The sequence below is a fragment of the Scyliorhinus canicula genome, chromosome 4 (assembly GCF_902713615.1).
Source record: "Scyliorhinus canicula chromosome 4, sScyCan1.1, whole genome shotgun sequence".
Classification (NCBI taxonomy): domain Eukaryota; kingdom Metazoa; phylum Chordata; class Chondrichthyes; order Carcharhiniformes; family Scyliorhinidae; genus Scyliorhinus; species Scyliorhinus canicula.
The window spans coordinates 36886212-36940143 of NC_052149.1; the positions used below are offsets into that span (position 1 = coordinate 36886212).

At 48.9% G+C, this 53932-nt stretch overlaps 2 protein-coding genes across 4 annotated transcripts; both read right to left on the reverse strand.

The window, feature by feature from the left end:
* Positions 1-7234: 7234 nt before the first annotated feature.
* pars2 (prolyl-tRNA synthetase 2, mitochondrial) lies at positions 7235-17117 on the reverse strand. Of its 2 annotated transcripts, none has more exons than XM_038794044.1 (2): positions 16867-17117; positions 7235-9297 (listed from the first exon to the last, which is right to left on the reverse strand). In XM_038794044.1, the coding sequence occupies exon 2, from the start codon at positions 9271-9273 to the stop codon at positions 7861-7863; it is 1413 nt and encodes a 470-aa protein (XP_038649972.1). In that variant the 5' UTR covers positions 9274-9297; positions 16867-17117; the 3' UTR covers positions 7235-7860. The 2 variants fall into 2 exon arrangements, with proteins under 2 accessions (XP_038649972.1, XP_038649973.1); XM_038794045.1 differs by lacking the exon at positions 16867-17117 and adding an exon at positions 10697-11706.
* A 7284-nt stretch (positions 17118-24401) lies between these two features.
* Positions 24402-46044, reverse strand: ttc22 (tetratricopeptide repeat domain 22). 2 transcript variants are annotated; one of them, XM_038794047.1, is made up of 7 exons: positions 45375-46044; positions 43712-43767; positions 43012-43049; positions 36003-36121; positions 33950-34111; positions 30905-31057; positions 24402-26682 (listed from the first exon to the last, which is right to left on the reverse strand). In XM_038794047.1, the coding sequence occupies exons 1-7, from the start codon at positions 45948-45950 to the stop codon at positions 26185-26187; spliced, it is 1602 nt and encodes a 533-aa protein (XP_038649975.1). In that variant the 5' UTR covers positions 45951-46044; the 3' UTR covers positions 24402-26184. The 2 variants fall into 2 exon arrangements, with proteins under 2 accessions (XP_038649975.1, XP_038649974.1); XM_038794046.1 differs by having other exon boundaries at positions 42934-43049.
* Between the last annotated feature and the right edge of the window lie 7888 nt (positions 46045-53932).

Genomic DNA, 53932 nt, shown 5'->3' on the forward strand with positions numbered 1-53932 from the left:
AAAGCTAGTGTTTGAAACAAACATGTTGGACTTTAACCTGGTGTTGTAAGACTTCTTACTGTGCTCACCCCAGTGCAATGCCGGTATCTCCATATATTGGGAAAAAACGAGGTTTTTTAAAAATTTAGACTGCCCAATTATTGTTTTCTAATTAAGAGGCAATTTAGTATGGCCAATCCACCTAACCTGCACATCTTTGGGTTGTAGGGATGAAACCCACCCAGACACGGGGGAGAATGTGCAAACTCCATACAGACAGTGACCTGGGGCCGGGATTAAACCCGGGTCCTCAGCGCTGTAAGCAGCGGTGCTAACCACTGCACCACCCTGGGAAAAGACGAGTTAATATAAACAATTGAAATCCTCCATCAGAACTGGAAACTGAAAGGTCAGCGAACAGTTTAGGACAGTGTTCTTCAAACTTTTTTTCCCGGGACCCACTTTTACGGACCGGCGGACCTTCGGGACCCATGCCGGCTGATGTTCGCGAGACATGCCGGCTGACATTCACGACCCAGTCCGGCCAACCTTCGCGACACACGTATTGCTTACGCTTAATGCGGCAGGTAGGCCTGCTTGGTCCTCACAATCTGTCTTGCTTCGTCATTCAATGTTACATTTCCGCTAAGGACTTCAGCTGACGATTTAAGGTCTTGCTGAATGCTTTGAAAAAAATCAAGAGGTTTGTCCTCAAATTCTTCATGCTCAGTCTTCAAATGCCTTTGAAGATTTGAGGGTTTTAAACTTCATTTGTCAGTACTTCCTTGCATATAACTCACATGGGCTTTACATCCTGATTTGCATTGGCGCAATTAAAGCCATACCTCAAGAAAACATCTTTATACTGCTTTGTTCCCGATTTCAGTTTCTTCTTCCAGAAGCCCTGGAGCTCGGGATACAGCTCACACCAGCACTGCCTTGTCCTACCGTGGACTCTCCTGAAAAGCTCTTTCCAGCTGGTTTTATGTGAGATCCTGGTCTGTTTGTACCTCTGGCCCTCTCTACTTTATTACAAAATGACCCATCTTCAGTTCTTCACACAGTCCTGTTGCTTTCTTGTTGGCAGCTACAAAATGGAAGAATCTCACCTCTATGATTTTGCACCCAAAGCATTGATGTGCTGGATGCGTGACCTTCTCTCCGCCGCTGCCTCTGGCCGTAGGTTGCATACTGCCGATGGGTGGCGGGGCCGAGCCGAGCAGCAAGCAAAGGACGAGCAGTAGAGCAGAGTTCCAAGCTGGGGCCACCACTGTTGCATCGCATCCAAGTGGATGCTGCCAGACCAAGTCCATGCGTCCTTCTCCCCCACCCACTGTTCTGCACGCGATTACCAGCACACAGCCCAGCCTCACGCCGCGCGTCCCCTCAGATGCTGTAACCAATCGTGGACTGCTCGCGGCTGGCATTCTTAAAATGTACCAGCCTCCCTGAACAGGTGTCGGAATGTGGCGACTAGGGGCTTTTCACAGTAACTTCATTTGAAGCCTACTTGTGATAATAAGCGATTTTCATTTTAATTTCATTTTCAAGCTGGTCACGGCAGTTGGGAACTTCTCCCCGCGATCAGGAATGGCACAACCGATCGCTCCATGATACTCCCAACACCCACCCGCAACCCATCTGCAGGTCACGACCCCGAGTATGAAAAACCCTGGTTTAGGAGAGCTTGGTAAAAATATAAGAAAAATTAACTGCAGAGAAATGTTCAATTGGCAAAATGATGTACAGTTGCTTGAAATCAGACGACCTATATTCATGGCCTCGCCATCAAGCTTGCACCTTATGTAGCCTCTCTACCCCTGTGGTCCCAATCACTGTCATATAAACCACCAACATCCTGCCCAAATCTGAGTCCATCCTTTCTGCCACACAATTAGATAAATCCAATCCGGTTTCTGGCCTAGCACAGCACTGAAATAGCCCTAACTGAAGTCACAAATGGCATTCTCTGTGACTGTGACCATGTTGTTCTTGTTTTTTGACACGGACATACCACCATCCTGCTCCAAAGATTCTGCTCCTTTGCCCAACTTAATGGGATTGCCATTGCTGAATTCTATTCTCACCTGGGCAATCATAACAGGAGCCCCTCCGTTTCCTCCTTTGCTTGCTGGCCCATGGCAATATCAAAAGATATAGGGTCAGTTGGGTTATCAACTGTGATTAAATGTATTCAAAGAACAAAGAACAGTACAGCACAGGAACAGGCCCTTCGGCCCTCCAAACCTGCGCCGATCACGTGTCCTATCTAGTCCAACCGCCTGTATCCTTCTATACCCATCTGTTCATGTATCTATCAAGATAAAGGTCGCTAACGTATCTGCCTCATCCACATCACTTGGCAGTGCATTCCAGGCCTCTACCACCCTCTGTATAAGAAACTTCCCCCGCACATCTTCACTGAACCTATCCCCCCTCACCTTGAACTTATGCCCCCTTGTAATTTTCAGTTCCTCCCTTGGAAAAAGCTTCCAACTGTTCACCCTATCTATACCGCTAATAATTTCTATCAGGTCACCCCTCAGCCTCCATCTCACTAGGGGAACAATCTCTGTTTATTCAATCTCTCCTCATACCAGGCAACATCCTGGTAAACCTTTTCCTGTCCTCTTTCCAAAGCCTCCATGTCCTTCTGGTAGTGTGGTGACCAGAATTGGGCACAGTATTCCAAATGTGGCCTAACATTCTATATAACTGAACATAATTTGCAAGCTTTTATACTCGATACCCTGTCTGATGGAAGGCAAGCATGCCATATGCTTTCTTTACCACCATTTCCACCTGTGCTGCCACTTTTTAAGGATCTGTGGACCTGCACGCCCAGATCTCTCTATGTTTCTATGCTCCTGATGGTTCTGCCATTTATTTTATACTGAATTGGATCTACCAAAATGTATCACCACGCATTTGTCCGGGTTAAATTCCATCTGCCATTTCTCCGCCCAATTTTTCAGCCTATCTATATCCTGCTGTACTCTCTGACAATCTTCATCACTATCCGCAACTCCTGCAATCGTAGTATCATCCACAAACTTGCTAATCAGACCCACTACATTTTCTTCCAAGCCATTTGTATATATTACAAACAGCAGAGGTCCCAGTACCGATCCCTGCAGAACAATAGACCTCCATTTGGAAAAACACCCTTCCACTGCTACCCTCTGTCTTCTATGGCCAAGCCAGTTTTGAATCCATCTAGCTAGTTCATCCCTAACCCCATGTGATTTAATCTTTTGCACCAGCTAGAGGTGTCATCAAATGGCCTGCCCATGTTCCAGCTATTGATCAGTGAACACATCCATCCTAGTGACATGCTGCCTTCCTCTGTCAATTTGAAAGCAAAAAAGACTCACTCCCTAATTGGATGATGTTTGACTGTCAGCCAACACAAAATGGCTAAAGAGAAATGTTCAAAGAAAATGACATTAAACTTTTTTAATGTCTCTGATTTTTCTCCAAAATTGTGCAACAGGAGATTGACTATCAATTGTTGGAGACTCCAGGCCAATCCTGCAGGGTTGGCCTCACCAAAGGTCAACCTGTTGCTGCATGTTGACAGTGGAGGGACTGAATGTTTAAGGTGGTATGTGGGATACCAATCAAGCTGGCTGCTTAATCCTGGATGAAGTTGAGCTTCTTGAGTGTTGTTGGAGCTGCACTCATCCAGGCAAGTGGAGAGTATTCCAACGCACCTGTGCCTTGTAAATGGAGTCAGAATTCCCAGCCTATGACCTTCTCTTGTAGCCACAGTATTTGATAAGACAAGTTCAATTTCTGGTCAATGGTAAATCCCAGGATGTTAATAGTGGGGGATTCAACGATAGTAATGCCATTTAATGTCAAGAGGAGATAGCTAGAGAGAAGTGTCGGAGTATTTTAGGCTGTACCGAGGGACCAGACAGGGCTGCCCGCTCTCCCCGCTGCTGTTTGCGCTGACCATAGAGCCTCTGCCGATTGCGCTGAGAGCCGCAGAGGAATGGAAGGAGATGGTGAGGGGCGGGGTAGAACATAGGGTCTCTCTTTACGTAGACGACCTGCTCCTGTATGTGGCGGACCCAGTGGCCGGGATGGGAAGTAAACTGGGAATGTTGAGGAAGTTCGGCCAGTTTTCAGGATACAAATTAAATACGGCCAAGAGTGAAATGTTTGTGGTACAGGCAAGGGGCCAGGAGAACAGATTGAGAGGGCTACCGTTTAGGCTGGTTGAGGAAAATTTCCGGGTTGTGGGCAGAGGCCCTGAGTAGGGTAAATTCGACCGTGACATGTGCCAGGCTCGGGCTGATCCAATTTAAGGTCGTTCACCGGGCCCACATGACGGTGGCTCGGATGAGCATATTCTTTGGGATAGAGGACAAATGCGCTAGGTGCACGGGAGGACCAGCGAACCACGTTCACATGTTTTGGGCATGCCCTAAGCTTAGGGGGTACTGGGAGGGATTTGCGGGCGTCATGTCCCGGGTGCTAAAAACAAGGGTGGCGATGGGTCCAGGGGTGGCAACGTTTGGGGTTTCGGAAGACCCGTGAGTCCAGGGGGAGAAAGAGGCTGATGTTTTGGCCTTTGCTTCCCTGATAGCCCGGCGACGGATACTATTGGCGTGGAGGGATTCAAAGCCCCTGAAGACTGAGTTGTGGCTTGCGGACATGTCGAGTTTACTGGGTATGGAAAAAATTAAGTTCGCCTTGAGGGGATCTGTACAGGGATTCGCCCGGAAGTGGCAACCATTTATTGACTTCTTTGCGGGAGAGTGAGCGTCAGCAGGGGGGGGGGGGGGGGGGGGGGGGGGGGGGGGGGGGGGGGGGGGGGGGGGGGTAGAGTAGAGTAGGAGGGATAAAATGGCGGGTAGTACCGGTGGGAGAGGAGCGGGCTTGTGCAGTATGTTACAATTGAAGTATTGAATGTACGTGGATGGTTGCACATTTTTGCCTTTTTTGCTTTCTTTCTGTTGATGTCTGTAACTGTTTACAAAGCCAAAAACTACCTCAATAAAATTGTTTATTAAAAAAAAGAGGAGATAGCTCGATTCTTTTGCTGGAGATGGTTATTGCCAGGCACTTGTGCAGCACACGTTACTTGTTGCTTTTCAACCCAAGTCCGAATATTGTCTTACTGCAGTTGGGCATGGAGTGCTTCAGTTTCTTAGGAGTCACAAATGGTGCTGAACATTGTGCAATCAATCATCAGAGAACATCCCCACTTCTGACCGTATGAAAGAAGGGAGGTCATTGGGAAGCAGCTGAAGATTTTTGAGAATAGGACACTACCCTGCGGGACATCCGCAGCGATATTCTGGGGCTGAGGTGATTGACTGTCAGCAACCTTCTTTTGTGTTCAGTATTACCCGATTCCGCGATTCCCATTGACTCGTTTTGCTAAGATTCCGTGATGCCACACTCAGTCAAATGCTGTCTTGATGTCAAGAGCAGTCACTCTCATCTTGCCTCTGGAGTCAGCTCTTTTGTCCATGTTTGAAAGAAGGCTGTAATGAGGTCGAGCGACATGATCCTGGCAGAACTCAAAATGAGCATCTGTAAACAGGTTATTGCTGTGTAAATGCTGCTTGATAGCACAGTCAACGATATCTTCCATCTCTTTACTAACAATTGAGAGTAGGCTGATGGGACAGTAATTGGTAGGATTGTATTAGGAACATTGAGAAAACACTGGTCACCATTGTTAACTCTCCTCCACAAATTCTGTGCTATGGTCATTGATTTGAGTTTCCATCCTAGCCAATATCTCAGATGAGCCAAACTGTTTCCAACCTTGCCACCCTAATGAACAAATAAAGAAAAATGTCTGATAGACCAATTAGTCTGTGGGAAGGTGGTGATGAAGTCGTAATGTCACTGGTCTAGTAATCCAGAGGCCCAGGGAGCATGGATTAAATCCCACCGCTGCGAGTGGTGGAATTTAAATTCAATTAATAAAATTCTGGAATATTAAGTGATGATGATAATGAAAAGATCATTGATTGTCATAAAGACCCATCTGGTTCGCTAGTCCTTACCTGATCTGGCCTACATGTGACTCCAGACCCACAGCAACGTAGTTGACTCTTTCTTCGTGTTGGGCTTCTTCGTCGATGTTTCAACATGCCTCCGTCAGGCAAAATTCTTGAAATAATTTATCTGGGTTTGGAACCCAAAATCCACCGAAAAAACAGGTAAAAGAAATCAAAAGCAAAGACCCTGCCAGGAGCTATATTTCGTGCATCTTGCTCTTACTTGACGTTACCGGATGTCCAATGTAGTTGACTCTTAACTGCCTAGCTGAAGTAGCCCAGCAAACCACCCCAGTAATTAGGGATGGGCATTAATGTGTTCACAGTCCACGAACGAATAAATAGGCCTGTCATGTTTGACCTATATTGGCTCCCACTCTTAACACCTCCACTTAAATTGACTTTTCCCCACTTTTATTTCTATTTCTTGCTTTATTTTTCCACTCCTCTCACTGAGCATCAACACAATTCCCAATCCTCCCTACCCTCTCTACCAGGCAGATCCTACATTTGACAGTTTCTTCAGTTCTCCGCCCAAAGACAGGTCCGACCCACATCACCACCATGGATAGGGCCTACATGTGACCCCCCCCCACCCCAAACCCCCCCCCCCAACCCCCCCCCCCCCACCCACCACCCCAACCCCCCCCCACCCCCCCCCCACACCCACACCCCCCCACCCACACCCCCCCACACCCCCACCCCCCCCCACCCACACCCCCCCACACCCCCACCCCCCCCACACCCACACCTCCCCCCCCCACACACACACACCCACCTCCCCCCCCACACACACACACCCACACCTCCCCCCCCACACACACACCCACACCTCCCCCCCCCCCCACACACCCACACCTCCCCCCCCCCACACACACACACCTCCCCCCCCCCCCCCACACACACACACCTCCCCCCCCCCCCCTACACACACACACACACACACACACACACACACACCCCTCTCGCCTGGCACCTAATGACATTTTGCTCGTCCAATCACTGGCTAGTTTTGTCCTGCTATAGCAATTGACAGGTTACTGCCCATCAGTAGCCAATTCATGGATAAACCGACCTTCGATTGGTTGAGTAAACTCTGAATATATTTTGAAATTCTTTCCAAGATGTTTTGAAGTTGAACAGTTGGCTACACTTGGAGGATGTGGCAGGCCACTTACAAATGCCTCATGGGCCACCACACCAGATGTAGAGAAACCTGACAAAACACTTTCTTCAAAAATCATCACCAGTTTACTCAGAGATGACATTCTCTAAATTCAGACATCACATGATTTTTGTGTTGCTCTCCCACCACATAGGGCACAGTGTAAATTCATTAATTAACACATTATTATGTGTGAAATAAATGGTCAACCATCAGAACAAGAATAATACTTAGAACCAACACTGTGGAATTACCTCCAAGGTCAATACATGATATTTCTCATGCAATATTTTTACATATTAACAACATGCAGTAGCATGTTCAGTCTAAGGTATTCTCGATATATTTTGTAGTTTCATTGTGTTGACAGATGAATGGCTTTGGTCTGTTACTGGCCACATTGTCTGCAATTCTGTATCCTCAATTTCAACTGCTATACTGTACTCTGCAAGACATTATTACATCTCTTTCTATTAGTGAATCATGTAAAAACATCTCGACTGTTACGCTCTGTGATACACCATGGCTTAACAAGCTTAACAATTCCCCGACAATTGGGAAATTGTGTAACTGCACCATTTATACACATGATTTTTAAAATATATGCTCCCTAAAGATCCTGGTTTTCAGGGTCCAACAAGCCATATTAAGGCACTTTGACCAGCACAGGTGATCCTTTACTAATGGCATGTACTAAGCAACCTTCACATTTCTCAGAAAGTCCAAGACACCTTCTTGTGTGAGAAATATGGTCTTTCCATTATTTTGGCAGCTGACTTCAAAAACTGGTGGATTTTCCAAAACCCTCTTTCCTGCAATGACAACGTACGGGTAACCTAGATGGTTGGCATCTTTCAATCTCTTGCCTATAGTCAGATGACTACGGTCATCCAACACCACCTCTCCATGAAGCTGAGGTAGAGCATCGATTAAAGTATCATACAGCGTCGCTGAGAGATCCGGGACCAGTTCCTCCTTACTGCCTTTCTTAGGTGAAATGATGCAAACCTGGTAAGGGGCCAGGAGGCCTGGCCAGCGAATGTTATCTTCAGTCGACAAAATCTCTATGGATGCGGCTAATATTCGTGTGACACCAAGGCCAAAACAACCCATTTCGGCTACAGTGGGCTTGTTCTCGGTGTTGGAGTATGATGCACCTAAAATACGCGAATACTTGGTGCCAAGGTAAAAGGTATGTCCCACCTCAATACCTTTACTTTCTCTCAGCTTTCCATGACACTGTGGACAGTTTGTTTCAGCGCCCATCATTGCTTCGACATTGGAAGCAAAATGGCAGTCAGAACACATCAAAAGGCGATCCTCCCCAATCTCTGCTGGCAGCTGGAATTCATGAGACATTTTACCGCCAATACTGCCTGTATCGGCCTGCACCTTTACAAACTGCAATCCCAACTGCTCAAAGATGCGAGTATAAGCATCAGAAACAAGGTTATAGGTCTCCATAGCAGCTCTTTCCGAGACATCGAACGTGTACATGTCCTTCATGTAGAACTCCCGCCCACGGAGCAAACCAAAACGTGGCTTCGGCTCATCTCGGAACTTTCTGGTCACTTGGTACAACATCAATGGTAGCTGTTTGTACGAGAGATTACCCTGCATGGCAACCAGCTCCGTCACCGCTTCCTCGTGTGTTGGACTTAAACAGTACTCCACATTATGCCTGTCCTTCAGTCGGAATAGTTCCTTCCCCAGGAGATCCCAACGTTCACTGATCTTCCACAGACTCGCTGAGGTGAGGCTGGGCATATCCACCTTCTGACCCCCGATGGATTGCATTTCCTCATCAATCACACGAACCAGTTTTTCCATGGCTCGGACTGTATATGGTAGATAGTGAAAGCAGCCAGTATTGGCTGGTTGAATGAGGCCCACTTGAAGCATCAGTCTCTGGCTCTTGCAGCTAAGCTCACTGGACCGGCCGGCCCCAGTCATTCTGTCATCACGGAGATTCATAGGCTGAAAGAAGCGAGAGATCAATAGACGCTTGGATCTACCATGGTGGTAATGGGAGCTGTGTAAATGTAAGAAGTCACAGAACAGCCTGTTGAACAATCGTCCTGGATATGAATGGATTGCCATCTCCATTATGAGTCCGAGAAATAAATAGTTCTGAAAAGCAAAACAAACATTTTAAATTGACATCCATTCTGGAAAGGCAGCACATTTTCAAAATCCACATAACAATTAATAATGAAGGAAAGCAGTGTCCTTAATATTTAGGTTAATGAAGTAGATGAATCATAGGTCATATCATTTCACTTTCAATGGTTATTAAGATGAGGGATACAAAACTTTTCCACATGCTACTCAGGGTCAACATTCAACATCTAACTTCAATTAAAAATTCCTCGGATTGCTGCCAAGAGCACAATTTCTTTATGCAAAAATAAACTTTATTCATAAAATATTTGAAAGAACATTACAAACGTTCCAAAATGGCCATCGCACAAAGTGTAGTAATATTCAGGTTTTCTACATCCACCATGTCGCACTGAGGTGTTTTAGTCGAGTCCAAGAAATGTGTCAAGACATTTCAAAATGGTCATTACAAATGGTACAAAAGTATTTAAATTGTCTACCTAGATCAATTGTGATACGTGTAATATTCACTATGTATATTTAATGTGAGTCATACAGCCCAAAGGGGTTCTATACAATTCCCAGCCCCTCAGTTCACTATGGCATCTGCGGCGGCTTCCTCAAGCTTTAGTGCACCCTTCAGCATGTCATCTCGGGATGAACCAGGACAAAAAACACCTAATATCTCTCCAGATCTTCTTTGCAAAGGCACATTCCAAAAGGAGGTAGAAAACGGTCTCTTCCCCACCACGGTCACCTCGAGGGTGATGTGCAGATGGTGTGAGACTCCAGGCGTGCAGGAAGAATCTAACAAGAAGGGCCTTTCTCACCAGGCATGCTTGTTTGAAAATTCTCGTGATGAGGTTTCCATCACCAGTGACCTCAAAGGTCTGCTCAGAGAACTATCCAACAGGATCCACCATCTCCTCTTCCCTTGGGCCTCCAGGACGTTATGGGCAGACCACTGTCTGATGGACGTGTGGTCATAGGTGTTTATTTGCATAAATTGTCCATGATGGACAGGTGGTATGGCACAGACCAGCTACTTGGGAGTCTGGCCAGTCCCATTCTTCACAATACCAGGAACAGGTAGGACCTCAGCACATAGTAATACTTGGGTGTTTGCATATCGAGGATCTATACACAGCTTGATGCATCCGCATGCAGATATGGCCAGCAGATTAGAGCGATATTGGGCATGTTTTCTATCCCTTTATTTAGAGGATTTTACATTGTGTCTCTTTGAATGTGGTCCATTTTTGACCCCTAGATGAAGCAGGAAATGACTTGGGTGCTTGCAGGAGTGAGGAATAGGCCAGATTTGTACCACATGCAGTAACACCACGAGTGCCTCACTCCTGATGATCTTCTCCACAATGGAGAGGCAGCGTCGCCCCCACATACCCAATTTTGATTTACTTATACTTACTCGCCCCTTGCAGTTTCTAACGAATGGCCTAGTCCCTCCAAACCATATCCCCTAACGGTGAAAAGGACAAGCGATTGATCAGCCTAGTACCCAAAGAACAAGGCTCAAAGGAATCATATGAAAAACTCCTGCCCTGCCTTTCTGTAGGTCCAGCATATTTTGGTTACTATAAGTTGGAGCATATCATCACTCGCACTTAATTACATCTAGTTGCATTCAGTAGAATTGGTTGTCAAATTCTAAGCTGGATTTTGTGTTGGGTTACTATTGTTTCGAAGAGGATAATCATTACTGGTAGCAGGTCCAAATGGTGTCTGGCCGCTCATTGAATCCTGCTGAATTCTGTGTTGGGACCATTGCCTAACACCATGTTTATATCAATGATTTGCATAATGGTGGCAACAACATCAATTTATATTATATCAGGGGAGCATTGTAAAGTTAAATATGACACTGAATCACATAAGGAGCTATTAGGTCAAACAATTAAAAGCTTGGTCAGAGGGCAGGCTTTAGATAGTGTCTTAAAGGAAGAACACAAGATCGAGGTGTAGGGAGGCAATCCTAGAGCTGATGACCTCACAAACTGAAGACTTGGTCACCAATGGTGGTACTATTACAGTAGGATGCTCGAGGGGCCAGAATTCCAGAAGAACAGTACCTTGGGAGAGTTATGGGGCTGGAGGAGATCACAGAGTTAGAGAGGGGTGAGACAGTGATGGGATTTGAAAGCAAGGATGAGAATTTTAAAGTGAAGATGTTGCCCAACAGGGTAGATTTCACGAGTTACTGGGTCGAGGTTTTTTTTTTGCAGAGACGAGTGATGAAGGTAGATTTAAAGGAGAGGGACAATACCGGAAAAGAGAAAACAATATTGGCTAACGTAGGGGCCAGGAGGGGAAGTTGGATATCAGCAGTTTTGTGGAAATCAGGTTGAGGGAGAAGGGGGTGCATTTGAAAACAATGAGCTCGGGGAGGGCATGAAGTGAGACTGGAATGTGAGTTCTAGGAGATAGGGGCGGGCGGACTGATGTCACTCTACCTCCCTCAGCTTAGCAAAAGATAGTGACTGGCCCTTCCAGGTTGCTGTCCCTCCCCTCACTTACTCCATTCCCTCATTCCCTTCCCCTCACTCCCTTCCTTCCCCCTCAATCCTTTCTTCTCCTTCTCACTGCCCTCCTTCCCTCTCCCTTCCAACCAACCTCCCTCCTTCCCTATTGCCCCCTCCCTATGTCCCCCCTACCCCCTCCCTCTACGTCCTCCACTGCCCCCCTCCCTCTACGTCCTCCACTGGCCCCCTCCCTCTACGTCCTCCACTGGCCCCCTCCCTCTACGTCCTCCACTGCCCCCCCTCCCTCTAAGTCCTCCACTGCCCCCTCCCTCTACGTCCTCCCCTGCCCCCTCCCTCTACGTCCTCCACTGCCCTCTCCCTCTACGTCCTCCACTGCCCCCCTCCCTCTACGTCCTCCACTGCCCCATCCCTCTACGTCCTGCACTGCTCCCCTCCCTCTAAGTCCCCCCGCCCCCTCCCTCTAAGTACCCCCTCCCTCTAAGTCCCCCCCGCCCCCTCCCTCTAAGTCCCCCCGCCCCCTCCCTCTAAGTCGTCGCCACTGCCTCGCCCCTCTAAGTCACCCCTGCCCCCTCCCTCTAAGTCCCTCCTGCCCCCTTCCACTAAGTCCCCCCTGCCCACCCTCCCACTAAGTCCCCCCTGCCCCCCCCACACTAAGTCCCCTGCCCCCCCCACTAAGTCCCCTGCCCCCCCCCCACTAAGTCCCCTGCCCCCCCCCACTAAGTCCCCTGCCCCCCCACTAAGTCCCCCGCCCCCCCTTCCCACTAAGTCCCCCGCCCCCCTCCCACTAAGTCCCCCGCCCCCCCCCCCACTAAGTCCCCCGCCCCCCCCTTCCCACCAAGTCCCCCGCCCCCCCCTTCCCACCAAGTCCCCCGCCCCCCCCTTCCCACCAAGTCCCCCGCCCCCCCCCTTCCCACCAAGTCCCCCGCCCCCCCCTTCCCACCAAGTCCCCCGCCCCCCCTTCCCACCAAGTCCCCCGCCCCACCCTTCCCACCAAGTCCCCCGCCCCACCCTTCCCACCAAGTCCCCCGCCCCACCCTTCCCACCAAGTCCCCCGCCCCACCCTTCCCACCAAGTCCCCCGCCCCACCCTTCCCACCAAGTCCCCCGCCCCACCCATCCCACCAAGTCCCCCGCCCCACCCTTCCCACCAAGTCCCCCGCCCCACCCTTCCCACCAAGTCCCCCGCCCCACCCTTCCCACCAAGTCCCCAGCCCCACCCTTCCCACCAAGTCCCCCGCCCCACCCTTCCCACCAAGTCCCCCGCCCCACCCTTCCCACCAAGTCCCCCGCCCCACCCTTCCCACCAAGGCCCCCGCCCCACCCTTCCCACCAAGGCCCCCGCCCCACCCTTCCCACCAAGGCCCCCGCCCCCCCCTTCCCACCAAGTCCCCCGCCTCCCCTTCCCACTACCAAGTCCCCCGCCTCCCCTCCCACTACCAAGTCCCCCGCCCCCCTCCTCCCACCAAGTCCCCCGCCCCCCTCCTCCCACCAAGTCCCCCGCCCCCCTCCTCCCACCAAGTCCCCCGCCCCCCTCCTCCCACCAAGTCCCCCGCCCCCCCCCTCCCACCAAGTCCCCCGCCCCCCTCCTCCCACCAAGTCCCCCCCCCCCCCCCCCCCCACCAAGTCCCCCGCCCCCCTCCTCCCACCAAGTCCCCCGCCCCCCTCCTCCCACCAAGTCCCCCGCCCCCCTCCTCCCACCAAGTCCCCCGCCCCCCTCCTCCCACCAAGTCCCCCGCCCCCCTCCTCCCACCAGGTCCCCCGCCCCCCTCCTCCCACCAGGTCCCCCGCCCCCCTCCTCCCACCAGGTCCCCCGCCCCCTCCTCCCACCAGGTCCCCCGCCCCCCTCCTCCCACCAGGTCCCCCGCCCCCCTCCTCCCACCAGGTCCCCCGCCCCCCTCCTCCCCCCAGGTCCCCCGCCCCCCTCCTCCCACCAGGTCCCCCGCCCCCCTCCTCCCACCAGGTCCCCCGCCCCCCTCCTCCCACCAAGTCCCCCGCCCCCCTCCTCCCACCAAGTCCCCCCCCCCCCCTCCTCCCCCCAAGTCCCCCGCCCCCCTCCTCCCACCAAGTCCCCCGCCCCCCTCCTCCCACCAAGTCCCCCGCCCCCCTCCTCCCACCAAGTCCCCCGCCCCCCTCCTCCCACCAAGTCCCCCCGCCCCCCTCCTCCCACCAAGTCCCCCGCCCCCCTCCTCCCACCAAGGTCCCCCGCCCCCCTCCTCCCACCAAGTCCCCCGCCCCCCTCCTCCCACCAAGTCCCCCGCCCCCTCCTCCCACCAAGTCCCCCGCCCCCCTCCTCCCACCAAGTCCCCCGCCCCCCTCCTCCCACCAAGTCCCCCGCCCCCCTCCTCCCACCAAGTCCCCCGCCCCCCTCCTCCCACCAAGTCCCCCGCCCCCCTCCTCCCACCAAGTCCCCCGCCCCCCTCCTCCCACCAAGTCCCCCGCCCCCCTCCTCCCACCAAGTCCCCCGCCCCCCTCCTCCCACCAAGTCCCCCGCCCCCCTCCTCCCACCAAGTCCCCCGCCCCCCTCCTCCCACCAAGTCCCCCGCCCCCCTCCTCCCACCAAGTCCCCCGCCCCCCTCCTCCCACCAAGTCCCCCGCCCCCCTCCTCCCACCAAGTCCCCCGCCCCCCTCCTCCCACCAAGTCCCCCGCCCCCCTCCTCCCACCAGGTCCCCCGCCCCCCTCCTCCCACCAGGTCCCCCGCCCCCCTCCTCCCACCAGGTCCCCCGCCCCCCTCCTCCCACCAGGTCCCCCGCCCCCCTCCTCCCACCAAGTCCCCCGCCCCCCTCCTCCCACCAGGTCCCCCGCCCCCCTCCTCCCACCAAGTCCCCCGCCCCCCTCCTCCCACCAGTCCCCCGCCCCCCTCCTCCCACCAAGTCCCCCGCCCCCCTCCTCCCACCAGTCCCCCGCCCCCCTCCTCCCACCAGGTCCCCCGCCCCCCTCCTCCCACCAGGTCCCCCGCCCCCCTCCTCCCACCAGGTCCCCCGACCCCCTCCTCCCACCAGGTCCCCCGCCCCCCTCCTCCCACCAGGTCCCCCGCCCCCCTCCTCCCACCAAATCCCCCGCCCCCCTCCTCCCACCAAGTCCCCCGCCCCCCTCCTCCCACCAAGTCCCCCGCCCCCCTCCTCCCACCAAGTCCCCCGCCCCCCATCTCCCACCAAGTCCCCCGCCCCCCATCTCCCACCAAGTCCCCCGCCCCCCTCCTCCCACCAAGTCCCCCGCCCCCCTCCTCCCTAACAAGTCCCCCGCCCCCCTCCTCCCACCAAGTCCCCCGCCCCCCTCCTCCCACCAAGTCCCCCGCCCCCCTCCTCCCACCAAGTCCCCCGCTCCCCATCTCCCACCAAGTCCCCCGCCCCCCATCACCCACCAAGTCCCCCGCCCCCCATCTCCCACCAAGTCCCCCGCCCCCCTCCTCCCACCAAGTCCCCCGCCCCCCTCCTCCCACCAAGTCCCCCGCCCCCCTCCTCCCACCAAGTCCCCCGCCCCCCCTCCTCCCACCAAGTCCCCCGCCCCCCTCCTCCCACCAAGTCCCCCGCCCCCCCTCCTCCCACCAAGTCCCCCGCCCCCCTCCTCCCACCAAGTCCCCCGCCCCCCTCCTCCCACCAAGTCCCCCGCCCCCCTCCTCCCACCAAGTCCCCCCCCCCCCCTCCTCCCACCAAGTCCCCCGCCCCCCTCCTCCCACCAAGTCCCCCGCCCCCCTCCTCCCACCAAGTCCCCCCGCCCCCCTCCTCCCACCAAGTCCCCCGCCCCCCTCCTCCCACCAAGTCCCCCGCCCCCCATCTCCCACCAAGTCCCCCGCCCCCCTCCTCCCACCAAGTCCCCCGCCCCCCTCCTCCCACCAAGTCCCCCGCCCCCCCTCCTCCTACCAAGTCTCCCGCCCCCCCCTCCTCCCACCAAGTCCCCCGCCCCCCCCTCCTCCCACCAAGTCCCCCGCCCCCCCTCCTCCCACCAAGTCCCCCGCCCCCCCTCCTCCCACCAAGTCCCCCGCCCCCCCCTCCTCCCACCAAGTCCCCCGCCCCCCCCTCCTCCCACCAAGTCCCCCGCCCCCCCTCCTCCCACCAAGTCCCCCGCCCCCCCTCCTCCCACCAAGTCCCCCGCCGCCCTCCTCCCACCAAGTCCCCCGCCCCCCTCCTCCCACCAAGTCCCCCGCCCCCCTACTCCCACCATGTCCCCCGCCCCCCTCCTCCCACCAAGTCCCCCGCCCCCCTCCTCCCACCAAGTCCCCCGCCCCCCTCCTCCCACCAAGTCCCCCGCCCCCCCTCCTCCCACCAAGTCCCCCGCCCCCCTCCTCCCACCAAGTCCCCCGCCCCCCTCCTCCCACCAAGTCCCCCGCCCCGTCCTCCCACTAAGTCCCTCTTGCCCCTGCCCCCCTCCCACTAAGTCCCCCTTGCCCCTGCCCCCCCTCCCACTAAGTCCCCCTTGCCCCTACCCCCCTCCCACTAAGTCCCCCTTGCCCCTGCCCCCCCTCCCACTAAGTCCCCCTTGCCCCTGCCCCCCTCCCACTAAGTCCCCCTTGCCCCTGCCCCCCTCCCACTAAGTCCCCCTTGCCCCTGCCCCCCTCCCACTAAGTCCCCCTTGCCCCTGCCCCCCCTCCCACTAAGTCCCCCTTGCCCCTGCCCCCCCTCCCACTAAGTCCCCCTTGCCCCTGCCCCCCCTCCCACTAAGTCCCCCTTGCCCCTGCCCCCCCTCCCACTAAGTCCCCCTTGCCCCGTTCCCCTCCCACTATGTCCCCCTTGCCCCTGCCCCCCTCCCACTAAGTCCCCCTTGCCCCTGCCCCCCCTCCCACTAAGTCCCCCTTGCCCCTGCCCCCCCTCCCACTAAGTCCCCTTTGCCCCTGCCCCCCCTCCCACTAAGTCCCCCTTGCCCCTGCCCCCCTCCCTCTAAGTCCCCCTTGCCCCTGCCCTCCCTCCCACTAAGTCCCCCTCGCCCCTGCCCTCCCTCCCTCCCTCCCTCCCTCCCACTTAGTCCCCCTCGCCCCTGCCCTCCCTCCCACTTAGTCCCCCTCTTCCTCCAATTCCTCTCTCCAACTCCCCTTCCCCCTGTAACTCCTCTCCCTCCTTCTGGCTCCGCTCCGCTGCGCTCCCTCTCTCACTCACTCACTCACCTCCTTTACCCTGCTCCTCCAGGCTCTCCAATGCGGATCTGGAGGTGGTGATACGGGTCGGCACTGGGCTCAGAAAGCACCGACCGCCAAAACTCCCGAAGCGATCGAGTTTGTTCAGCCTTCAGAATCCACAGCTCTTTAGTTTCACATTGCAAAGGCGAGGTGCTGGTGATCTGATAATCATGATGCACAACATGTCTCAGGATAAATTATTCACCCAATAAAGCAGCTATTTTGCTTTCCCCCTGACAGAAACACTTGATTTAAATGCAGAAACTGCTGGAAATACTCAGCATTTCTGGCGAGAAAGGGAGGAACGCTTCAGGCCGATGCCTTTTCATGGGAACTGGGTTTGATTTATGTTGAGTGAAGTCTGTGTTGTGGTAGCAGATCACACATTTCCATCTGATTTGCCAATAAACTGGGGAAGTCCGTTAACAGCACGGTGGTTAGCATAAATGCTTTACAGCTCCAGGGTCCCAGGTTCGATTCCCGGCTGGGTCACTGTCTGTGCGGAGTCTGCACATCCTCCCCGTGGGTTTCCTCCGGGTGCTCTAGTTTCCTCCCACAGTCCAAAGATGTGCAGGTTAGGTGGATTGGCCATGCTAAATTGCCCGTAGTGTCCTAAAAAGTAAGGTTGTTGTTGGGTTATGGGTATAGGGTGGATACATGGGTTTGAGTAGGGTGATCATGGCCTTGCACGCTGTGGCATTTCAAGTGTTGGTCTAAATACTTCTTAAATGTTGTGAGGATTCCCGCCCCTACCACTCTCTCAGGCAGTGAGTTCCAAATTCCCACCGTCATATTTTGTATGTGTGTATGCACGTCCAAAGTCTCTGTGCTACTGCATGCTGCCCTCAAAGTGGTTGTGTGTGGTGTGGGGGGGGAGAGATGGTCGCACACTTCGTAGTGGAAGAAGCCTTCGCAAAGATGTTCTTGAGAGATATGCAATGGTATTTGTCGAGGTTCATCGCAAGCAGCTCTGTGATGCAGGACTCTGTGCTCTATGGGCTGTTCCCAGGGATGGACCAAGACAAATAACTGCTGCTGCAGGATCATCAACTCGATGAAAGACGCGTAACTTCCGAGTATCGGAGGGAAGTATGGCCACCGAATCTGAGAGAGAAAAATATGCACTTATCTGCGCTTAGAAATCGTGACAAACTCTCCAGCTCCAGCTAAAGCCTTGGGCCTCCAGCGGGACAGTCTGCGCAGGCTCCAGTGTGGCACAGTTTGAAAGTAGCCGCACCACATAGTAACGCAGCAGCTATTGGAACGCCCATTGAGGTCAGGCATTTAAACTGCAGGTTTATATTGAAGACAACAGGCAACAACTTTTACAAGTGTTTTAAAGTTATTTTGAAGTTTATTGACAGTGTTTGTTTTTCTCCTTTTATACAGGCATTTCAATTATTATTGTTTCCTTTCAAGTAATTTTAAATTTATTTCATGATTAATGGTGATGACCTATTTATAAGTGATCATAGGTTTTGTTATTTGTTTTAAATCTGTGAAACTATTTAAATCAGCACGATATTATAGTGTAATTATACGTGTGGCACGCTTAAAAGTGTTTGTATGTTCTAATTGAGGTCAAGGCACCTGAAAATTTAGTTGGGAAGAAAAGAAGTCAGAACCTCTTGGACCACAAACAATGGAGATTCTTGAAGCAGAACAAATTGTAAATAGCACTGTCCCTTTATAGACGTGCAGAAAGGGGGGTCATAAAATGCTGGTTCTGATCTGGTCATAAGATTTAAAAAGTGCCTCCCAGGGATTTTTGCTTTTAGCTGTCACTGAACTTGTAACATCTGATTTTTTTGAGTGTGTATATTATTATTATTTTTATGCTTCGTCTACCTCAATTAAGTAACTAAGTTTACATTATCTGATATTTAACTACTGTGCTTTAATGTTTGAATAAAACATTTGCAGAAATTTGTAACCATAAGACACAAGAGCAGAATTAGGCCATTTAGCCCATCGAGTCTGCTCCACCATTCAATCATGGCTGATATTTTTCTCATCCCCATTCTCCTGCCTTCTCCCCATAACCCCTGATCCCCTTATTGATCAAGAACCTATCTATCTCTGTTTTAAAGACACTCAGTGATTTGGCCACATTCTGCGACAAAGAGGTCCACAAATCCACCACCCTCTGGCTGAAGAAAATCCTCCTCATCTCAGTTTTAAAGGATCATCCCTTCAGTCTGAGGCTGTGCCCTCAGGTGCTAGTTTTAAATACTGGTGGAAACATCCTCTCCATGTCCACTCTATCCAGGTCTCTCAGTACCCTGCAAGTTTCAATAAGACCCCCCCTCATCCTTCTAAATTCCAATGAGTACAGACCCAGAGTCCTCAACCACTCCTCATACACCAAGCTTATCATTCCAGGGATCATTCTTGTAATCGTCCTCTGGACCCTTTCCAAGGCCAGCATATCCTTCCATAGATAAGGTGCCCAAAACTGCTCACAATACTCCAAATGGAGTCTGATCAGAGCCTTATACAGCCTCAGAAGTATATCCGAGCTCTTGTATTCTAGCCCTCTGGACATGAATGCTAACATTGCATTTGCCTTCCTAACTGCCGACTGAACCTACACGTTAACCTTAAGAGAATCTTGAACTAAGACTCCTAAGTGCCTTTGTGCTTCTGATTTCCTAAGCCTTTTCCCATTTAGAAAATAGTCTATGCCTCCATTCTTGCTACCAAAGTACACAACCGTACACTTTTCCACATTGTATTCCATTGATGTTGATGTTGCATCTTTTGAGGAAAGCCTTTTGGGTGTCTTTGAAGTGCTTCCTTTGTCCTCCTCTTGATCAGGAACTTTCCTTGAGCAGGGCAAAAAATATTTGCTTTGGCGATCAAGACTCTGACATCCTAAGTTCGTGGCTGGCCCAGCGGAGTTGGTTTCAGATGATCATGGCCTCGATGCTGGTGCTCTTGGCTCCTCCAAGCACACTTTTGTTAGTACGTCTGTATTATAATTTATATAGCACCATTAACATAGTAAAACAGCCCAAGACACTTCAAAGGAGAAGTATCGCACAAACTTTGAAACTGACTACACTTCTATGATTCTATGAAAATATTAGGTCAGATGACCACATGCTGGATCAAAGAGATAATTTCAAAGAAGTGTTTCAAAGGAGGAGAGAGTTACAAAGAGGGAATTGCAAAGCTTAGCACCCAGGTTGCTGAAGGCATGGTCAGCAAAGGTGGAACAACTAAATGTGAGTATGCACAAGCTTCCAGTGTTTGAGGTGTGCAGGGGTCTCATAGGATTATTGAGCTGAAGGAATTTCCAGAGATGGGGAGGGGTGTGGCAATGGAGGAATTTGCAAACAAGGATAAGAATTTAGTTCTGTAGAAGGATAATTTAGAAACATTGACTCTGTTTCACCACAGATGCTGCCAGCCCTGAGTTTATCCAGCATTTTCTGTTTTTATTTCAGATTTCCAGCATCTGCAGTGTTTTGCTTTTATAAGAAATTTAAAATTGGGTTGTTACCCGACTTGGAGCCAATGTAGGTTAGTGAGCACAGGCGTGGTGGGTGAACAGGGCTGGGTGTGAGTAAAAGTACTGGCAACAAAGATCTGCTCTGAGAAATTACCTTTCCTTTGCGTGACAGCTTCTTAGCAGATGCCACCTGTTATTCTGTGGCTACCTGCAAAATGCTGGGAACTAAATGCTGCTCCTTTCTTCAGAGCACGGATAATTGGAGGAAGTTTCTTTTTTTGAATGCAACTCAGCAATATCTAACAAGTATATATGCTAACTCAAAGGGATAGAAATGCATTTTGGGTTGCAATACAAAACGGGAAGTATCGCTTTGCCAAGCCTGATTTGAACAGGTGGTCAATGCACTTCTGCCCCAAGCTCAATATCTACTTCTTTTTTTAAATAAATTTAGAGTACCCAATTAATTTTTTCCAATTAAGGGGAAATTTAGCGTGGTCAATCCACCTACCCTGCACATCTTTGGGTTGTGGGGGTGAAACCCACGCAAACACGGGGAGAACGTGCAAACTCCACACGGACAGTGACCCAGAGCCGGGATCGAACCTGGGACCTCAGCGCCGTGATCAATATCTACTTCTAACTGTCTACACTTGTGTGTGGGGAACAGGCAATTGAAAGAAATATTGAGAGTGCTTTTTTGACCATGTACTTCAAATATGTGTTCAAATAAAGTACAGCCTTGATCGTCCTGGCCCCACATCAATATAAAGAAGTAGTTGACTTCAGAACAAATCTTGAACAAGGCTTTATAGCTGGTGTTATCCACTCAGTCCAAATTAAATAATTATATTAAAATATATTGAATTTTGGTTTGGTTCCTTATGAGAACTATTCTTGAAGTATTTTGGTCTGTTTAAATGAGACTTAAAGAATACATTTTGATTACATGGTCTTTCATTGATATTAGTTAACCCATACATTTTTGCTTTAAGATGGGATCCAATGGCACTAACTGATATCGCCGACAGACTATTTGAACTAGTTGCTTTAAGCATCCTAATTTGACAATGTTTTGTTTCCATGTTAAAATTGTTGTCCACTAGCAGCTTTCAAAATTAAATACCCATTAACTAATCTGCAACCAGGGGCAGCACGGTGGCACAGTGGTTAGCACTGCTGCCCCACAGTGCCAGAGACCCAGGTTCAATTCCGGCCTTGGGTGACCGTATGGAGTTTGCACGTTCTTCCTGTGGCTGCGTGGATTTCCTCCGGTGCTCTGGTTTCCCTCCACAGTCCAAAGATGTTCAGGTTAGGTGGATTGGCCATGATAAATTGCTACTTAATGTCCAACAGTTAGGTGGGGTTACAGGGGAATGGGCCTAGGTTGGGAACCCTTTCAGAGGGTCAGTGCAGGCTCGATTGGCTGAATGGCCTCCTTCTGCACTGTAGGGTTCCTATGATGATAAACTTATTTTCTGGTGGCAGACATTGATCAGGGAACCTAAATTGATCAAGCCAGTCACCTTCTGTGTTGATGGCAGCCATTTTCTTCACAGGTTACAGTTTATTAGCATATGTAAAGGATTAACTCCTATGTTAAATGGCCAATTTCAGGTTGGACGTATTTCAGGTCTCCTCAGATGACAGGACACTATTCTTCAGAATTGGACAAGGTCCAATTTCTAACCCTTTCAAAACAGCTCAATATTTTCTCACAGTAAGTACTGAAGATCCCTCACATGATCTATTGTGTTTCTCGTGGAATACATTTGGGGGGAAAAAAATCAACAATTTGTCCAGAGGTAATCCATGTGAAACCTCATTTGTCAGCGCCTCACATCCAGGACTTTTTCTCATCTCTCAACACTTTCTATTTCTGTTAGGGTGGTTTGCAATCAATTCATTAATATGTTGTTAATTGTATTTTCTCTAAAGAGGCTAATTTTCAGAACTTTGTCAAATATTTTCATTCTTAAATAAGCTTTAGCTTTGTTTTTCTCGACCTGTGTTTGAGGTTTGCTTTCACTATCTTAATCATTTTTCTTTTATCCAGTCACATGATGTAGGTGTCACTGGCAAGGTCAGCACTTATTGCCCATTAAGAAAGAATATAAAAATGTTTTAAAGTTACAAAGCCCCTGCGTAGAGCAGACAGGGCAAGCCCTTAATCCATCTCCTTGCTTGCTCCAAAAAACAATTCAAATTTAATCCAATTCATGATTCCCACAAGAGAGACTACTAATCCAAGCTGACTCGAACAGGCACTAAACCCGATCTTAGGCTTGATCTGACACTTGATCTTGGCCAAATGGCTGACCCTTGTGACAACTGAATGGCTTGCCAGGCCATTTTGAAGACAGTTGAGTCAGCCACATTACTGTGGATCTGGAGTCACCTATAGGCCAGACTGGTAATGATACTAACTTTTTTTTAAAAATTCCAGATTAATTTAATTAACTGAATTTAAATTCCCCAGATGCTGTGGTGAGATTTGAATGGATGTGGAAGCATTGGAAAGGGTGCAAAGGAGATTTAGCAGGATGCTGCCTGGTTTGCAGGATAGGTCTTATGAGGAAAGGTTGAGGGAGCTAGGGCTTTTCTCTTTGGAGTGAAGGAGGATGAGAGGCGACTTGATAGAGGTTTATAAGACGATGAGGGGGCTAGATAGAGTGGACATTCAGAGACTATTTCCTCGGGTGGATGTAGCTGTTACAAGGGGGCATAACTATAAGATTCAGGGTGGGAGATATAGGAGGGATGTCCAAGGTAGGTTCTTTACTCAGAGAGTGGTTAGGGTGTGGAATGGACTGCCTGCTGTGATAGTGGAGTCGGACACTTTAGAAACTTTCAAGCGGTTATTGGATAGGCACATGGAGCACACCAGAATGACAGGGAATGGGATAGCTTGATCTTGGTTTCGGACAATGCTCGGCACAACATTGAGCGCCGAAGGGCCTGTTCTGTGCTGTACTGTTCTATGTTCTATGTATGCACCTGTAAATCAGTATTTCAGTTGTCTGGATTACTCATTCAGTGACATGATCACTATGTTGTCGTAAGCACCAATCCTTTAAATAAGCAGGATAAGTGATAAAGTGAAACAGTGAAAACAAGTTTAAAGAGTTGGGCCGAGAAAATCACACTGAATTATTTGATGTTATGAAGTAACCTTTTGGGCTGCAATATCATGGGCAGCAATTGCACGCACATTTCCCCCAACTGGAAAATTAGACATTGAAAGCAATTTTCAAAGAGTTTGGTTAAAAAAACATATTCAGTAAGCAATGTTTTAAAAAGTTTGAAACGCCCCTGTGATTTTTGACCCTGGTTATTTGTAACAGTATCCTGGAGATTAATATTTTGATTCCATGGCTAGAATTTTACCAGCACTGTGGAGATAGCTTTGGAGGTGGTGGGATATGCATTGGATGTATATTGCATTGGTTCAGCTCTGTTCCTACTTCCATGCGCTTTTTCCAGAGAAGGGCTTCCAGTGGCAGTAGCTATTCACCTGGCAGTGGGAGATAGCCAATTAAGGCAATTAAAAGGTCAATTAGCCACTATTCTGGCACATCAATAAAATTTAAAAATAGCACACATTGCAAGTGGCTTTACAGAAGGAGAATCACGTATAAATAAGCAGAAAGGACTTAACAGCAAGTCCACAATAACTTGGGGCCATTCCCCTACATGTGTCTGATATGGCTCTGGCTGCTATTCATAGGACCTTTAGGGGACAGCCTCCATCTTGTGGTGCTCGCTGACTCTCCATCTGCGCGAACAGTGTTCACCTTTTCCAGTGTGGTGGCTGTCCCTCCGGCCCCTCTGATTGGCCCTCCTGTACCTGCCTGCTGCCCACCCGTCTCAATTGGGGAAAAAGGTAGAATTGTTATCTAATTGCAAATTGTGTAAAACAAACATCATAAGGATGTAGTTATAGGAGAAGGCCCACCACCACCTTCTCAATGCAACTCATGGTCAGCAATAATTGGGGACTTGTTCACATCCCTCACGTGCAAAGAACAAATAAACCTTGCCAACTGGACTACAGCCAATTGGCTTCATCTGCAGCAAATAAGCTCCTCTTTATTGGAAATGCAAAGTCAGGTCATTTAAATCACTCAGTGACACTTTCAATGGGTGGTACAGAATGTGCAGAGTTTGTAACGGCAGCATTTGAAGTCCATGCAAAGAGTCACTTGATGGAAAGTAGGTTTTGAGGTGGGGAATGGACAAAGCCTCGCTGGGCGGTTCAATGGGAGTTTAGAGCCTAAGGAGACGATAAATCCAAATTTCCTCCCTTTTTCCTCGGAGAACCCAGTCTTTTACGGGTTTTGTTTTTACCAGGCTCATTTGCATCAGGTCAATCATTTCCTGCAAGGAGATTGGGCCCTGGTGTTTGAGTCACTTGAATGGCAATAAGTGCAGCAATTCACTCATCAGGGAAAACGGCCCAAGTTTTCAATTTCACAAACTGCTCAGTTAAGAGTTGGAAGATGGATGTAGGTTAATGAAAAAAGAAGCCGTCTCTCCAGACACTGGTACTTCTACTGGGTATAAAAGAGATAGCATAACAAAAAATGACCTGCAAACCAACCAGAATTACCAGTACGAGACCCTGTTATAACATTTATATTTAATTCTCTTTCTCCTCCTCGCATATTTGAGTAAAATGAGTAGTTATTTGAGATGTATCTATGCATACAATCCACTTAGCTTATTACCACAACACATGTTCCTGCACAGTGAGATGAGGACCGAGTGCTGTAGCTGATTAAGATCTTCTCTAAGATACGTTATGAAACTGCCTACTCTCGCCAGACTGCAGTGGTCGAGAGCTGAATGCGTTTAGAGCTGCGTTAAACTAGACCAAGGCACAAAACTGCTCAATGCTGAGCACAAACTCATTCTCTGAATTGGTAATTTCTCTCAGAAAGCACACAAAGGTGGCTGGTGTGGGAAATGTTGGATTTAATAGGAGGTGTTCTATTGGTGTTGGAATGGAGTCACATCGTTGGGAAAAAGTAGATTGTGCTTTGTTCTTAAGTTAACTACAGCCATTCCAGGCCTGGAAGATTCCTTGATGTTGATGAAGCTTGGCATTTCCCTGAGGTTTTACACAGCTAGAATTTCTTTGTGGAAAGGCCTCAAGAGACTGGAACAGCTGACACTCTTAAGCAAGTTTGTAATTTCAGTCATATTGTTCAGTCCTTAACGAGTGTAATCTGATAAACAGCAACTGTGTGCATTATACAATACGAAGATGCTTGCAAGTGTGCTATAAGGTGATCAAATCTGTTTTAAAAATATTCATTCATAGAATGTGGTGTCTCTCTCTCTAGGCCAGTATTTATTGCCCATCCATAATTGCCTTTGAGGAGGTGATGGTGAACTGTTTTCTTGAACCGCTGCAGTCCATGTGGTGTTGGAACACCCACAATGCTTTCAGGGAGGGAGTTCCAAGGTTTTGACCCAACAACTGTGAAGGAACAGCAATTATGTTCCAAGTTAGGATGGTGAGGGACTTGGAGGGGAACTTCCAGGTGGTGTTTCCACATATCTGCTGCCCCTATCCTTTAAGATGGTAGTGGCCGCGGGTTTGGAAGATGCTGTTTTAAAGAACTGTATTCCAAACGAATTCTGACGTCATCATCCATTGGTTACTTTACACCAAATACACCTTTTGCAGGTCAGCTAACAGAGAGGCAAAGCACGAAATCGGATTGCAATTTAGTCTCAGACCATACAAAGTTTATTCCGGCTGAAGATACATCAAGAGGCACAAAAGTGGATTTTTACAGACAAGTGGCAAGGGTCTTCACACAATTCACTCCTTAATTCTTGTTAACTCAGGTGGGTTCAGGGTTCATTGTTTCTAACAATAACTTGACTATTTGCAGCTTCCCAGCTACGATCATAGCTCTGGAGAGTTTTAAAATCTTTGGCATGTGGTTTCGACAAATTGAACGCAGTTCCTGCATGACTCTCTCTATTCGATACTTTGATTCAGCCTTTTCAACCCAGATTTCCACTTCATTGATAATCATTTCCTCACTACATTTTCCCTGGATGAACAGTGACAATAGTGACTCGATGAGGCAGCGGAAAGTTTCAGAGAACTGGGATCCTACATCATCGAGTTCAATTGCCTGCTTGAAGCATTCAACCGCATTGTTTTCCTCTCCTTTGGCCTGTAAACACTTCCCTCTCAGGAGCTGGATCTCAGGCAGCGTGTCTCCCAATTCATACTCCATTGCTCTGGCAAAGAAAACTAAAGCATTGTTGAGTGCACTTTCATCCACCAATTGGAGTTCTTGCACAGCATCAACACCCATGTAGTAACAGACCTGCCGGTAATAAAGAATTAGGTTACTATTCCACAAGAGACAATGGAATGGTGGATGGGTGGAAGCACATTAGAAGACTACAATCAAATCTACACACCTAGAGAAGCTCATGAGCCACAAGAGCTTTAACAGATTGTTAGTCATTTGTTCAATGTATCTACTAGCTGACTATATATTTAACATATCAATATAGAGCTGTCAGATGGCCAGTTTCAAATCATGACAATATTAGTTTTCAACATCAGAGATTCAAAAGCGGAAAATGTAACCTTATCTGACCAGTAAGTTGAGGGTGAATGCTGGTTAAACACATTTTAATAACCATCTGAATTCTACATCCCATTGACTTCAAAATAGATGCCCTGGCAGAATCCATACTCAGCACTGGTGTCTTTTGATGGTATTGTCGACAACACCTTCTATCACTTTGTTGACGATTGAGAGCCAGATTGGATTTGTCCTGGTTTTCTGTGGACCGGACATACCTAATTTTCCATAGTGTCATGTAATTACCTGCATTATAGCTGCAATGGAACAGCTGGGCTAGAGATTAGTCCAAAAGCATAACTCTTCTGTAATATATTAAATTTACTCTTGTGGGTAATAGTCATTGCCTCCAACTTGTGTGATGAAGATATTGCTTACCATTTATCAGCCCAAACCTGAATGTAGTCCTGGTCTTGCTGCATATTGGCACAGACTGCTTCATCATTTGAGGACACGTGACTGGTGCTGAACATTGTGCATGAGAACTGTGCAGTGGTCAGTCCTACCAATATTGTCATAGACAAATGCATCAGGGACAGGTAGATTGGTGAGGATGTGCTCAAATAGGTTTTTCCCTCTTCATGGTTCCCTCACCACCTGCCGCAGACCCAGACTAGCAGCGATGTCCTTTAGGATTCGGCCAGCTGGGTCTGTACTCGTGTTACCGAGTCATCCTTGTTGAAGCTCCCCCATCCAGCATAAATTCTGTGCCTTACCTCCCTCAGTGTTTTTTCTAAGTGGTGTTCAACATGGAGCAGCACTGATTCACCAGCAGAAGGACAGCATCGTGGCACAGTGGTTATTGGCCCTGACAATATTCCCGCAATAGAACTGAAGACTTGTGCTCCAGAACTTGCCACACCTCTAGCCAAGCTGTTCCAGTAGAGCTACAACACTGGCATCTACCCGGCAATGTGCAAAATTGCCCAGGTGTGTCCTGTACAGAAGAAACAGGACAAATCCAACCCAGATAATTACTGCCCTATCAGTCTACTCTCAATCACCAGTAAAGTAATGAACGGAGTTATCAGCAGTGCTAACAAGCAGTAATTACTCATTAAAATCGCCATAGTCCCAAATGACCATAGGCTGCTATTCACTTTTGAGGAGGGAGAGCTGACTGGTGGTGATTTGACCTGAGGATCACCACACCTCAGGCAAGGGGCAAGGTTGGGAAAGCAGAGCCTTCATGAATAACCTCAGCCAGTACAGGAATTGAACCCGCGCTGCTGGTCCTGCTCTGCATCACAAACCAGCTGTCTAGCCAAGTGAGCTAAACCAGCCCAACTCAGCAATATCCCGCTCACACTTGCTCAGTTTCAGTTTGCCAGGGTCACTCATCTCCTGACTTCATTACAGCCTTGGTTCAAACATGGACAAAAGTGCTGAATTACAGAAGGGAGGTGAGAGTGGCATCAAGGCAGCGTTTGACTGAGTATGGCATCAAGGAGCCCTTGCACAACTGGAGTCAATCAGGGGGAAAACTTTTTATTGCCTGGAACCATACCTGGCACAAAGGAAAATGGTTATGGTGGTTGTAGGTCAATCATCTCAGCTCCAGGACATCACAAGTTCCTCAGGATAATGTTGTCATAATATACACCAGTATATCATGGTGCAGACACACACTGATGGACACACACAGGGACCAAACAACATGTACAAACACCACAGCCAATCACCAGTTAGAATACACACACTATAAAGGCAGAGGGCACCACGGTTCCCGCTCATTCTGGGTGCTGCCTCTCAGTGTAACAAGAACTCATCCAGCCCAGCACAGACTCACACCATGTGCTGAGAGAATCAACTGGTTCGGACAAGGCTTAGGTCTCTAGATTAAGTTAGCATCATTTAGACCCACAGTCATTGTGTGTTAGTTAGTTAGAAGTAGTTAATAAAATTTGAGTTGAACTTTCATCAGTGTTGGAAGTGTCTGTTCATCTCTCAAGTCTACACTAGCCAACATTCAAATGTCCTAGGGCCAACCATCTTCGTCAATGGCCTCCCTTCCATCATAAGCTCAGAAGTGGGGAGGGGGATGTTCGCAAATGACGGCACAATGCTCAGCACCACTCAACTCCAGATAATGAAATGAAATGAAAATCACTTATTGTCACAAGTAGGCTTCAAATGAAGTTACTGTGAAAAGCCCCTGGTCGCCACATTCTGGCGCCTGTTCGGGGAGGCTGGTATGGGAATTGAACCGTGGTGCAGGCCTGCCTTGGTCGAAATGCAGCAAGACCTCGACAATATCCAGGCTTGGGCTGCCAAGTGGCAAGTTTTACATTTGCGCCACACAAGTGCCAGGTAATGATCATCTCCTACAAGAGAGGATCTAACCATCATCCCTTGGCATTCAATCGCATTACTACCACTGAATCCCTCACAATCAATGTCCTGGGGGTTACCATTGATCAGAAACTGAACTGGACTAGCCATATTAATACTGTGGCTACCAGCACAGGTCAAAGGCTAGGAATCCTGTGGCAAGTAACTCATGTCCACACTCCCCAAACGTTGTCCATCATCTACAAGGCATAAGTCAGAAATGTGATAGACTACTCTCCACTTGCCTGGATGAGTGCAGCTCCAACAACGCTCAAGAAGCTCAACACCATCCAGGACAGAGCAGCCCACTGATTGCTACCCCTTCCACAAACATTCAATCCCTCCACAGCTGAGTCCTGCAGTAACTTGCCAGGGTTCCTTAGGCAGCACCTTCCAAACCCACGATCACTACTATATAGGACAAAAGCAGCAGACACCTGGGAACCCCACCACATGGAGGTTCTCCTCCAAGGCACTCACCACCCTGACTTGGAAATATGTTGCTGTTCCTTCATTGTCGCTGGGTCAAAATCCTGGAATGCCCTCTCTAACAGCACTGTGGTGTACCAACACCTCAGGGACTGCAATGGTTCAAGAAGACAGCCCACCACCACCTTCTGAAGGGCAACTAGAAACGGGCAATAAATGCTGGCCTAACCAGCAACGCCCACATCCCATAAATGAATTTAAAGAAACCTCAGAGGCCCAGATTTGAGCAGATAGATCTGTTCTGAATTTACCTCATTTAGGATAATATTAGTGCCATACAATGCGGTGCTGAATGTCCTCATTGTGAATATGTGAGTTTGTCTCCACAAGAACAGTGCGTTGATCACTGCTACCAACACAGTCATTTACAATAGGCAGATTGGGAAGGGTGAGATAAAGTAAGTTCTTCCCTCTTATTGTTTCCACTCCACTTGACACAGGCCCGGTGTGGTAGCTATGTCCTTCAAGACTCAGGCCATTCAGTAATGCTGTCACTATCCACTCTTTTTTTTCTCATAAATTTAGAGTACCCAATTATTTTTTCCAATTAAGGGGCAATTTAGCATGGCCAATCCACCTATCCTGCACATCTTTTGGGTTGTGGGGGTGAAACCCACGCAGACACGGGGAGAATGTGCAAACTCCACACGGACAGTGACCCAGGGCCGGGATTCGAACCCGGGTCCTCAGCGCTGTAGGCAGCAATGCTAACCACTGTGCCGCCGTGCTGCCCGTCACTATCCACTTTTGACAATGGGCATTGACATTCCCCTCCTGGAGTACATACTCTGCCTTTGCTATCCTTAGTGCTTCTTAAAAGTGGTACGCAACATGGAGGAGTACTGATTCATCAGCTGAGGGAGAACAGCAAGTAGTAATCAACAGAAAATTTCCTTACCCATGTCTGACCTGATGCCATGTCTGATCTGATAGCATGATAATTCATGAGGTCTGAAGCCTAGGATTCCTAGGACTACGTCCTCCTGATTTTATATCATGGTGCCACTACCTCTGGTGGTCTGTCCTACCAGTAGAACAGGACAGACCAAGGGTCGGTTGAAGAGAAGTCCAGAAACAATAAGCACAATTATACCCGACTGAAAGAACATGTCACAAAGCTCAGTCAGGTACTCACCTGTCCCATATCCAGGTACGTTTTTAGGCAGGGGCATACAGACAGTATTAAATCTAAATCAGCTTTTGCTTTAGTTAGTAGCTGTCTGTCTGGCACTCCACTCTGACCCATCTTGACACGTTCAAGGCCTCGAGTGTACAGTTTCATATAAATCTGGGGAAAGAACATCATACAGACAATATCAATTGTGTAATGCATCAAGAGGTCTAGTCTCTTCTTCGGAGATTGGATTTAAACCCTCCACGCTCTAAACTACAATTCATGCTGCCCTTACCCTATCTGGCTTAAGTCCTGTTCACCATTATTCCTGTCATTGCTGATCTACTTTGGCTTCTAGTTCCAACATCTCCAATTTTAAAATTCTTAATGTTGTGTTTAAATTCCTTCATGGTCTCGCATCCCATGTCTAACCTCCTCTTGGCCATTTTTCACTCATTCATGAGATGTGGGCATTGCTGGAAGGCCATAATTTTTATTGCCCATCCCGAAATGCCCTTGAGAAAGTGGTGGTGTGGCTGCCTTTTCAGACCACTATAGAAGAGGCAGTGGCACAGTGTAATTGTCACTGTAGTCGCAATCCAGAGACCATGGGCTCAAATCCCACCATGGCAAATGGTGAAATTTGAAATCAATAAAAAATCTAGAATGAAGTCTAATAATGAAACCATTGTTGATTGTCTTAAAAACCCAACTGGTTGACTAATGTCCTTTGGAGAAGGAAATCTGTCGTCCTTAATGGTTTGGCCTACATGTGACTCCAGATCCACAGCAATGTGGTTGACTCTTAAATGCCCCGTCAAAGGACACTCAGTTGATGTGCAATTAGAATGGAGAATAAATGATGTCCCAGCCAGCAATGCCCACATCTCTTAAATCAATTTTTTAAAACTCCTGCACTTCCCTTTGTACCAGATTTGATCCCCTGGCTTGGTGATAATGGTAGAATTGGGAATATGCCAAAATACAGGTTGTGGTATACAAGTCTACTGCTGCTTTTGATCCACAGCATGGCATGGGTGCCCAGAATTCATGTGCTAGATCTGTTCAAAATCCATCCCATTCAGCACAGTGGCAGTACCACACAACACGGTGGAGGGTATCCTCAATATGAAGATGGAACTTTGTCTCTACAAAGACTGTGTGGTGGTCGCTCCTACCAGGACCGTCATGGACGGATGCTTTGGAGACAAATAAATTGTAGAGGGATGAGGTCAAATAGGTTTTTCCCTCTTCTTGGTTCCTCACCACCTGATACAGACCCAATCTAGCAGCTGTATCCTTTAGGACTCAGCCAGCTGGGTCAGTAGTGGCGGCACTGAACCACACTTGGTGATGGACATTGAAGTCCCCCACCCAGAGTACATTCTTCACCCTTGCCACTCTCAGTGCTTCCTCTAACTGAAGGAGTAATTCGTCTGCTGGGGGTGCAGTATGTGATAATGTGATAAAGCAGATTTCCTTGCCCATGTTTTACCTGATCTTATGAGACATCATGGGATCCATAATCTTTGTTGAAAACTCCCAGTACAACTCCCTCCCAACTGTTTCCCACTGTTCCACCTCTGCTGGGTGTGTCCAGTCAGTGGGACAGGACATACGTATGGATGGTGATGGTGGGATCTGGGACATTATATGCAAGGTATGACTCTGCGAATATGACTAGGTCAATCAGCTCTCTCAATTTTCACACAAGCCCTCAGATGTTAGTAAAGATAACTTTGCACGGTCGACAGGGCTGGTTTTGCCATTGTAGTTTCTGGTGCCTCAGTTGATCCCTCTGATTTAATTCCTGTGTGTACACCTTGTAGCAGCTTGAAAGAACTGAGCGGCTTGCGAGGCCATTTCAGAGGGCATTTAAGAGTCATCAATATTTCTGTAAACACAATCCCTATAAATAAAATTTAATCTTATAAATATCCCATCCTTCTCAAACTTTTGATCCTGATTTTGCCTTCTTGTGCATCCCCAGCATTGGCAACTTTGCCTTCAGTTATCGATGCCAACCCCCACCCCAAAACTCTTCTGCCCAACCGCCTCCCTCTCATATTTTAGGATCCTCCTTATAACCCAGTTTTCACCAAATGTTTGGTCACCTCTCCTGGTATCTCCTCCTGGGGTTTGGTCTCCAGTTTTCACTGACTACCCCTTTGTGAAATTTCTGTGGATATTTTTCTACTTGGAAGGAACTACAAATGTTCAAATTGTTATTAAACCTGGCCGACACCGAAATCCCCATCAGTGAGCTATGAACCCAGAATCAGCGTATTTTCTTCTGCTTGATCATTTTAGCTAAAGTCACCAATAAGTATCTGCAATTTTGCTACAAATAATAGAGAAAACATTCCTCCTAGTTCTTGGCAGCATGGTTCACCATCATCCTCTCCTGACAGCATGATCAAAGCTAGGATCTCATTATTCAGGGCGAGAATCTATATTCCCTGACACACATCATCAGAGACCATCATCATTTATACAGAAGAAAAGGCCTTTAGGGATCATAAGGTGCTGGCTCCCTTCTCAAAGTCATAGCAGGCAGCTCTTCAGGTGTGCCTCTAAGGCAGACAGAAAACTACCCAGCCCACAGACAGACACCCACCCACCTAGACACACAGAATTTTTTCAGCTGGCTGGGGAATCTAAAATACCTCGGCACAGTCTCAGGATACAGGGCCAATTATTTAGGACAGAGATGAAGAGAAATGTCTTCAACTAAGGGTTGTGAAGCTCAGGAAATCTCTATCGCAGAGAGTTGTGGATGTTCCATTGCTGAATATGTTTAAACTGAGATGACAAATCTGTGGTCTCTGAGGGAATTAAGGGCTAAGGGGAGAGGGCAAGGAAGTAGAGTGAAGGCCAATGATCAGTCATGATCATATTGAATGGTGGAGCAGGTTCGAGGGGCTGTACCGTTTGCGCCTGATCCCATTTCCCATGTTATGTTCAGACGAATGCGCTCTCCTGCCTTGGACATACACACCTACCCACCCACACATGCAAACAGTTTCATACTGTTGATGGTGACAGCGAATGGCAGGAACAATATACCTTTGCCCTCGTGCTGTAAGCTTGCCAGTTTGTTCCTGGGTCTGGAAGAATATTCAAGGCCATGTTACAGATACCAACTGCCATGTCTTGTTTGCCAAGGAAATGAAAAACTTTGGCAAGCCGATTCAAGGTGAATGGATCCGTTTTTGCTGTTTCAATTGCCTGGAAAGTGAACAGGGGAAAGGAATATTTAATTTGTGCATTTGATGAGTTACTATCCATCGACCTTGAATCATGAAAAACAACAAAGTCAAATATCAAGCTTCCGGGAACAAGGAGAAGAAAAAAAAATAAAAGGGACTTGCATTTATACAGTACCTACCATGGCCAAAGTGTCAAGGGGCAATTAAAGGACGGACAATAAATGCTGACCTGTCAGTGATGCTCATATCTCATGAATGAATGAATGAAAAATTAACACCTTTTGAAGGGTAACCGCTGTTGTAATGTAGGAAATTCTGGAGCCAATTTGCACACAGCAAACTCGCAAACAGTAATATCATAATGACAGAATAAACTATCTCATTGTAATGTTGATTGAGATATAAATATTGGTCAGGAACTGGGGATAACTTCCCGATCTTCTTCAAAATACTAAATGGAATCCTTCCCATCCACCCGAGAGGGCAGATGGTGCCTTGCGTTAATATCTCATCCATAGATGCCAACTCCGATAGTACAGTGCTCCCTCAGTACTGCACTGGAATGTCAGCCTGGATTTTTGAGCTCAAGCCCTGAAGTGACTTGAACCCACACCACAACCTTCTAACTAAAGAGGCGAGAGTCCTGCATCAAGAGGCAAGAGTCCTGCAAACTGGTACATGGCAGACACCTTAAGTGATGCAACGTGTGAATTAAAAAGGTACATTAGTTATGTATGTTGTGTAAACAATATTCTGCCATTTCTATAGGCACCATTTTCCCATCCTAAAGTTACCTTTTACATGTGAAAATCTGTAGATTCACATTACTACCACTAGATGGTATTTCATAAACTTCAGAGATTGCAGAACTCCTTTTACCTACATCACCATACGCTTGGGAGGTAAATTTGCATTTTCTTGAATTCTGGTGGGTAACATTTTCATACAATCCCTACATTTGACCTACCTGGTCTGCACCGACCCTCCGAAAGAGCACCCTACATTTAGGCCCACTCCCCGCCCTCCCACCAGAATCCCGTGCAGTGATCATGGCTCCTAACCTGCACATCTTTGGACTGTGGGTGGAAACTGGCATACCCGGAGGAGACCCACGCAGACACAGGGAAAACATACAAACTCCACACAGACAGTCACCCAAGGCCAGAATCGAACCTGGGTCCCTGGCGCAGTGAGGCAGCAGTGCTAACCACTGTGCCACCGACCTTTGAAAGAAAGTCGTGGAATCCAGCACAGAATGAGCAAAACTTTCTTCCAACCAAATACTGGGAAAATCAATAGGGAATACCAATGTATTTTAATTCTACATTATGAGGCACAGCATGTCCGATGCTGAATCCAGCAAGGTCAGCAATGTCACTATTAATGAAGGAAGGGGGAAAAAATATAAAAAACAATATTTTAAATTAATGATGTCAAAGATTCTTTGGAATTGCTGGATTTTTAAAGGAAATCCCTTTGGTGAGCCATATAAGATAATATTTCTGAAGCATCATAACACAAAGAAAGACTGAGCTGAATCACTACACACTTGTCTGTTCACAAACTGAAAAGCATCTTAAGAGTTGTCAACACTCCTTTAAATAAGGTATCAAGCCTCCTGGATACCTCTTCGCACAATCATATCAGACAAATAACATTATGGGCACCATACAATTATGGAGGTGACCTACAATCATTTATCTGCCTGATTGATTATGTTCTCTAACTAGATTTTGGCACATGACTGGACTGCTTGGGGAAGGATTCCTGTTCACATCTTATAAAGTGCATTCCCTTTTCTCCATTTATTCCTTCCCCATTCCAACCACTAAATTGGTTATTGAAATCTCCGAGAACAATAAGATGTTATTAATCCCACCCCTGGCTAAAACCAACTCACAAGACCTCACCTGTCCATAACAGTCAAGTGGATCAGTCCCAGAGTATCCACAATCATGAACTGCCATTGGAATATTGGGGATAGAGTCTGCCCTCTCAAGCATCATCCCCAAGTAACACAAGGCAAGAGCTGGGAAAGAAAGAACAAAATAAACGCAGAGCTAATGCTGAATGGTTGCTGATGACGTTGCAGTAGAAACAGTTGTTACAAAGTCCACAGTTATTTATTATACAAATTGTAATACACAAGTTATATTCATTTTTAAACAGTTATTTTCTGAATAGTAGTGTATAAATACAGTTACACATTGCACATACTTTGTTCTCAAAATAATAATGAGGTTTAATAGTGCACTATTTTTTTTTTTGTAAATTTAGAGTACCCAATTCTTTTTTTTTAACCAATTAAGGAGCAATTTAGCGTGGCCAATCCACCTACCCTGCACATCTTTTTGCGTTGTGGGAATGAGACCCACGCAGACACGGGGAGAATGTGCAAACTGCACACAGACAGTGACCTGGGGCAGGGATCGAACCCAGGTCCTTGGCACTGTGAGACAGCAGTGCAAACCACTGCGCCACTGTGCTACCCCAATAGCGTACTATTATTTACGTGCAAATGCTGGAGTAATGTCAGGCAAAACAGAGGTGAGATTGAACATGGAAATCAGAAAGTTGCTGTCCTGACGCACCCCTCTTTCATTAACTTCCTGAAGAAGGCTTTTTGAAGTCTGCCTCACCAGATATACATTTGTGCATTGGACACAAACTAAACTCACCATGTTAGCCCTTGTCCAATCCCATATTAACTGCTGCCAGGCGATATCTCTGGTTATAAAAATGAACAAATGAAAGTGTGGGATCTCATGCCTTCAGGTTTTAATTAGTAGAGATTTTAGAAATATAAATATTTTCCCCTGCTTTTTACTCTCTCTCTCTCTTAATCCAATTTTCCTTTTGTCTGTTTATTTCTCTTGCTCTATTTGATTTCACAATGAATTCACCATGTTAATTTGCACTTCTTTCTCAGTCTTGGTGCTGTTAATTTCAAAATGATTGGTTAACAAGATGCACATTTGCTTGCATTGTTCAGTGCAGTCCCAGATGCTCAATTCCCCTGGTTGTGGTGTGATCAGTTCACGCGTTCAACAACTTGGCACACAGGACATTCTACCCAATGGCAGAACTATTGGATGCCCAGCCACTGTAAATTGATTTATATCATAGGTGATGGGGTAGAAAGTCAATTATCCAAATTTGTTGATGACGCAAAGACAGGCAGCACTGCAGATGGAAGTATAAAATTACAAAGATAATAATAATAATCTTTATTAGCATGACAGTAGGCTTACATTAACACTCAATTGAAGTTACTCTGAAAATCCCCTAGACGCCACTGAGGGAGAATTCAGAATGTCCAATTCACCTAACCAGCATGTCTTTCAGGACTTGTGGGAGGAAACCCACGCAGACACGGGGAGAATGTGCAGGTTCCGCACTGACAGCGACCTAAGCCGGGTCCCTGGCTCTGTCAAGCAACAGTGCTAACCACTGTGTTACCGTGCTGCCCATCGAGATATTGACAGGTTAAGTGAATGGGTGAGACAATGGCAAATGACAATGTGGGCAAACTGTGGCAATGTGGACAAAAGACGTAATCTACTTTGGCCCTAAAAAGAACAGGGTACTCCCTACACGGTAAAATGTTAGGAATAGTGGTGGTCCAAAGCAATGTTCTCTCTAAGTTTTGCAGCAACCCGAAAATCTCCATGCTGGCCCAGTACAAGTCCGACCTTCCAAGTTACTGCATCGACTCAGTTAGGAGAGTTTCACCAGTCCCACCCACATCATAGCTGTGCAAAAATAATTAATTGTACTTTTAAATAAATTGCCCACACCCTCAGAACAAAGAAAATAGAACGTTTGTCTAAAGGGACCATTGGTGTCCAGGTACATGGATCATTAGAATGTCATGAACAAGTACAGAAAGTAATCAAAAAGGCTATCAGAATGCTGTCCCTTATATTTAGAACACTGGGATACATGGGGCAGAAGTTATGCTACAGCTGTACAAAATGCTGGTTAGACCACACCTGGGGTACTGTGAACAGTTCAGGGCACCACACCTTCAGAAGAATATATTGGCCTTGGAGGGAGTACAGGAGGAAGTACTGTTGTGGAGATGCTGGCGTTGGACTGGGGTGAGCACAGTAAGAAGTCTTACAACACCAGGTTAAAATCCTTGGCTATAAACTGTGGAATTTGGCTATAAGTTTCTGATCGGCGATTCTGCGAGCCAAGCTCTGCACATGAGTACGGCCTCAACCGGGACCTTGGATTCATGTCGCATTACATTCACCCCTCACCATCTGGCCTGGGCTTGTGAAATCCTACCAACTGTCCTGGCTTGAGATAATTCACACCTCTTTAACCTGTGATTATCCCTCTCTCCAGTTGCTCCGTCTGGACCTGTAGACTTAATTACCTGCAAAGACTTGCATTCAAAGTATCATATCGCATCTTTGACTCTGTCTATATATATATATATATTTCTGGAACCCACCTCTTCATTCACCTGAGGAAGGAGTTGTGCTCCGAAAGCTAGTGATTTGAAACAAACCTGTTGGACTTTAACTTGGTGTTGTAAGACTTCTTACTAGGAGGAAGTACAACATAGACAACAAGGGTTAAATAATAAGGAGAGATTACACAAACTCAGGTTACATTCCTTAGAGCTTAGAAGGTTCGGGAATGATTTGATCAAAGATTTCAAGACTTTGAAAATGGAGAAAGAGAATCTTTTTACATAGGCCGGAGAATATAGGACTGGGGGTATAATCTCATAATTAAAGACAGGCATTCCCGGAGTAAAATTAGGAAACACTTCTAAATGTAGAACTTTGGACTACAGTGCAGAAGGAGGCCATTTGGCCCATCAGTTTGCAACGACCCTCTGAAAGAGCACCCTACCTAGGCCCACTACCACACCCTGTCCCCATACCCCATGGAACCTGGGCAATTTTGCAGAGCAAGGGGAAATTTAGCATGACCAATCCACCCAAGCTGCACATCTTTGGACTGTGGGAGGAAACCGGAGCACCCGGAGGAAACCCATGCAGACACGGGGAGAAAGTGCAAACTCCACACAGTGACCAAAGGCCAGATTTGAACCCAGGTCCCTGGTGCTGTGAGACAGCAATGCTAACCACTGTGCCACTCACACTCTTCTTTGAGTGGCATCTGGTGTGTGGATCTTTGTCTATCTCGATCTCTTTTACCTTTGAACTTTCCAATTGGGATCAAACTTTTAAAATCATAATTTCTTATTACGTGCCCAAGCTATTCCAACCATCTCTTCCTGATCTTGGATTTTAATAATAATAATCGTTTATCGTCATCAGCACCTTTTCACTGGTAGTTTGACTTCTCCAAAATACCTTCATTATGTCCCTCAAAACCCAAAACTCTGCAGCCTTAATTCTTCTCTGCATTGCTTTAGTAATCGGCCAACACTCTCTTTTGCACATCAAAGAAGTAATATTTCACCACTGTTACATCTGCTGGTTTAATCAGTTACAAATGAACGTGACACAGAAAAGTGAAAGCTAACAAAAGTAATGTTTCAAGAGCTTCACAAGACTAATTTTGGGCTGTTTCTCTAATTCATTCGAAGGAAAATGCACAGAAAAACTTAGGGTGCTATTCTCCAGAAAGATTTTGTAATGTTGCAGCGACCAGGAATTGCCGTGAGCTTCCTGGTGCGTGTCCCAGCGAGGCCGGCAACGCAATTCAACATTAATTGATCCACTTAAAGACGCCTCACGGGCTCGCAAACGATGGCTCGATTGGCCGAGACCGCGCTTGACAACCCCCCGGTAACAAGGTCAGGCAGCACTTTCTCAGCCAACCCCAGCTAGCTTGCCACAATGGCGCTGAGGAGAATAGCCCCAGGATTTGGGGATGATGCTGGGGAGGCTACTAAATGCCGTGGAGGCCAGGAGGGATGGCCTGTATCATTGAGGGTCCCAGAGAGTCAGCACAAGGCAGCCAGTGCTGCCTGGGATGAGGTGCTGGCAGCTGAGAGTTCAGTGAGTGTGACCAGGAGGACTGGCCTCCAGTGTTGGAAAAAGGGCAGCACGAGCGAGTAGCGCCCCCCCCCCCACATCCCCAACTCCCCATTCAACCCCTAGCCCTTCCTCCACCCTCCCTTCCCCTTCAACCTCCCCAACCCCTCCTTCCCACACCCCTCCCACCATTGTGAAATATGCATGTGGCCCTCTCTGTGTATCCTCAGGAAAAGTTCTCCCATAACCGTCGGGAGAGGGCCCTGATTGGCGGAGGAGTGCCGGACAAAAGAATCCTCACCTCCTTCGAGGTGCCAGCCCTGGAGGTGACTGGGATGGCACAGGACAGATTGGTCAGCCATGTGGGCTGGCGGACACCGCAGAGGTGAGGGACCACGGGCCTCCACCCTGAGGACTTGTCAAACGTGAGTAATGATTGCCTTACTGACTGGCCTATTCCTTCCACTGACCACATGTCCATTCTCCTGCAGGTCCTCCAGGCGACAGAGCCGGCCCATCCTGGGCGGCAGCCCCTTCTAACTCCGAGGACAACACCTCAGAGGAGAACTTCGAGGATACAACCGTAGTGGAGGCACAGCTGTCAGTCCTACCCTCCACCAACGCAGATACACGCACCTCGGTGGGAAATGTCAGTGGTCAGCCTTCGGGGGCATAATCTGGTGAGCACCACATCGCTGATGATGCACATCAGATGGAGGCAGGAAGCCCCAGGCGAGACAGCAGTCAGAGGGCTATTGGATCCCAGCCTGATGCTAAGCCTGTGGTACAGAGTTACCCGGGGCTAATGGAGAAGATAGAGATTGGAGGAACATTCAGAGGGAGATGTCAGTGTCTCTCCAGCAGATTCATAGAGCTTGGAGGAGTCCCACAGGCTAAGGGCACAGGAGATGGCACTGGCATCGAGGCCAACACTGCTAGGGTGGGGACCGCAATGGAGAGCCTGGTGCACGTCGTCGGCAGCATGAGTGAAGGTGTCCAAGGCATCGCGCAGTCGGTGACGGCCATAGCCGAGGGTCTCGGCCGAATGTCTGACTCGCAGGGGGATGTCACCTAGTGCCACGCTGACTTTGATGAGGTTCTGTTGGACATGTCCTGCTCTCAGATGGCCATGCCATGGCCATGCGGAGATTGTTCCAGTCACAATGGGCATGGCTGAGGCGCCGCAGAGCATGGCCCAATCACGGAGAAGCATCGCTGAGGGCGTCGACGCTATGGTGCAGACCATGGGAATTGCCAGAGCTGGTAAAGCCAGATGATTCAGGGGCAGCTTGGCTCGAACCGGCTGCTTCTCCATCCCAAGGTGAGCCACAGGGCCCCATGGGCACCAACCGGGAGGAGGGAGCGTTGAGTGCCAAGCCCGACCCGTCTGTGAATGGGGGCCACCAGCTCCCCCGAGTTCCACCCCTCAGATGAGGCCACGTCTTGAGGGCAGCACATGATATAGGGCGGCATGGCCATGCATTAGCCGACATCAGAGCCCCCAGAGGACGTCCACCAGGGGCATCAAAGGCAACAGGACAAGGCAGGCAGTTGGTAGCCTCCACCTCAGGTATGCATCCTGGGGAAACACCTAGACGTAGTGGTAGGTAGGAGGGCAAATCATGTTGAGGATCATTGAGGACACCAGGGGGGGGGGGGGGGGGGGGGGGGCATCATTGGGAGTGAGGATTGAACAACACATTAAACACCTTTTCGCACAACCACAGCCTTTCCCTTTCTTCCACAATGCAGGCCGACCTCCAGACCCTTTGCCCATCTCTCCAGACATCCCCTCCCCCACCCTCCCATGGTGCTCACCCACCCTCCAGCCGTTGACATCTCCCCGAAGCTATGTCCCATCCCCTGGGTGTTCGGATGTTGCATGTGTGGTGTTGCGTCCCGCAGTGTTCAGGCACAGTGTCCAGACATCAAAGTGTGATTGGGATGCTAGGCAATGACTCCCATGTGCTACATGGCCCGCTCAGCAATGGGAATCCTCTTGGCATCTGTGAAGTACTCACTTTTTTTAAAAACAGAGTACACAATTATTTTCTTTACAATTAAACCCGGGTCCACAGTGCCGTAGGCAGCCATGCTCACCACTGTGCCACCGCGCCGTCCAGCGAAGTGCTCACTTAACCATGATTGTCAATTCCCTATTAGCGACAGCCTTCAGCCGCACAGCCAGAGACCTCGGCCGTCGTTGGGGATTCTAGGTGGTTGCTAGGGCAGACAGGCAGAGACAGGGATTGCCTTCCGGAACGATCCATGGGTTGGCATGATGGTGCCACGAGGGTTGTCCTTTCAGCACAACCCCCCCCCCCCCCCCCTCATGTCAGCCCACCCCTGTGGAGGGTCCCACCCCCGCAGAGGTACCTCACCCCCCCACCAAACACTGGGGTGGGAAGCCCAGCATCCCAGCCTTGTTGCCTGTGAGCAGAGATGGCTCCTCGGCTCCCCACAGAAGTCCTTCCACCAGGATCACCTCTTTCAAAAGGAGTACTAATCGCGCCAACTTGAACACTTGCTAGGGAGGCCAATGAATGATAGGAGGCTGTTGGATACAGGCTGGTACTCATTAATTGTATGGAAACGGGGCTTAAGTGGTGATAATTGGTTTCTCGCCATGCTACGGCGAGATCCTGATTTCTCCTACTGGAACAGGCTGGCTACATCGCATCGCAAACTGTGTGGCGCCTGCCGCAGATCTTGTTATTGGCCTCTCCCGCTATTCACTGGCCTCAGTACGATTGAGTGAGAGCGCAACAAGGCCGGGGAATCGCGCCCCAAGTCTGAATGGGTACAATATGGGATTGATATGATCCTCCATTTATATTTCTGACAATTAAAAAGAGAGGTTCGCCGCCTCGAACACTACCTCTATATTGAGCACTGTCGGACTTGAGAACCTCCCGCAGTAACAGCAATGATCTGTTGAAATATTTTAGGCGCTTACAAGCAGAAGGGTCCTTGTTCATCAACATCCCATCCAATCTACCAGAGAAAGAGGGAGAAAAAAGGACAGATTTAATTCTTTAAGTTTAGGATTAAATGAAACAACAACCATCTAAAAGAAAAGTATCCTAGTTTTAGGAACAGACAGCAGTCGAAATGGAGATATACCAGGACAGAGATACAATACTTGATGTTTTACAATGATTTTAGAAACAGTCACCTGATGATTATAAACATATAAACCATATAGGATTATTATAATGTCCTGCTGCTTTAAATTAAAGTATCAATATTGCTGGTGTAGCAACTTAAAACATTTAAAACTGAAGGGGCTGCAAGGATCCCACCCCCCTTACTGCATCTCACTGTATCAACGTATCATTTTATTCCTTTTTCCTTTGTGTACTTATTAAAGTTATTGAAGTTAATGCCTGACCTGATGCTTTGTCTCACCTATTATTTGTACCTTGGCACAAAAATAAAGAATTTACTGATCCATGGATCTATATGGAGGATATAGGACAAGCCTGTAGTAGATGCAATTATACAGAAGGAATAAACTGCCCAAGTGACACACAGCTGTGTGCTCACAGGTCTCTTAGGAAAGTGACAATCCTTTGCATTGTGCAATACTGATGCGGGTCTATTTAAGTGAGATATGCAGATTGATCTGATGCCGACATTACAACAGGTTCTCTTACCTAATAAACATGGTAGCCATTGTGAAATACCAACTCCTTTTTTCTTCTGAAGATACCTGCAGAAAAATAATTGTAGCAAATTACAGTGCAGAAGGAGGCTATTTGGTCTGCAGTGAGTGTGTTGAAACACCCATGCTTTTTGGAAACTCAGTAAAGTGAGCTGGGGACAGGGGTTCAAAGCACAGGCACTGGGTGGGGTTTTAAATTCAATGAATGGTATCTGGAATTGAAAGCTTGGCTCAATAGGGGCTGGTTTAGCACAGGGCTAAATAGCTGGCTTTAAAGCAGACCAAGCAGCGCAGGTTCAATTCCTGTAACAGCCTCCCCGAACAGGTGCCGGAATGTGGCGACTAGGGGCTTCTCACAGTAACTTCATTTGAAGCCTACTTGTGACAATAAGTGATTATTATTATGGTAACTATTAAACCTTTGCGGATTGTTGTCAGAGCTCTGGCCGTTATTCTCTGTTGCAAGTCTGCCCCGCTACCGCTGTTAGTGAGGATGGAGAATTTGGTGCTCAGCCAAACCATTCACTGCAGCGGGACTGCACGGAGAATCCCGCTGTGGCGAACTGACGGAGAATCCCGCTGCCGCAAACCGTCAGAGAATCCCGCTGCGGCGAACCAACGGAGAATCCCGTTGCCGTGAACCGACGGAGAATCCCGCTGTGGCGAACTGACGGAGAATCCCGCTGCCGCGAACCGTCAGAGAATCCCGCTGCGGCAAACCGGCGGAGAATCCCGCTGCCGCGAACCGACGGAGAATCCCGCTGCCGTGAACCGGCGGAGAATCCCGCTGCCGCAAACCGACGGAGAATCCCGTTGCCGCGAACCGAAGGAGAATCCCGCTGCGGTGAACCGACGGAGAGTCCCGCTGCCAGGAACCGACGGAGAATCCCGCTGCCGCGAACCGACGGAGAATCCCGCTGCCGCGAACCGACGGGGAGTCCCGCTGCCGCGAACCGACGGAGAATCCCGCTGCCGCAAACCGACGGAGAATCCCGCTGCCGCGAACCGAAGGAGAATCCCGCTATCGCGAACCAACGGAGAGTCCCGCTGCCAGGAACCGACGGAGAATCCCGCTGCCGCGAACCGACGGAGAATCCCGCTGCCGCAAACTGACGGAGAATCCCGCTGCCGCGAACCGGCAGAGAATCCCACTGCCAGGAACCGACGGAGAATCCCGCTGCCGCGAACCGACGGAGAATCCCGCTGCCGCGAACCGACGGAGAATCCCACTGCCGCGAACCGACGGAGAGTCCTGCTGCCAGGAACCGACGGAGAGTCCCGCTGCCGCGAACCGACGGAGAATCCCGCTGCCGCGAACCGACGGAGAGTCCCGCTGCCATGAACCGACGGAGAATCCCGCTGCCAGGAACCGACGGAGAATCCCGCTGCCGCGAACCGACGGAGAATCCCGCTGTCGTGAACTGACGGAGAATCCCGCTGCCAGGAACCGACGGAGAATCCCGCTGCCGTGAATTGATGGAGAATTCCCACCCTCAATTTTTAAAAAAATTATTCATGTGATGTGGGCATCGCTGGCTGGGACAGCGCTTGTTGCCAATCCCTTGAGCTGAGGGGCTTGCCCGGCCAATGCAGAGGGTGTATAAGAGTCAAACCTGGCTGCTCTATGTGAGCTGGAAAGGACACCTCTGTCTCACCTTACCCTTGCCATAAAGCAAGGCTTTGTCATAGAGCCCGATGGCTGTGCTCAGCTTCTCGGCGTGATCCTCCTCGCTCTGCAGCCCCACGTCGAAAGCGCTGGCGTAGGCATGTTCCGCCAGGCACCTGGCTGCCCGGAGCGGCCGCAGGGTCTCCGCCTCGCCCCCCTCCTCCTGCTCCTGCCCCTGCTTCAGGCCCATCAGCTGGGACAGCCGCTCCACGCACTCGCTCGCCCGCGCCTCCTGCTGCAGCCGGTCGTACACGTAGCCCAGGTTGGCCCAGGCGTTCAGGTTGCCCGGCTCCTCCCGGCAGACGCTGGAGAAGATCTCCTCGGCGGCCTGACACTCGTCCAGGTGGAAGGCGAAGACCCCCAGCAGGTTCCGTGAGGCAAAGCGCTGGGCGCCCTCCTCCGCCTCCAGCTGCAGGCTGTCCCGCTTCAGCTTCGCGTCCCTCCGCCGCAGCCGCTCTTCTTGGAGAGGCTCGAAATTCAAATTCAACTCCAGGTGGAAGTGTCCGGGGATGTAATCCATCTCCTGAATAATCTCCTCGATTTCTCGATCTGAATCCTCCCCCATCTCTCGTTAAAGAAGAAACTCTCTGGGTGTCTGGACCACATTTAGGAAGAGCTTCATCTCCTGTGTGACTCGGGGCACTGGAGTCCTATCCGGCCTGGGCGGGAGGGAGGGAGGCGTTTTGATGTGGGTGGGGCTGGTGAAACTCCTAACTGAGGCGATGGCTCTTTTTTTTACAGTAGCTTTTTGGATACAATCCTGCAGATTCTGGAACAATCAGGAATCTGTGGAGAGAGAAACTTTGGTCAGAATTGGTACAAGTTAAAAGATGTAACACGTTTTAAGCAAACACAGGCAACTTAAGGGGACAGAGATGAGGAGGAATTCATCTTCTCTCAAAGGGTCATTTTAGATTTTGGAATTTTCTACCTCAGAAACCTGTAGACAGAGGTTCAGTCTCAGTATGATGTGGAGATGCCGGCGTTGGACTGGGGTGAGCACAGTAAGAAGTCTTACAACACCAGGTTAAAGTCCAACAGGTTTGTTTCAAACACGAGCTTTCGGAGCGCAGCTCCTTCCTCGGGTGAATGGAGAGGTATGTTCCAGAAACATTTATATAGACAAAGTCAGTGATGCTGGACAATGCTTGGAATGCGAGCATTTGCAGGTAATCAAATCATTACAGATCCAGGGAGAGGGATAATCACAGGTTATCTGTAGCCCTTTCGGGATCTCAGTCTCGGTATGTTGAAGAAGGAGCTAGATGATTGACAAGGGGAGTCAAGGGTTCTGGGGATTAGGCAGAAAAGTGGAGTTGAGGCCACATAATCAGACCAGCCATGATCTTATTGAAAGGCGGCGCAGGCTCGCCGGACCAAATGGTCTGCTCCTGCTCCTATATTTTATGTTCTCATGTAATTCTTGACATCCAAGAAAACGTAAACCTACGTCTTTCTCGGATACAGCACACATTCAGTAACCAAAAGTGATCTTGACATCTGTCTCAGTCGGATCCACTGTCACATGAGAGATTTTGATATTGGCCATTTTTCCACATGACAACAGTGACAACGTTTCAAAAGTACTTCAGTGGTTGTAAAGCACCTGGGGTGAAGAAAAGTGCTATATAAATGCAAAAAACATTTTTGTCTTCGATATCTCCATTATTGCACTGTCAGATTCTAATTACCCTCAAGGCTCATGTTAATCACCTCCTATAGAATTTACAGTACATAAGGAAGCCATTCGGCCCATCTAGTCTACACCAGCCCTTGTAAAGAGCATCCTACTTTTAAAAAAATAAATTTAAAGTCCCCAATTCATTTTTTTTTCAATTAAGGGGCAATTTAGCGTGGCCAATCCACCTACCCTGCACATCTTTAGGTTGTGGGGGCAAAACCCACGCAAACATGGGGAGAAGGTGCAAGCTCCACATGGACAGTGACCCAGAGCCGGGATCGAACCTGGGACCTTGGCACCATGAGGCAGCAATACTAACCACTGCGCCACCGTGTTGCCTCAAGAGCATCCTACTTAAGCCAACACCACCCTATCCTCGTAATCCCACCTAACCTTTTTTTGGACACAAAGGGCAATTTAGCATGGCCAATCCACCTAACCTGCACATTTTGGACTGTGGGAGGAAACTGGAGGATCCAGAGGAAATCCACGCAGACACGGGGAGAATGAGCTCCGCACAGATAGTGTCCCAAGACGGGAATCGAACCTGGGACCCTGGAGATGTGAATCAACAGTGCTAACTAACCACTGTGCTACCATGCCGTGGTAGAATCAGTACAATGCAGAAGGAGGCCATTCAGCCCATTGAGTCTGCACCAACCCTCCAAAGGAGCAACCCATCCAGGACCCCACCCTATCCCCGTAACCCCACCTAACCTTTTGGACAATGAGGGGAAATTGATCATGGCCAAGCCATCTAACCTGCACATCTTTGGACTGTGGAAGGAAACCAGGACACCCAGAGGAAACCCACGCAGACATGGGGAGTAAGTGCAAAGTCTGCCCAAGGCTGGAATTGAACCCTGGTGCTAAGCATTGTGGCATTCTAGTTTTGACTTGAAAACGCAAATCAAGACCGTTCTTCTATGAGGATCAGTTGAAGGTGAAGCAGCAGTTATCTTGAGCTGATTGATGTGCTGTTGCCCGCTGGGGTATTGTTTTATTGCATGCTTTTCGTTTGAAGAGACCACTGTTAGGACAAAAATCGGAACCAATCAGAAAGCTTATCAGATACAAGGATTTACTGTATGATGGGTGGGTAGACTGGTTGGAATCAAAGGTGTTCGCCACACATTGCCTTCTGCCCCATCTGTCTGTCACCAACATTCTGCAACAGATAAAACCCATGCTATGCTGAGGTTCTGTTAAATGCATTGAAAAGGTTCTTTGAGGATGTAGTGGTTCTACCCAATCTCAGCACTGACTGGCTGCCTCTTTGTACCTGAACAGTCGCCGGAATGTGGCGACTAGGGGATTTTCACAGTAACTTCTTTGCAGTATTAATGTATGCCTACTTGTGACAATAAAGATTATTAAATTAAATTAATCAGTTCTGCCAACCGTCCATTCTTGGAAAGGGTATTTATTTATCCTTGTGGTAGGATAGTTCTTCATTTACAAAATAGGTCTTTTAATCATATTACACTTGACCTGGAAATGATTGAGTGCCCAAATGGGAAATGTGCTCAATTTCCCAACATTTCATCTTGATTTGCAAAACCCCCACCCAGAAAAGGATATTCAGAAAAACACTGCAATTCCTGTTACACACTGCAATTGGACAAAAAGCAATTCCACAGGTTGTGTATTAGTGCACAAATGTCTTCCCCCACAATGGGACAGCAGTGATACAAGGGGAAATATACACGTGGGTGCTCACAAAAAATGATAACATAGAACATACAGTGCAGAAGGAGGCCATTCGGCCCATCAAGTCTGCACCGACCCACTTGACCCTCACTTCCACCCTATCCCCGTAACCCAATAACCCCTCCTAAACCTTTTGGTCACTAAGGGCAATTTATCATGGCCAATCCTCCTAATCTACGCGTCTTTGGACTGTGGGAGGAAACCGGAGCACCCGGAGGAAACACACGCAGACATGGGGAGAATGTGCAGACTCCACACAGACAGTGACCCAGCGGGGAATCAAACCTGGGACCCTAGCACTGTGAAGCCACAGTGCTATCCACTTGTGCTACCGTGCTGTCCCAGATGTGGGGAAAGAGCTCTTCACTTGAAGGTGTCAGGTAAGATGTAATTATCAACACACTGGGCTGAATATTCCCAGTTCCACAGAAGCAAGTGTAGAAGTGGGACCAGGAGGATAATGAGGAAATAGCATGTTAAGCCACTATCACAGTTGCAAGCAATCCTGCGGTTGAGTTTCCCCTCTCCAAGGATGTCCTGATAGCGGTGGCCATCCTTTATTTTCCACTTTGCTGAACCTTTCAGAAAGCAACTTCCTATTGAGGTGCCCTCACGTTCCATCACCCGCCATCGGCCCTGCAACACCTCCCCCCCCCCCCACCCCCCCGGACCCCTCACACCACCTGCATTACCAGACCTTCAAGTCCACTCCTTGGGTCTCCTGCCTTGAGAATGCACTCGCTGATCTTAATTAAAAGGTGAATGTGAAGATGGCCTATTAATTGGTTGCTTCACATGAGATCAAGCCACAGGGCATACCTCTAACCCAATTGGGTTGGGACCTGGAAATGATCCAACCCTGAAAATATTTCAACGGGCATAAGATTCCATCCATTATAATCTGCGTCACTGCTTCCCAGTTACATACCTCACCAGACATGGTCTTGTCAACAATGTTCTCTTTCATGAAAGGAATCTGGTACTAGAACTGCTCAATTTTAATTGTGCGTCATATACATGTCAAGTTCTTAATGTTTGGATAAACGCAGCAGACCTAGCAGCATCTGTGGAGAGAGAAGCATAGAGTTAACACTTTTAGTCCATGTGACCCTTCTACTGACCTGAAGAGAAATAGAAATGCAATAAATTATATTGTTAGAGAGGGGTGGGGCAGAATGGATAGTCAGGGCTAGGTCATTATTGTAGAGGAGACTACATTGGAAGCAGTGAATACAGTAGACCAATTTGAAGGAGATGCAAGTGAAATACTGCTTCTCCCATGGAATCGCAAAAGGTGCAATACCTGCCGGTTTACCTCCTCCCTTCTTATTCATAGAATCATAGAATCCCTACACTGCAGAAGGAGGCTATTTTGCCCATCAAGTCTACACCAATCCCATGAAAGAGCATTGTAACCTCGGCCCACTCCCCCACCCTATCCCCACAACCCAAGAACCCCACTTAACCTTGCAAATTAGCATGGCCAATTTACCTAACTGCACATCACTGCGGGGGAAACTAGGGCACGCGGAGGAAACACATGCAGACACAGGGAGAACATACATACCCCACATAGATAGTCACCCAAGGTTGGAATCAAATCTGGGACCCTGGCGCAGTGAGGCAGCAGTGTTAACCACTGTACCACCATTGGTAAGGGGGACAGCTGAAGAGTGGTGATTTGATCTGAGGATAAACACACCTCAGGCAAGGTTGAGAAGGTGGGGCTTCACGAATAACCTCTATTAATCTATTGTAATCTATTGTCAAAGGGCCCCAGCGGAAATTCAGTTGCACCTCCTTCACATTGGTCTGACCAATCCCTGACCTTCCATTCTGCCTTACCTCCTCCCAAACTATAAAATTCATTACATTTCTATCCTTTTTCAGATCTGTAGAAGGGCTCATATGGACTCAAAACATCAACTCTGTTTCCCCAGACCTGCTGAACTTTTCCAGCACATGGTTTTTATTTGACAGAATCTACAGTATTTTACCTTTATTTAACTATAGTTATGGTATTTTTCCTCCATGTGTTGTGTTGAGTCAGGGTTTTTATTTCCATCTTGAGACTGATAGGTAAATTCACTTCTGGCAGGATGGTGCACTGTGAGACAGGACGGACTTGATCTGCCACATTTTTCAAGTTCCATCCAGGCTTAAAGGAATGTGAAACAACACATCAGAAATAGCTGCCGAACACACCTATGTGGCAACCTTTACCTCCTCCCTTCTCATTGTCCAAGAGCCCAAGCTGCATTTCCCTTGCACCTCTTTCAAATTGGTCTACTGTATTCACTGTTTCCAATGTAGTCTCCTCTACAGTAAGGAGACTAAATGCAGACTGGGTGACCGCTTTGTGGAACACAAGATGTACTCTATTCCCAAGCATAATTCCGACATTCTAGTCACTACCATTTCAACTCAGCAACTTGCTCTCATGCCCACATGTCTATCCTTGGCCTGCGTTAATGCTCCAGTGATGTCCAACACAAATTGGAGGAGCAGCCCCTCATCGTCCGATTGAACATATTGCAGCCTTCAGGATTCAACATTGAGTTCAATAACTGAAATTTCCCCTATATCTTGCGCCCCTTTTTTTTTGTTTCACTTGGTTTGCCCCAATACAACCCCACCCCTCCCCCACAGGACCATCTGTCACTTGTTACAGTATTCAGTTTTGCTTCCACTGAGCAAAGAACCTTTGTTCCCCTATTAACACATTCTGCTTTTTTACCTTTACGATACTATCAACACTTCTTCAATCCTAAATGCGACCATTAACTCCCTGTTTAGCTTATGTCCATGATTTTTGTCAATGTCTCCTTCAGTCTGACCTACCCCTGATCTTCTATTCTGCTCGATCCTCCTCTACAACTACATAATTCACTACATTTCTATCCCTCATAAGTTCTGTACAAGGGTCACATGGAATCAAAACATTGACTATATTTCTCTATCCACAGTTGTTGCCAGACCTGCTGAGTTTATCCAGCATTCTCTGTTTTCATTTTATATCATAATTACAATTAATGCGAATTGTTTCAGTGACATAGTCCATATTTAATTATTGTAAAGTATGGAATTAAATATTCACTGTTGATTACAAAGAGAATAATGCTAAATACAGAATAGCTGAGATGAAGGAGGAAGTTTGAAGACAATAATGGAAACTTAATGGGACTTCCAAGGTGGAACGGTGGCACAGTGGTTAGCACTGCTGCCTCAAATCGCCAGGGACCAAGGTTCAATTCTGACCTCCGGTGACTCTGTGTGGAGTTTGCACTTTCTCCCCATGTCTGCGTGGGTTTCCTCTAGGTGCTCCAGTTTCCTCCCACAGTCCAAAAGCTTGGTCACAGAAAATTACCCTTTTGTGTCCAGAAGGGGGTAAAAAAGCTAGGTGGGGTTGCTGGGATAGTGTGTGGGCATAGGTGGGATGCTCCTTTGGAGGGTCGGTGCAGATTTGATGGGCCGAATGGCCTCCTTCTGCACTGTAGGGATTCAATGATTCTATGTACTGTAATGGATATTTACAAAGTTACATTGAAAGTAAGGAGAATTAGAACAAAGAACAATACAGCACAGGAACAGGCCCTCCGGTCCTCCAAGCCTGTACTGGTCATGATACCAACCTTTGCCAAAACCGCCAGATCTTCCTTGTGCCGTACCCTTCTATACCCATCCTATCCATGTGTTTGTCAAGATGCCTTTTGAACGCCATTAATGTATCTAGAATGTATGCAGACAGTAAGGGGGGGAATAGGGCCGCCGAATTTAAAAGTTAAGCTCTGCAAGTTGCACTGAAAGTCCAGTCCAGTCTCTGTCGGTGCGCAGAGGCGGGGAAGGATGAGGAATTTATAGTTTTTAAAAACCCTCCCCTGGACCGTGAGGTCCGCCACGCAGCACCTGGTGATTTGGACTGAGTGCAAACCAGATGCCAGAGCGATTTTGTGCTTTAGTGGATGAACGGGGAGCGTGCAGTGTCTTACCGTGACGGGGTGGACGAAGCTCTCAGTGCTCCCGGAGTCCAGTAGGCAGCTCGTCTCACGACCGTTGAGGTGGATCTGTGTGGTCGCCGTGGAAAGCGTGTGGGGCCATGATTGATCCAGTGTCACCGAGGCGAGTCATGGCAGGAACTCGGAGTGTCATCCACTACGGAGTAATCGCTTGCGGGGTCCTCCGTACCGATCCAAGATGGCGGCACATGTCGGCTGCACGTGGTGGGGGATTAACAAGATGGCGGCGCCCGGGGGTCGCACGTGGAGTCGGGGGCCCAAGATGGTGGTGTCCGTGAATCACTCGTGGCGGTGGGGGGTGGAGGCAGCGAGGTCCGCGGGCCGCACAGGGCCCTAGAGGAGCGTGGGGGGGGACCCGCGGTCGCTGTCCGGGACGGCAGCAACCGACTTTGAGAGACAGACGGCCGCAAAATGGCCCTTTTTGCCGCAGCTTTTGCAGACTGCGGTGCGGGCCGGGCAGCGCGGGCGGGGATGCTTGGCCTGACCACAAAAATAGCAGCGGGGGCCCGTGGGCGCTTATCGGAGCGTCCTGCAGCGCAGGTCTGGGAGTCCAAGTTGGCAGGGATGAGGGGGGTCGTGTGCCACGCTGCCCAAGGGGCTGCCGCGCGGATGGGGGCATACGCGCGCACATTGCGGTCAGCGACCTCCAAAGAGGATGCGAGGGTCCGTGCCTCAGTGAGGCTTAGAGTGTCCTTTTCTAAAAGCCTCTGGCATATCTGGGGTGACTGCATGTCCACCACGAAGGCGTCCCTGATGAAGAGTTCGGTGTGTTCAGCTGCAGTGACTTGCGGGCAGGCGCAATTTCTCCCCAGGACAATGAGGGCCCGATAGAATTCGTCGAGGGACTCACCGGGGAATTGTTGACTTGTAGCCAGGAGGTGCCTCGCGTAGACCTGATTTACTGGCCTGATGAAGTGTCCTTTTATTAGATCCATAGCGACATCATAGTCCAGTTCGTCCTCTATCACAGAGTAAACGGCGGTGCCCATGCACAAGTGGAGGATGTGGAGTTTCTGTTCCTTTGTCGGGCGGTTTTCTGCAGTAGTGAGGTAACTGTTGAAACACACCAGCCAATGTTTAAAGGTTGCTGACGCGTTTGCAGCATGCGGGCTGATTCGGAGGCATTCTGGCTTGATGCGT

Excerpts from the sequence above, each read along its gene's own strand:
- pars2 (XM_038794044.1), bottom strand. The coding sequence starts at position 9,273 with ATGGAGATGGCAATCCATTCATATCCAGGACGATTGTTCAACAGGCTG.
- ttc22 (XM_038794046.1), bottom strand. The coding sequence starts at position 45,950 with ATGGGGGAGGATTCAGATCGAGAAATCGAGGAGATTATTCAGGAGATG. Across the intron at positions 43,768-45,374 it reads TGCTTTATGGCAAGGGTAAG|GTATCTTCAGAAGAAAAAAG; the intron begins GTGAGACAGAGG and ends ATTTTTCTGCAG. Across the intron at positions 31,058-33,949 it reads CTTACAGCACGAGGGCAAAG|ATTTATATGAAACTGTACAC; the intron begins GTATATTGTTCC and ends TTCTTTCCCCAG.